Consider the following 72,089-nt stretch of genomic DNA (forward strand, 5'->3'; position numbering starts at 1 on the left):
ATGTGTAATTTCAGACTGAACAAGCAGCACAGAGACAGACAGACAGGCAGACAAAGAAGTGTGTGTGTGTGTGTGTGTGTGTGTGTATACTTTTTGAATATCCATGGTGTAAAACGAGGACACACATACGAACTTTACATTTAAACCGAGGGCACACAGAGAACCGAGGATGTCCTCAGTACACAGAGCATTCCAAACGGTCTGCTTTTGCATGCTTTTGCATGTAGGGGTACATGTTTGTAGGTCCTCGGTTAACATTATTGTAAGAAGTCCTCGGTTGGATTATAATATATGAATGAGTCCTTGCTTGACAAGAGTCCTACTGACACACAGGTCCTCAGTTATATGGTAAAATTCTTATGGGTAGAACAGGTCCTCAGTTTTTCCACCATAGACGCGTATGTGTGTGTGTGAGAGAGAGAGAGAGGGAGAAAAGGATGGAAGAAGGGCAAGGGAGAAAGAAATTGTATGGAATGAAAGGTTCGCTCCCGATGGTGAACAAAAGGATGAAAATGAGGTGCTACAAATACAGGGATGGCACAAATACTGGGGAAGTAGCAAGTTTTCATGGTCTGTGTTTTCACTACATATGACTACAGATGCAAGCTGCCATTGGCCTAGTCCTTCTTCATTTACACTTGAAATCGAGGCATTATCGTGAGTGCGCCTGTCAAGACCAATCTACAATGAAGAAAAAGCAATGTGCAAACGTTTTGTTGATTTACAAGTTGTACTTATCATTTAAAAAAAGAATGGTTGACTGAGCTGCACAGTGACATTAAAATGGATGAAGAAGTACTCCAGAATACAAAAATGGGAAAATTAAAGCTGTTACCATAGAGGTATATATGAGAGAGAGAGAGAGAGAGAGAGAGAGAGAGAGAGAGAGAGAGAGAGAGAGAGAGAGAGAAAATTAACCTTGTCGAACCATTCAGGAACAGGCTACAATTGTATTCTGCATCTACTATCTGTAGGAAAAAATTGAATACATTGTACATACTGTCACTTGTTCATTGGACTTTACATGTCCATGCATTAGATATTAATGATTGCAGACAACTCTGAGCTCCCTCCTGGTGACATGTTATAAGGATAGGTGTGAATGATAATCATGTTTGATCTGTTAATGATTTTGCTTGATTTTATATTAGTACTATAGCTTTGGCAAATTATTTTCAATTCTCATGGTGAGACATCACAATTTATCATGAGCTGGAGTGAAAACAAACCCATCATCAGCATATTTTTGTGACAAAATTATCTAGTTTTCTTTGAAATTCTCTGAATCTATCAGGTATGATTTATCTTAAAATTTCTGAGAGCCGCAAAATGTTACTGACAAATTATGGTAAAGAATAGTAGATCAGGGAGTCCACTCCAGCTCTACCAGAGGATTTATGCATACCCCAACCAAGAGAGCAGAGCCCCTTCCTCCCCCCCCCCCCCCCCCCCCCCCCCAATCAAGAACAATAACATTCAAACTGCAGTTCATTCATAACTCATTTCACTCACTCATCAGAGACTTAGGTAGCTTGTTGGACCATAATGTTCACAATTTAGTTGTGATAGTTAACTTGAGGCTCTCTGCCTCCTGTTAGGGCATTGTAACCTGCCTGAGGAACAAGTGAATAGCCAAATACTGTAAAAGTGGAAATTTTCGCGGTGTTGAAATTTTCGTGTATTTCGTGCCATCAGAAACTAGCATGAAAATAAAAGCATGCAAATATTTTTGCATGCCATATATTCCAGTAGTTGATGTCTTCATTCTGCGGAATCAAAAACACGCGAAACTCTTCTCACCCAGCCAAAGGCGAAAAATTAGTCACGCGAAAATATCAATTTTTACAGTATTAGTCACGTTATAGAAATGATAATATCATGAAGAACTGGAAATAACATGTAATTTGGATAGACATGCAGATTTGATGAGAGGAGCAATGATTTCCACCAAAATTCCAAACTTATTTTTCACAATGTGATGATGGAGAAATGAGTATTGTATGCAGAGTCATTTTATTTTTATTATTATCATTTTTTAAGCAGAAGTATTCTGCTACCCTTTGAACTGTTAGCCTGTTCGTAATGTGGCAAAAAAGAAAAAGTTAAGGGGACTGTACAGTACTGGTCGAAGTGAGGATTTAGCTTTTAGCATTGCGAGATATTAAAAAACTACTATGAGATGTCAAAGAGCATACAATTCTAAGGGAAATTAAAAGTTTGTTTGATTAAAATCGGTTTTGAAATGACCGAGATATCCAAAAATAAAGTGAAACAAAGAGATCCTAATAAAAGTCGTGGCCTGTCGCATTGTATTATTATTGCTTTTTTGGATATCAGCCATTTGAAAACCAATTTTCATCAAATGTTGAATCCTTGAAATTGCATGCTCTTTCATATTTCATGAGAGGTTTGTCATTATCTCACCAAAAAGAGTTACAGTATTAACTTGAATCCTCACCTCAACCAGTACTGTACAGTCCCTTTAATGGATTGCAACTCAAACATCATTGTTCATATATTCAAGAAGCAAAAAAACCCAGTGGATTGCTGTGTTTGTGTGAATTCAGAGGAGCTAAAAAAGGTGCCAGTGAATGAATGTTGAGAGTGCATGCTCATTGACCTTACTGTGACTGCCTCCTTGTGATGGTCAGTCATTATTGTGTGTTCTTCATTTACCTGCATATGTGCGTGTGTATGCCATACGCGTGTTGATATGCGATGGGATTGACAGAATAGTTTTGACTTCACCTCATTCGTCCAAGAAAGCTCACAATCAAAATACATGTACCGCTACTATTCATTGGGATTTTCATTGTCATCAAAATATCATAACAATATTATTTTATTCGCATGTGGACTTTGGAATGTGATCCCCAACCAAAACATGTTTGAATCTCAATTCAAATGCTACTTTCTGCTTTATATGAAAGCAAGATTTGTTTCTGGAGCATTCTTTATTTTGCGTTGTTCCTTATATGTAACCTTGCAATTCCCTTTTAGTATGCACAGCCTTCTTCAAAGAAAATGTAATATGTGATTTCATGCTTAGTTTGGCAATATGGTTTTATTATCGAGAAACACTTCAACCTCTTGGTACATTGTGGCAATACTGTACATCAGGAATGAACTGTGGTATGAGGTCTGTTAAAATATGTCTTCTCATGTTCATCTATGAATGATTGGATTCATTGTTGAATTTTGTTAAGCATGTGAGACAGTTGACTTTCTTATTCACATGTTAAGTTTCCACACTTCTACATAAAAGCACGTAGATGCTCATAGACTCACACATATACTGTATGCATGCATGCACATGTGAAGGAAGCACACAAAAACACACGCACAAAACGTAGTTTGCATGTTGCTGTAATGGTGAAGGTTGCAAGATGTGGAACGTCACTTACAGGTGTAAAAATTACAAATATACCATCATTCACCACATCTCATAGCACAGATTTCACAGTCACAGCACATTAGTTGTATGTGTTTCCCTACTCAAATTTTGATTTTGTCACAACTCTACAACACACAATTAAAGCACCAGAATAACTACCAGACTAAACACACTGAGACTCGAATTCTACTTTTGCATAATGATTTTATTGCAAATTCAATTCCATCCAGTGAAATTCCATGCATCCAATACTAGCGACAATACAATGACTATCCATTGATAAGAGTAAAATTCCATTCATTAATCTAAATGATGAGGAAATTCCGGAGTTATGTATGATTTGCAGAAAATGACTTGTGTTTTCAGTTTGTTGTTTCGAAATGAAGCTCTTGTTGCACAGTGCACTCCCGTTATAATAAACACAGTTATAACGAAATTCCGGTTACAACGAAGGAAAAATTTAGGCCGCAACATTTTCAGGTTTATGTATTTTTATTGTTTATCTGTTCCGTTATAACGAAATTTCAATGTAACGAAAGAAAATTTCCGGTCCTGAAGGACTTCTTTATAACGGGAGTCCACTGTATGTGTGTTGCAAAGAAATTTACTCTGCAGCTCAACTGCATAGATCTTTTATTTCAGTTCTGCCTGATGTGAAAAGTTAATTTATGCAGCCTCCTCATCGCCTTCCTCCTCCTCGTCGAACTCTCCCTCCTCCTCAGCAGTGGCATCCTGGTACTGCTGGTACTCAGACACCAAGTCATTCATGTTGCTCTCAGCCTCTGTGAACTCCATCTCGTCCATGCCCTCACCAGTGTACCAGTGGAGGAAAGCCTTTCGCCTGAACATGGCGGTGAACTGCTCGGAGATGCGCTTGAAGAGCTCCTGGATGGCGGTGCTGTTGCCGATGAAAGTGGCAGACATCTTGAGGCCACGTGGTGGGATGTCACAGACTGCGGTCTTGACGTTGTTGGGGATCCATTCGACGAAGTAGCTGCTGTTCTTGTTCTGGACATTGAGCATCTGCTCGTCAACCTCCTTCATGGACATGCGGCCACGGAAGATGGCAGCAACGGTGAGGTAGCGGCCGTGACGGGGATCGCAGGCTGCCATCATGTTCTTGGCATCGAACATCTGCTGGGTCAGCTCTGGGACGGTCAGGGCACGGTACTGCTGGCTGCCACGGCTGGTAAGCGGGGCAAAGCCAGGCATGAAGAAGTGAAGACGGGGGAAGGGAACCATGTTGACAGCCAGTTTACGCAGATCAGCATTGAGCTGGCCAGGGAACCTGAGGCAGGTGGTGACTCCACTCATGGTGGCAGACACAAGATGGTTGAGATCGCCATAGGTTGGGGTGGTCAGCTTGAGGGTACGGAAGCAGATGTCGTACAGGGCTTCATTGTCGATGCAGTAGGTCTCGTCTGTGTTTTCAACCAGCTGATGGACGGAAAGAGTAGCATTGTATGGCTCAACAACAGTGTCCGATACTTTGGGTGATGGCACAACGCTGAATGTGTTCATGATGCGGTCTGGGTACTCTTCACGGATCTTGCTGATGAGGAGGGTTCCCATTCCGGAGCCAGTTCCACCACCAAGAGAATGTGTCAAGCTGGAAGCCCTGCAATTTGATTGGAGGAATAGAAGTTTAATGTTATTGCTCGACTATCTTTAGTATTATGTCATAACAAACATGTGTTTACTTCAGTGGGAATATCAGTGATCAGAACTAAAATTAGACTGTTAAAACCTACTTTGGAATGGTTTGCATGCACTGGAAAATTACACACACACTACAAGAGAAAGACATAGGGAAAAGAGAAAAAAATCGTACTGTGCAAAACCTATTGCCTGAAATGAAGTCTTCTGGTGTCTAGTAGTAGAGGCCAACAGAAAATATCCATCAATTGATATTTAATGAACAGTATAAAATACAAAACGCTATGTTGTAAATGGGCTACAGTACAGTGTGTTTATGAAAAAAATAAATAAAAGAAAGAGAAAGATTGCTTACCTGAAGACAGTCACAGCTCTCTGCTTCTTTGCGTACAACATCGAGGACGGAATCTACCAGTTCAGCACCTTCTGTGTAGTGACCCTTGGCCCAGTTGTTTCCAGCACCACTCTGCCCGAAGACGAAGTTGTCTGGTCTGAAGATCTGCCCAAATGGTCCAGATCGCACAGAGTCCATTGTGCCGGGCTCAAGATCGACGAGAACAGCACGGGGCACATATTTGCCTCCAGTTGCCTCGTTGTAGTAGACATTGATCCTCTCCAGCTGCAAGTCAGAGTCGCCATGGTAGGTGCCGGTGGGGTCGATGCCATGCTCATCTGAGATAACTTCCCAGAACTGTAAAAATCAACCATTAACATGAAAACATTGATTGATCACTCATCAGGTTCCACTTCTACATTAGAGTAGGCTATAACGTTAGAGATCGAGGGAACAAGCATAACGCTGGTTAACGGGTTAGAGCTAGCTAAAATCTAAAGTTAGATTAAACATATAATAAAGATAACGTAGAGTTCTAACCATGTTACATTTCTTATTGACTCAGCCCGTCCTTCTGCAATAAAAAATACATTGTAACGTTAATGTTAGGCCCTATAAAAAATGTCTATTTCTTACTGTCCATTTGAATTTCACAGAAATTTCATACCGGAATTTTGCAAAAGAGAAATGAATACCCTCTAATCCAGGGAGGACTGCAACCGGTGCATGCCCCCCTTTATTTTTTGTTGAAACAAAAGAAATAAAAAGGAAAAAATGGGGAAGGGGTGCGTGCGCCCCCCTTTAATTTTGTAAACGCGCCCCCTCTTTACAGAATTCCTGGATCTGCCCCTGTATAACAGCTCGCAGCTGTTTATCTAGAGTCTAACCGTTACAGTTAGTTGATTTTAGCTGGACCATCAGGGTATGCTGTAGAAACATTTAAATATAAGTTTGTATGTAAATGTATGTTTGTTAAAACCTGTTGAAGTTAGACATCTAAAAACGTTTAACATGTTAACTGTTATTGTTAATTGCCACTGCATTGGCATTGGAATGGAAATCTCGTAAATTTCGTCTAACTTTAACACTATTGAAACGCTATAATTTAAACACTCACACAGCAACACAAGTTAGATCATGGAACATTAATTTACCTTGGCACCGATCTGGTTACCGCACTGTCCAGCTTGGATGTGAACGATTTCACGCATGTTGAGGTAGAGTTGTCAAATTCGAGTGAAGAAATCGAGGTAAAAAGTTGTGCAGGTAAATAGCTGCAAGCTCACGTCGTGGTGTGGAGTTAATGGAATTTGAAAGCTCTTCGAGTTTACACGTCCTTTTTGTACGCACGCCCTTCACAGCTGGTCACCAAGGACAACAAACAGTGAAATGTTTTGACTCCATAGTAATAAGACTATCGCGCGCACGCTCAGAGCGCACTTATTGTGACGTCTTCTAGGAACCTGTGAACCTTGTTAGGTTGCTAAGAAGGTTGTTAGTCTTGGAGACGCTCCACCACTAGTGCAAGGTGCACTGTGCTGGCTCGATGGGGCCGGGCGGGATTGATTGGCCCACGTTACCCGTTGATTACATTTAAACGCTAATAATCCCCTCTGTGTTACTTTTGTATGATTTTTTTTTTTTCGGGGGGGGGGGGGGGGGAGGAGGGTTGAATGGGAGGCGATGATAACTTTCTTGTTTAATCTGGTATCACTTGACATACAAACTGCATTTCGACGTTTGCCCCCAAATTTTTATGTAATTTTGAGGTGCACATTACGATGCCTGCAAGCTACATTATATTTTTCTGTCATTTTGCATCTGACGACGATTCTGCGAGGATCGAAAGCACAGGCTCCTTTTGACTCTATTTTTTGTACTTTTTGCTATACTATTATGATTTTTTATTATTCTAATCTGAAGTTTGGGTCAGTTCCGATCTGTATCATCGAAAGTATGCACTACTGTAACTTATGACTTATCAACAAAACGTTTTTCTGTTACATAAATGCCACAAATTGATTACAAATGTATGCTGATCGTTTCGGCATTATCGTTAATTCAGATTAAACTAGTAAAATGTCCAATGTTATCTACACGATCACAATACTCAACAAGGCTCGAAATATTATGAGCGTTGACATGAGCAAACAAAAATTGATTTTTTTTTTTTTTTTTTTTTGTGGGGTGGGGTTGAGTGGGAGTTCTCCGACGCAACTAGCTATTGTCTTCGCCACTGATAATGCCTGAAGACCTTGGATATATGCACTATACTGGATATATAGTACATGGGTTAAGTATAGGCCGGTCAAAGTCAATGCAACAGCCTGTTATAAATAGAAGCACTATTGCTGTGTAGCCTGGGATTTAGCAGGCAGTGAAATACAATAAAGTACTAACCAAATGATAAAACGACATAAGAACTCGATTTGTGCGGTTACTGTATATGTATTTAATTTGATGAAAGCCGTGCGTGAAAACCTTAAAGGCATCCGGGAGTAATATTTGTTTGTTTGTTTGTTTGTTTGTTTGTTTGTTTAGGGGAAAGTGGGAACACATTTACAGATGGGAGCATGGTCGTGACGGATTAAAAGTTTTTTAATTGGTCAGCAGAAACTTAAAAAGAATACACTACACTTTCTGATACAAACGATGCCAGAACTCGGCAAGGAATACACCTCTTCGACACTTACGCTTAAAATACAGAATCAGAGAAAAATTCAGTCGTCTTCATGCACTTTATATTCCATTCCACATATTACAGTGGCTCTATTGTAATTTCGTGAATGCCGTACGAAAAAGTGGAAGACAATTGCCTGAAATAGCAGTGCCGTACTCGTACAAAACAGTCTGGCCAACTCAAAGAGATTTTCTCCTTCCCACCACACTGGGGAAAATCTTTTTGGGCCAACTCGGCATAAAGAGATTTTTCTCCTCTGGGGAAAATCTCTTTGCAACTCGGTTACAGTAAATAATGTAGTTTTGATGACATGCGCCATCTACTGTTTGAAACAAGTGAGGCGTTGCCATGGTGCGAGTAGCGAGTTCGTTGGTGCAACTAATCCTCTCGGTACGTGCCGATGCCAGAAGGTCGAAATGGCTTAATGTAATTTACACGTCGACCTTTATATCCGCGTTTATCTGTGTTCCAATATCAAATGCTCATAATATACTAGTACGCTTCAATCTCTAATATTGCCTATTGCCTGCAGCGAAGGATCTGGTACTGTTCCTTTGCGTTTATGTTTTTTTAACTTCGTCGTAAGAAATTCACCGCTGTAATTCAAAGGTCGATCCAAAATGCCATGGACGTACAGCTTACCTTGCACTGATCTATAGAATAATCATTCTATTTTTCATAAACACATTCTAACTTTTGTATATTTAATCGAAGAGTTTGGTCAAGTTGCATTTGTAATTTACCGCGACATAAAATCCTGGTAGTTATACCAAGGAGGTAAAAGGCGAGGATGGTACAGGCACAGGTACCACCTCCTTGGTAAAAGTGTCTGAAACTTTTATGCTCTTGTTTTGTTTGTTTGTTGCGAAGCGCTCGTGGGGGGGGGGGGGGGGGGGGGTAACGAGGCAAGGGGAGTATTGAATACAACTGCAAGAGTACAGTGTATATCATGTCCCACATGAAGATGTGCACTTTACATGCATACAGCGTAAATGTTCCTGAAGAGGGCACAATATGCTCCTGTGGGTTGGCAAGCGCATCCTTCCTATTTTTTATCTTGATATCAGCAGGCATGAGTGAGAATGAGTGAGAGTATATTGAACGAGGACAAATAACGATGTTCCATAATTTTTGGACACTTGCAATTATACATCCTGAGCTCATGCTATCACGGCCTTCTCAGTTTTTATACTACCCTGTAAGTACATAATGCATGATAGACAGACCATATCCATAATTATCTTATCAAGGAACTATCGCAGAACTTCTTGATGTTACAGACATGCTGTAAAAGCAGCCCAGTGTGCATGTTTCTATCATTTTGTGTTATTATTGTCTTCATATGAAGGTAGTTATTGTTCTTAAAGCCACTGTTTACCATTTGGAGCAGGGATAAGTTTTAAAAAAATGCTCGATTTATCACATACATATATTGTGATGCATAAGTATATTGTAGTTCAGTTATGTATCACAAAACATCCTGCCATAAATAAATTTGGCAATATAGCCACTAACATAACAATATAATTGTTTAAATTTCTCAATATACCATATTGTAGACGGTTTACTCTTGAAACGATAAATAGATAAAAATATTGTTCACATTTTGTATATTCAACAATATTCTAAGAAGAAATCTACTCCAAAATATTGTTAATTTCATAAGAAAGGAACAGAAAGTCCCTGCAGAACAGTGCAAATACTGTATGATCTAAATCGAGGAAGAAATAAGGAAGTTATGACATTCTGAAATTTCAAAAATTTTCGGAAAATACTTATTGACCAGTCGTCATGAATATTCAAATTAGTAAGTTTGATGTCATGCCCGACCGAAAAAAAAATCTCAGTTCAGGTGAATAAATATATAACTTGCTAACCCCCCCCCCCCCCACACACACACACACACACACACACAGACACACACACACAAACCCAACGAAACAAACAAATGTTACTTTTGATATACAGATATTTTGGTGTTTGAATATGCTTTTATCTGTGCTGGTTAGCTAAAAAAAAAAAAAAAAAAAAAAAAAGATCATTTTTCCGTATTTCATAATACATTGTATTAATGTTTTCCGAAAAATGTGAAATTTCAAAATGTCATACATTGTATTTTCCTTACTTTTTACCCTTTTTGGGCCATTTTTGGAACGCTCTATAGGAATTTTTTCCTCTCTTCCTTTTACTTATTCTTAGGGGCGATTTTCTCTTTAACTTCGTGTTCGAGATTATGACCCCCATGTTCATCAAAGTTGGGATAACCATGTGTGTCATGTACCCGATAATCAACGTACATTTGAAAATGGAAACCCAAAGGCCACTTGGGGAGCCCTCAAATCCATCTGATTTTAACAATATTTTTTGATTAGAATAAAATGTGCCAGTTTATTCTCATATAGAATAACCATATGTAATTTTCTTCAGTTAAAACTTTTTGAGCAACTTCAATTACGTAAAATCCGAAATGAGCACAAATGTCATAAAATTCCTATTCTCTGTGATTTAGTACATGTATACATGTAAACATGTACAGACATCGTAAGGGCTACAATGCATGTCATTTGTGCTCGCTCATACAGCAAAAAAACTACATACCATGTACAAGAAATTACGCACAACCCAAAGTTCAAGGTGGCGAGGAAGATGCATGTACTTTTAGCGATTTTGTAGTAGGTAATGTAGATCCAATTTTTTGGGGAAAAAAACTGATGTGTACACAGCTGTGATGAGAAACTACCTGTGCATTCTGTACATGTACTTTACAAGCATCCAGGCATGTAAACTTTTTTGTTCAGATGGAAATGCGGAAAGTTTACACAATCATTGTACATGTATGTGCAAAATGTGCAAGTTTGGTGTAAATACTTTTTTTGCTTCCCACCACACACACACACACACATACAACCAACACAAACATGCACACAATGAAGTCAAAATAGAACACTGAGCACACCTTTCTGGATAGGTCTTGGTACATACAAATGTATAAGGCTAACAAGCTTTGTCAGTGTACAAATGTTGATCAATCTTTGTGGATGGATGTGCATGTGTATTATGCCAAGAGCATCTCTCAACATGTAACATCTGTAATAAAGGGACAGATCTTTTATCAGTTTAAAATTGTCACACTATTCCCAATAACAAAATTTACTAACATCCTTGAACTTAGTTTTAACATCAAATACGGTGCATTTGTGTCATGATCACAACTGACAACTCAACAAAATACTGAAACTGTCTTCAGATAAAGTTTGTTTCTGGAAGTGACAAAACCATTACGCATCCCATTCACTTGCCATCTCTAAACAGTACACACTCCATTCAGTTATTCACACCACATCATAAATGGGTATTACGCAACTAAAGACATGGATACATTTTTTTTTCTTCTCACAAACTACACATTACAACACTTCACTCAACTATCACTCTCAAAATAGACACACATAGAACTGAAAAGTGGGCACTTGGAAGTCTTAAGATTGTTGTAAAATATATTCTATTTCACTGTAATTCTATGAAATTTTGAACCAAATTCCAGGTGAGATTTGAACAAGTTAATCACTTGCCAAACATTTGTTTTGAACCAAAAATGTAATAAATCACATTATTCAAATATGTAGCATAATCGTTTCTAAATAAAAACTCTTTGGCTGGCCTGCTTGAAAAGTATCGTTGAAAGTGAAAGTGGTGGAGCTATCCTTCAATGGAAGGCCAAGTTGAAATCATGATTTTTTGGTTGAAAGCTGAAGCTCAATATATTGTACTTGAACAATTTGGGTCGCCAGATGTGGCATGTCACGAATAACTGCTTATCCAGTGGAATGAGATTTTGATCAAGTTTGTCAAAATAAACAGAATTTGGCTTAGGAGATTTTCATTAGGCATTCCAGTTGTCTGATAAATAAAGGTGAGTGTGTAGCAGCAGTCTGCTGTCCAGAAATGGGGCTTTGTTACTGTCCAATGACATAGAAGGCATCCAGAGTTCGTGTCTCATAAATTAAGCAGCCTCCTCATCGCCTTCCTCCTCCTCATCAAACTCTCCCTCCTCCTCAGCGGTGGCATCCTGGTACTGCTGGTACTCAGACACCAAGTCATTCATGTTGCTCTCAGCCTCTGTGAACTCCATCTCGTCCATGCCCTCACCAGTGTACCAGTGGAGGAAAGCCTTTCGCCTGAACATGGCGGTGAACTGCTCGGAGATGCGCTTGAAGAGCTCCTGGATGGCTGTGCTGTTGCCGATGAAAGTGGCAGACATCTTGAGACCACGTGGTGGGATGTCACAGACTGCGGTCTTGACGTTGTTGGGGATCCATTCGACGAAGTAGCTGCTGTTCTTGTTCTGGACATTGAGCATCTGCTCGTCAACCTCCTTCATGGACATGCGGCCACGGAAGATGGCAGCAACGGTGAGGTAGCGGCCGTGACGGGGATCGCAGGCTGCCATCATGTTCTTGGCATCGAACATCTGCTGGGTCAGCTCTGGGACGGTCAGGGCACGGTACTGCTGGCTGCCACGGCTGGTAAGCGGGGCAAAGCCAGGCATGAAGAAGTGAAGACGGGGGAAGGGAACCATGTTGACAGCCAGTTTACGCAGATCAGCATTGAGCTGGCCAGGGAACCTGAGGCAGGTGGTGACTCCACTCATGGTGGCAGACACAAGATGGTTGAGATCGCCATAGGTTGGGGTGGTCAGCTTGAGGGTACGGAAGCAGATGTCGTACAGGGCTTCATTGTCAATACAGTAGGTCTCATCTGTGTTTTCAACCAGCTGATGGACGGAAAGAGTAGCATTGTATGGCTCAACAACAGTGTCCGATACTTTGGGTGATGGCACAACGCTGAATGTGTTCATGATGCGGTCTGGGTACTCTTCACGGATCTTGCTGATGAGGAGGGTTCCCATTCCGGAGCCAGTTCCACCACCAAGAGAATGCGTCAGCTGGAAGCCCTGCAATTTGATTGGAGGAAAGAAAGCTCCATGTCACTTCTCAGATACCTTCAGTGTTGTGTCACAATTTACATGATCACTCTTCACTAGGGGAAAAAATAAAATGTCGCTGATCTGCAGTAAAATTAGAAAGACCACAGAAAGTTTAACTAAGTGGATACTTGGGAATGCTTTACATGATTAGATAATTTAACTTCTGAATTCACACACATGAAAAAGGAAACAAAATGCCTTAATGAAAAGACTAAGGGGAGGTACCTGCAGAAACTGATTTTTGCTCTAAAATTAACATATGCACACAAAAATGAATGAAATAATGCTTTCACAAGTCATAAGACAATTTCAGTTGGTTACTAGCCAGAAAAAGTATACTGACAGTACGTCAGTAGATCTAGATTATCAAGACAATAAGTTGCAACTTCCAAGAAAGTAAGCTGCCCAAGGAAAAAAAGAAACAAGGGGAAAAAAAGGTATCACTTCTATTTATAAAGATCAGACTTGACTCTTATTATCAATTGCTTACCTGAAGGCAGTCACAGCTCTCTGCTTCCTTGCGCACAACATCGAGGACGGAATCTACCAGTTCAGCACCTTCTGTGTAGTGACCCTTGGCCCAGTTGTTTCCAGCACCACTCTGCCCAAAGACGAAGTTGTCTGGTCTGAAGATCTGCCCAAATGGTCCAGATCGCACAGAGTCCATTGTGCCGGGCTCAAGATCGACGAGAACAGCACGGGGCACATATTTGCCTCCAGTTGCCTCGTTGTAGTAGACATTGATCCTCTCCAGCTGCAGGTCGGAGTCGCCATGGTAGGTGCCAGTGGGGTCGATGCCATGCTCGTCGGAAATGACTTCCCAGAACTGGACAAGTAACAATGGAAAAGAAAAGTGTTACGAGACTCTATCCCTATTTTTTTTTTTTTTCATTTTGCAGTTGCGTAGAACTTAGACTAGAACAGTCTACTTGGAGGTCTACTTATATGCCGGTAGTTGAAGCCAAATCATGCAGGGGGCTCAAACTGAAGAGGGAGAACTCATTACCTGGTACTCGTCCAGGGGCTCAGAGCAAGACATCATCAGACAAATGACCACGATTTCTAACATTAAAGGGACAGTATAAAAAAGTTGACTGGTTGATATTTCATAAGACTAGGTTTCTCATTATTTCACCCAAAATATTAGAAACCCAAAATCGGGTCTCAACCAAAACTGTACGATCCCTTTAACTGTTTGAATTGCATGCTCTTTGACATCTCCACTCTCGCAAAACGTTAAAAGCTAAATCCTCACCTCTACCAGAACTGTAACCATGGTAACTGTTGATGTTAACGTTACACACCCTTTGCAAGTTTAAGTTCCTCACACATTTCTCACCGGTAAGCCTAATGTTAGTAACAAGTTAACAGGACCTTGTATTAGGACCATACAACTTGGCACGGTCTCATTTTTCAATGTAGCAAGTGAGGCATGCACTGATGCAGTGAAGTAGGCTATACAAGTAAGTAAACGTTAGGAATTGACTACTTCATTTTTAATGCTGTTAATTTACATGTGATTTATTAGGGTAAGAAATAAAATTGGGGTAGACTAGGCCCCCTAAAAGTTTCCGCGTTAGACTCAATGCCAAGCCCAAGAAGAAAATCTCAACACTGTCACGATAGATAACGAAATGTGTAACGTTACGTAGGGCCTATCGGTCGGTAGAGATGAACTTGAAGAGCAGCATTATCAGGCCCAGCGATAACGTTGACAATCAGTGTAAATAAAATAAAAAACAACGTAAATCAAGCTTACCTTGGCACCAATCTGGTTACCACACTGACCAGCTTGGATGTGCACAATTTCACGCATATTGATTTGTTACAGTATGATAAGTTATTGGAATTACAGAGAAGTCGTCTTCGTGGCGTCTTTCTCGCAAGCGATGAACTTCACTAGTGCGGTACTTTCGTTTCGAATTAAAAGCATCGTGTGTGCATAAGCATGCCCGCCCGCTCGCACACGATCGATATTCATCCGCATGGCAACGGTTCTGCATAATAACCCAGGGATATCTCAACAGTAAAAGAAAATGTATGCAAAATATGAAATAAAACAAGTATAATTCAGTGTTGAACTTCACAAAAGCAATAAATAAGAATAAATTAAGATTCTCATGATTAAATAATGGGTTTTTATATCTGAGAATAGTCATAATGAAGAAAGAAAACATAATCCTATCATAAAATGATATGAACTTTCTGCGCTGGTCCCTGATACGCTGGAAGAGTATGAACCAATCAGATATGCCGGCGCTACTAAGGCATCGCCTGAAAAGCTATGTACACTCTGATTGGTCAATATTTGCCGCCCCTATGGCAACTTGCACCTAAACATCTCCGCTGAGTAAATTTGTAACGGACAGAAAATGACTGCCACAAGGCCAAGGCACCATGGCTACAAGCATGTAAAGTACTAGTACAGTACTTAGTACATGTATCAGCAACGCGTCAGTGAGCAGGGAGTTTGGGGAGTGATATCGCTCAAAGATGACAAGATAATCGTACATGACCTCAACTGCTACTTGCAACAGATCTTTACTTGTCTTCCGGCTTACGGACATAGGTCCTAGACCTATATTATTGTAGTTCATGTCGAAAATCCAAAGTTGACCACATTAGTCATTTTGTAATATGAACCCTAATTCTAACTTCGGGGGGAAAAGATATACAATGTACGTGATATATCACATGATATTCTCCCCCATTCGTGATAAGAAGGAAGAAATTGACCCCGTGTCGCCGTAATTTAACACTGGAGTAAAAATGTATAGGCCTAATTACCAACAGTGGACATGCTCATATAACAGCTATAATCAATCGTCTGTTACTAATATATATATATATATATATATATATATATATATGATATATGTATATGCATCAAAATATGAAAGTTCTGCGTCGGTGTGTAGTAAATAGATATCAAGAGTAAAATCAGTCGTATAAACACCGCAGGACTCAGCTGGAGCGAAAAAAAAAATGGACTGACGTTTCGGTCAAAGACCTTTATCAAAGTAAGTCTGAACACAAACAATTTGATAGCATCAAATTGTTTGTGTCCAGACTTACTTTGATAAAGGTCTTTGACCGAAACGTCAGTCCATTTTTTTTTTTGGGCTTCTGCGGTGTTTATACGACTGATTTTACTCTTGATGTTGTATATATGTATATATATATATATATAATATATGTACATACATATATTATATATACTACATATATACACTGGACAGCAAAAGAAAGTACCCACTTCTGTCAAAGGCCGCACACAAAAATTCAACCGACTAGAAATAAACAATTTTTGTACACAGGTTTGCTACAATGCCCCTTACCCTAATCACATGCACATAAGCAAGTGAATGTCTTCAACAAAGAGGAACTTGACATGCCCAGCATTGTTGGTCACTAAATCAAAAGTCCCACACAAAAGCACTTTCCACCACGCCTAAATGGCCACTGAATGGACAACACTTTAAACAACCAATATGTCAAAGTGAACACCTGTTTTGTCAAAATGATGTTAATGAGTGTATTCTGTATCTAAGGATGCTATCCTTCCTAATTATGCTAATTTCTCTTTAGACTGGACATTAATTTACTCTGGTCTAAGCAAGCTTTCATCAGGAAGATTATGCCACGTCTTGTAAGGCTTGTAAGGCTTGTAAACAAGGCTCATTCTGTTACATTTTGTGACTTTTGATTCAGTGACCAAGATGCTGTGCATGTCAAGTTCTTCATTGTTATGAAGACATTCACCTGCTTATGTGCATTGTGATTAGTAAGGGGCATTGTAGCACACTAGAGTCCTGTGTACAAAATTGTTTATTTCTATAGGGGTGAATTTTTGTGTTCGGCCTTTGACAGAAGTGGGTATACTTTCTTTTGCTGTCCATCAGTGTATATTGGAGCTAATACATGAATTCGCACCATGTTTATATATATATATATATATATATATATATATATATATATATATATACATTTATTTATTCATTTATAATATATATATAATATATATATATTTATATATATTATTTATCATTTTTTGCTGATAGAATGATAATCCATCGTTCAATATGATTAAACCGTCTAAATGCTACCTCAGAATCTTAAAATAATGTCTTAGCTCTATATTTGCAGAAAACCCCATTCAATTCGGTGATATACAGCGGTCACAGAAAAATGTGGATTTTTGTAAAGCATGTCATGAGTCCAAGTTTAGCACTTGGGTGCTCTTGGAAATTGTGTGAACACAGTGGACAGAACTTGGAGGGAAGAGACTTCTGACATGCATGCTCCACAAAAATAATATTGCTAATTTCTCCTTGACCAATGAAGCAAATCTTTTTATAATGGGGTCTACTGAAGATGTGGGCAATGAGTTACACAACTGTACAATGTAGTTTCATACCGTTAAATTGTATACTAGTATTGGATTGATTCACTATTTCAAAGAGCTCTAGATCGTTGCGGGAGATATCGTTGTAATCTTTTTGGGACATCGGTACAATATTATACTGGATGTACTTTACGTATAGCGTATACAGCAGCGATTAATCGATCTGTTGAATGTTTATAGACCTACAACTGCTTTTAATTACTTCAATATACACACTACTAATTTTGGTGACGTGGTTGATTGCATTATAAACACAAAATAATAGGATAAACAACCACAAACTTATGATTATACCGCCATTTAGCCATTGCGATTATGATTATCATATTCTGTATAATCAACATTTTGTTCTGCTGCATAAACCAACAGATTACACAAACTACATAATCTTATGCTGTTACTTATAATTTTACTGTCGCTCCAGTGTACTGATACCTCAGTGACGTACGGTATAGGTACCAACTATAAGTTGTCTAACGTATAGAGCACAAACATGTAAGAATCAGTATTAGGGCCTATACGGTTAAAGTGATGGAACGTGCATGTAGTATCTTTGGACGATTATACGGCGTTCACGACATTCATGCGAACCTTTATACATGTTAACATCTGACTTGAAAAATAGAAACGCTATAGAAAATAATTGATTTTTAAAATCCAATACATAGTAATAGTAAGGGAGACTTTTAAGAGCATGTATAGCCCCATATTCAGAAGGAAGGCCAATAGCTGCTGAATTATTGACCGAAGACACAAAATCGTATCCAACTATACCAAACCTATTGATGTTGAGAGGACATCGTATAAATATAATCTCATTCATTAATGTGATTGCATCTAGACAGCCGCTGCTCAGTAAAAAAAAATAAATAAATAAATAAAATAAAAATACAAAATACAAAAATTCATATCTCATTCCCATTTTCATTCCAACACGTTTCGTATTTCATGCTCAATTTCAATAACCGCTTTCTTTTGTTGGGACATTAATTGATTTGCTCTGATAAATCAAAATCGGCCTAAACATGGAATAGATTGTGAGATTTTTCACGACGGAAAGCGTGGACTATAGATAGCATGCCCCGCTGGTAGACTGCACTCTTATAATATAACAGAGGAATACCTATAATAGGAGGTAACTCATGTAAGCCTAATTATCACACAAGACATCTCCTTGGGGATACTCCCATCATCTGCCTCATGCATGCAATAAACGCAGATGTTGTGGCTCACTGGACATACAAGCAAGACCATTGCCTGATATCAATCACGAGGTATATCCCTTGGTATATCTTCGGGTGGCATTTTACGTCGTCGGTCCCTTGGTTTCATGCTTATAGTTTATTCACATGGTGGCCACCTGTGTGGGGGAATTGCGGTGTTAACAAAATAAAGTCGATATTGTTATTTCAAAAACGTAAGGTAAGACTTATTACCGGTTCACACTACTTAGCACACACTGAATCTTTATTTTATGATTTAAAGACTCCCATTCTGATATACAAACAGCAATATTTATGTATAAATATACATAACAATCAGCTCCCTGATTTGTTTAAAGACATATATATTTCAAATTATAGTATTCATTCATATCCTATACACCGTCCGCAGCAGATTATCATTTTGGAAAACCCTAAATTCATTGTAGCTCAAAATTCTATAAGACATCGTGGTCCAGATGTATGGAACTCATTGAAAGATGACCTTAAACGCAGTTCTTCTTTACAATGTTTTAAATCATCTTATAAACATATTCTTCTCGCAATGTACCACTCGAATTAGAAATTACGCTTTTGTTTTATAGTCCCCAACTCCTGAACACTGTATCTTATCGCTTTTCTTCTCTTCTCTCTATCTTCCTATTCGGGTACCTTATTCTCGGGCTTTGTTTTATTTTATTTTATTTTGTTCTGTCCTTCTTTCGCCTTTTTACATTCCACCTTGTGTTGTCCTTTTCCGTTAAATGACAGTTAAAATAATTTAAAGATTTACTCTATATTTTGTTCTATACGTGTGTATAATTGTTCCGTTCCTTCCTTTAGTTAAATTTTAAAAAAATTGTTATAAGGCATGTTATGTGCAGAGGCCGTTGTCCAAGTCAAGCGTTTTGCTGATAATTGATAACGGTCTCCTCCACCTGTACACTTAAAGATCGGAAATGATATCTATAATTCACATGATTATATATTTGTAATGCGACATTTTGTTTATATTTTCATGACTTGTGAATAATATGTTCGATATTGTCATACTTATCTTCTGTTACGTACAAATGGAGAAATAAAGCTTACTGAAACTGAAACTTCAAACACATACATTGATTTGTGTGCCATGTGCCATGCAGAACGTCATTTACATCACCAGGAAAGAGGTGGATGAGCAAAAAGCATGCAGAGAAGGAGGTACCTCCTTGCTTATCCATTTAGAACTATATAATTTATCTCCATCTCACTGCTTTCACCATGGACCTTATCTAAGGTCCAATACAGTTCTTTGCTATTTACCAAGGAGATATAGCTCCATTCTTATCTACCACAATGAGTATACTATAAGTGCATGCATTCCCCTATAACGAAGTCCTCGGGACTGGCGGGTTTCTTTCTTTATATCAAAATTTCGTGATAACCGAACAGTGAATTATGTAAAGAAATATAGCTTATAAAATCAAAGATATAGGTCTATAGATCATAATTCTGGGACCTCAATGTTAACCTCGATCTTTTCAACCGTGTTCGTTATGAGGGGAGCACTTTACCGATCTTTGCATACCACCCGTCTCACCTTGTCGCCGAGCATTCTTTGCTGGTCATTGTTTTAATGCCAAAGAGTGTTGCAAGTAAGTTGACCGATGCGATTTCGTTGTTGAGACAAAAATGCATAATACACCCAACCAAAAGAAGAAAATTACCGAACTTTCCAATGACTACTTGCACTTTAGATAAACATGCGTGCATGTATATTATGCTAATGATCAACTAGAGAATTCGGCGTTGAACTTTTAAAAGTTTTGATATTGTACTCAGACTTACATGTATATAAGTAGTAGTATAATACGGGACTTTGAAGAATAATAATGACAATCTTCCGTCCAGTGATGCCAATAATGATAGCGTTACAAAGATCAAGATCACGACTGGCAACCAAATCTGCAATGGCAAACTTAAATCCCCATAATTCTTTCAAAATCTACGTTATTTTCTTCAAAAATGTTCTCTAAATATGGGATATCATGCCACATCAATATAATCTCCATCGTGGTAATCTTTATACACACAAAGTGTTAAAGAAATACAGTTCGGAAAGCACATCATGGATGATTGGCCTATTATTTTACCTCATGTCAAAAATTTATTGGCACACACAATATGGATGGATGATTCCGTCAAGAGATTCAGTGATCTTTATGTTGGTGCAATAGATATTTCCTTAAAAATTTGGGAGTGTCAAAGCTGTTGACCATCCTTATTTCGTTGGCGCATATCCCAAAGACTGTCATTTTAAGAGACAGACAGAACTTTGAAATATTTAAACTTTCTTTGAGAAAGGCCTTTATTTTTTACATTCAGATATTGCTTTAATTCTTTAAATATCATGATGAAATTAAACCCTTCGTGACTGGCAATGAAATATAGCACGTGTATGTTTTTGTTCTGAATTAGCTACAGGCTGAATTGCTTTATTTCAGAAAGTTATCACACTGTCACTCTCCACCGCAGACATTACATTTTATTTCGAAGAGGGTTTTAGAGATAAAAATGGCGATTGTGTTAATATCGCTATCTTGCATTATTCTAATCAGCTCCATTACTCATTATTACTTGTCATACCCATATAGAAACATCGAGCATTAAGATTTGCTAAAAAAGAAATCCACAAAACAAAACAAAACAAAACACACACACAAACACACACACACGAACACACCAAAAAATAACGCCAAATGAGGTACTTCTTGAACTGGTCATAGACCACTAAACTCCTATAAGAATTGAACCATTTACTGAAGAGTTTGTTAATCCAAACAAGTTTAGGGCGTTATTCCGAAGTATCGTAATTCCGAAAAAAAGCTGAATATGAAAAACAGGTATCGTTATTCCGAAGGTTTGTTATTCCAAAAAAGAAAAAAAATCGTCATTCCCAAGGTTCAATAATTCGAAAAATACAAATTGAAAGGATGATGTGAATACATAACAAACCTTCGGAATTTCGATTTTTCTTTTTCATTTTCGAATTAACGAGCCTTCGGAATATCTAACTGCATGCAATCGGTTTCGCGGCACTTATATACAACATGCACTGATAGAGATTGAACTATATTACAGGCCGTGGAGGTTACATTTTAGATTCAGGAATTTGTTTTCTAGAAACATCATTACATTCGAAATTCATCTTGTGTGCTTGGTCTTCTGGATTCAATACCATATAACTATACATGGGCAAACGGTAGTTCTTGTTTCATATATCATTTACATTCGAACCTTCGAAAAGTTTCGAATTTGACACAACTGTGCAAGGAGGTACGTCGAGTGAGCGCTTTCAAGGGGGGGGGGGGGGGAAGGCACTTCCGGGTTTCATGAGCTAACAAGTGAAAAAAAAAAAGGTCTTCAGCTCATCTCTCCTCTTCCCCTTTCTTCAGCTGACAAAAAAGGGGGTTTTCAGTGCAAACACATAACCTTACCTCACTCACACTTCAAGATCTCTATCTATTTCTTTTTAGTGCCGCTTACGTACTTCGGGGTTAAAAAAAAAAGTTGGGGGGGGGGCAAAGTGATGACTTCTTATCTGAATAAGTAGGAAAATATATTCCTTGCAAAACATTGATGACTTATGACAAAAATTGTTAGTAGGACAATGAATAAAATGGATAAAAAAACAGAAGACGGAAAGAGAGAGAGAGAGAGACAGGGAGAGAGGGAGATCACGAATGGATCTGAGACAGCTGACGCAAAAAGTTAAAGAACGCTCGTGGTCATACATTTTCGTCACATGCATCTTTAATAATTATGAATCTTGAAGGTATAGAATGAAATGCCATCTTTTCATGTACATCATTTAGAGGTTTGCTTATCATTCAAGCACATTGATCGATTTTGGTCTACAAGGCCGTCCTGAAGTGGGGACAACCACTCATCAGCTACGTTCAGAATATTCTCATTTGACGATAATTATATAAATACACTATGTAATTATGATGACGAATATAGTTTTGGGATTTCATTGACCTGACTATCATAAACCATACCACAGGTTGATGATATATCAAGCAATAATCATCATGACATGACCAAGCTATCACAAAATGTATAAAAAATCCAATTTCTGTATTAAAAATGACGGAGTTGTTCCTATGTATAGATTTTCGTTCATCCAGTGTTTCGATTCACATCTACAGTCTATACACTACACCGAATTACACAAGATCACGACAACATTAGCAATGATGAATACTTTAGTAATTCACTGTTTAAAAAAAAGAATTATGAAGCATGCACAAAAAGCGTTCATTTCTTCAACAGCAACAGGTATAGGCTTATCATCGATAAGGCGATTTAAAGAGGTGAACAGAAGGCAAAGGTGAGACATAACGGATCAACCTGGCTAAATTCCCTGCAAAGTTCATTTCTTTTCTCCCCCTCTCTCTCTTTCAAGAATTCGTTATAGGTGAGAGAAATATTGATCAGGCCAAGTCCTCTTCTTCCTCCTCCTCGTCAAACTCTCCCTCCTCCTCAGCGGTGGCATCCTGGTACTGCTGGTACTCAGACACCAAGTCATTCATGTTGCTCTCAGCCTCAGTGAACTCCATCTCGTCCATGCCCTCACCAGTGTACCAGTGGAGGAAAGCCTTTCGCCTGAACATGGCAGTGAACTGCTCCGAGACTCGCTTGAAGAGCTCCTGGATGGCTGTGCTGTTGCCGATGAAAGTGGCAGACATCTTGAGACCACGTGGTGGGATGTCACAGACGGCGGTCTTGACGTTGTTGGGGATCCATTCGACGAAGTAGCTGCTGTTCTTGTTCTGGACGTTGAGCATCTGCTCGTCAACCTCCTTCATGGACATGCGGCCACGGAAGATGGCAGCAACGGTGAGGTAGCGGCCGTGACGGGGATCGCAGGCTGCCATCATGTTCTTGGCATCGAACATCTGCTGGGTCAGCTCTGGAACGGTCAGGGCTCGGTATTGCTTACTTCCTCGGCTGGTAAGCGGGGCAAAGCCAGGCATGAAGAAGTGAAGACGGGGGAAGGGAACCATGTTGACAGCCAGTTTACGCAGATCAGCATTGAGCTGGCCAGGGAATCTGAGGCAGGTGGTGACTCCACTCATGGTGGCAGACACAAGATGGTTGAGATCACCATAGGTTGGGGTGGTCAGCTTGAGGGTACGGAAGCAGATGTCGTATAGGGCTTCATTGTCGATGCAGTAGGTCTCATCTGTGTTTTCAACCAGCTGATGGACGGAAAGAGTAGCATTGTATGGCTCAACAACAGTGTCTGATACTTTGGGTGATGGCACAACGCTGAATGTGTTCATGATGCGGTCTGGGTACTCTTCACGGATCTTGCTGATGAGGAGGGTTCCCATTCCGGAGCCAGTTCCACCACCAAGAGAATGTGTCAGCTGGAAGCCCTGGAGAGGAGCGTATGATGATGATATATTATAACATTTTTGTGTTATCATATATTTTTCTAAGAATTCATTTGTCATTCTCCTCGTCTGGGTCTCTACTGGGTATGTTTCTGCTCATCCTTTTATTCTCCATAACATAGTGCAAAATTAGATTGTTGCCGTAGTACTATCAAGAAGGTGATACTTTAATTGGTCAGAATAAGAACAAAAGACATGCATCAATCTTCGTTGCCTGTATTGTTTCTTTATCAATGTTTCTTCATCCAACATCGATGTGGATATAGATACATCGAATTAATGACGGATATATTGGCAATGTATATACCTGTAGGCAATCACAATCTTCCGCTTCCTTCCGGAGTACGTCGAGCACATTGTCGACCAGTTCGGCTCCTTCCGTGTAGTGACCCTTGGCCCAGTTGTTTCCTGCTCCGCTCTGGCCGAAGACGAAATTGTCCGGTCGGAAGAGCAGGCCGAACTCTCCTGACCGGACGGAGTCCATTGTCCCGGGCTCCAGGTCAACGAGGATCGCCCGTGGAACATACTTGTTACCTGCAATACGGTACCATATAGGTGGAAAGAACATGTTAAATGAAAATGGGAAAGATGTCCAGTATCTATTCAACATGTCGCCGACAGACATCATTATTATTATAACTACAGTATATTTGAAGTCAAACATCAGTGGCGGATCCAGAGGGGGGGGGGGGGGCGCAAACGGCGCACGCCCCCCCCCTTTATTTTTCGTGAAAAACAAAAGAAATAAAAAGAAAAACAATGAAATGAAACCCGGAAGTGGCACCAGAAATATTAGTCATGTGAAAATAGAGAATGCAGTAAAAGTGCCGTGTAATATACGGAAGTTATTTTCTTATCTTATTTATGTAATTATACAGTCATTATCTATGTAGACTGTTCATGTATTTTGTCGCGATTATGTCATTATCAAAGTCAATTGTACTCATTGTGAATTTACAACAGTCAGATCGATCTTCTTATACGACCAAAACTATAGAATCAAGAATGGAGTTCTGTGAAAACCTTCATGTATATCCGAGCAGGGGCTTTGCTTTGCATTATTTGCTATGGAATACTGCGAAAACCTTTATGCATTTTTCATCTGCATGAGGATGATTGGTCTTTCAAATATGTTTTAAGACGTGTGAAATCAAATTCAGTATCTCGTTATGAAACTTTGGATGTCAAGAGATCACAGTCCTCGTCGAAATCACAACGCGAAGCTGAAATTCTCTAGAAGATTCTTTACACTTGAGGGACTTGTGATTCAAGAACGCTCTATCAATAATCTCAATAAAGATCATTGATTCCATATTATATTATGTCTTCAGTACGATAAATCAGTACATTTCGAATGTGCCGATCTTTGAGCATCACGCACTCCTGACCACTTGTACACATTTGCCCTCAGTGCTTGAAATGGTTTCATCTGAAAAGATTTGCATAACAGAACATACGACACCGTTCAAAAGCAGAAAGGGGGGGGGGGGGGAGAAAGAGGGGAAAGAGGATGCATAAGAGCGGGAGATAAAGGTCAGATGAAAAACAACATCAAGAACAACTTCTCACGCAGCCCTGCGGTTGACGGTACGAGTAGAAGTCTCGTTCTTCTCACTTGTGATAGTCACGAGCCACACAGTGTGGAGTTTGAAAAGGCAAACAGCGATCCCTGTTACCTATAAAGAACTTTGGACTTCCCTATTCAGTCACTTGTAAAAACATCGGTTATACATTCTCCTTTGTGATTCAGCCTTTTGTTGACTTTGTCGGCATATTATTTTTTTTCGCGTATTTCCCTTTTCTCGCTTCCTTTGAGATGTGACGATGGCATATTACTACTTACCAGATGCCTCCGAGTAATAGACGCTGATCTTGTCCAACTGCAGGTCTTGTTCACCATGATAGGCTCCCGTAGTGTCAATGCCATGCTCGTCCGATATGACTTCCCAGAACTGGATGGTTTAAGAAAATTGAATCATTCCTTATTAATTTCAAGATGAATAATCATAGCTCCTCTGAATATGTCCACTGAACGAACAAGATATAATACTTGATATCCAAACTAACTCAAACAAAATAATATCCAACAACGACAACAACAACAACAACAAATCATGTCAGGGATCTGCGTAATGATAAAGTTTTGTTTAGTCTTTTACAAAGATACCGTATATAAGTCTTCATTATTGTCTATTATGATACAATAAATGAAGCGCCATTTGCCATAAAGTGCTGATAACTTATTAGTTTTCATAGTTTCATTTCAATTTCATATTCTAATTTCTGCATTTAACATATCACAGATGAATTACACTCTTAAAAACAACAGCAAGGCGTATACTATCAGTACATTCGACATTCGAAAATAAGATAAAATGTACAATAATACACTGATTAAAAGTTTGAAAGAACACCCACATTGATTTGGAGCTATTCAGGATAATGGAAGCTATTCAGCATATTAATGATTTGACTGTATATAGTATATAATGTATTGTGGGATCATGGGATGCTGTTAGAGGCTGTTGTTAAAAAACATTATAAGCAAATATATCTTGAAAATAGGACAGCCTGAAAAAAAAAAACACCCGATGTATAAAGATTTACATTGGTTACCTGGAACATAAAGGGCTTTTTACACTTGTGTTTCTTAACCCCGGACTTTCTCTGACCCAGGACTATCGTTAGTCCCGTACCAATTTTTTCAGCTTTTTACACTCGCCAATTAGTCCCGTACTATCTCTTGTCCGGGGCTAAGGAGAAAACTGACCTTTTTACACTCGTATTTCTTAGCCCCGGACTTTCCAAACCATGCACATGAATATTCATAATTACGCTGTGTACTGTACACGTACACGCACGCACCGGCAGCACTTGATTACCTCGTTTCTGATTGGTCAGTGAGGGTCGGACTTCGTCTCCGTCGCTTAGCCCAGGATTATTTCTTCGTTCTGTTTACACTCATTAAGTTTGCTTGGCACCGCAATTGCGGTGCTAACCCCTGCTATTTTGCAGGGCCAGATAGTACCGTACTATCGGTGGGGCTAGCCCACTTTGGCAAAAACGAGTGTAAACAGAAAGTGGGCTAAGGATAGTCCCGTACCAACGGTGGGGCTAAGGCCCCCCCCCCCCCCTTAGCCCCACCGTTGGTCCGGGGCTAAGCAAAAATTTACAAGTGTAAAAAGCCCTTATAAGTCCCAAATCTGTGCGGTTGTGCCGATCTTATCGTGTTACAACCCTGAACTTGGCCATGCTTTGATTTCCTGTTTTCCCAATATACCCGAGCGGATCTTTACAGTACGGTCTATAATCTTATTTAGAAAGAAGGTCATTCCAAGTCAAATCCGGCCATATTGATGGCAAGACAAAGTGTGAACACGTCATCTATACAGGCAGTACGGTGTGATGGGTATATTGCATTATGCTTTTATATCCTATCTCAGTTTCAGACTTTGATCCGCATGTCACTTGAACCGTAAACCAGGTATCGTCTTGACCACACGCATGACTTCGTATACCTTGTATTTGAGCCGTGGGTGGATAATGAACAGCGTATAGAATAGCATAGGTATGCGTACATGATTATACAAGCACGTGGTGTAAAGTCTATTGAGGCTCAAGCATACCTGTACAGATATGGAAATCCTGATAAAATATAATAATTATTATCTCATTATCATCTGTATCTCTGTTGTTTCTTGCCTATCCCTTTACCCTACCTATTATGAATAGCTTAAACCTGATGCCATTTGGTGTGAGTCAGCTATAAACTTTCATTCTTTAATGTACTAAATGAACAGGAAATGATAATAATAGTGTACACCTATGGATGAGAGGCAATGGCATTAGAACTGTGGCCGACAAATTGGTTTCTCAGAACACTTCGGAATACAGTTTCGACATATAATGGGAATATGAAAGTAAATAATACTCGGCTTGGGGCTTGCGGCCACCAGGGAAAAGGCTGGCCCATAATATTCTGTATTCTGTTCATGTTTCTCTGTTGTTCATTTTCTTACTTTCATAATGCAGCTTGGATTAGTTTACGCCGGATATAAAGTGGTGTGATCAGTATTCGCGTGCTGCATGATTGGTTTCCCTATCTCTGACATGCTGGTTTAAAGTTTCTCGTCAGTCGCTTTCCCGTAGGTCGACAGCACCCGACTTTCAACATCAGCCATGTAAAATGATAAATTAATTACTAGGACTATGTATTATGTATGTGTGATTTGTGAAATTCAAAGAGAGCAGCGTGACATAGAAAAATGTCACACTTCCTGATTGGTGTTCTTTGTCACATTAGCACAGTTTTAGAGCTCAGCGTATACCCGATGGTCACCGATGACAATTTGTGACTATAACTATGTCGAAATACGAAACGTGGTCAATCATCCGATCTCGTATTCATTTTCACTTATGCCTTCACAATTATAATTGAATAGATACCTGATTTCCGTCATTTCGCATGCTGAAAAATATATCTACTAGTATACCAATAGATGTACAGCTGGTTTTCTGACACAAACAGTTTTTGAAAGGTGTATGTGCCTGAAGATTGCTGTATTCGCTGATGATGCTACGGTGTATTCATCCATCTTTTGTGGTGTTCTTCCTTTGAATATACAGCTCTGTGAATACAGCCTTTGTCCGAGAAAAGCAAGAAACGACTCCATGAAATGATGAAAGAGTTCTTTGGAAGTCGAGCAATACATCATGGAGTTAAAAATGCAGACACATTGTTTAGTTTTGTATTTTGACTGCAACTTTTCGTTGGCAAGCAGATAGCGAGGCAAGCAAAGTACATTATGTTATAGGTGCAATATCTGATCAGTATCATCAATGTGTGACCTCGATGACCTTTCAAAAGATAATCAGCCACTTCGGAATGCAGTCCTGCAACGTGTATCTAACGCACGGCTTGGCGGGACTAATGCACGACACTAACTTTTTAGCTCACCTGAGCCAAGGGCTCAAGTGAGCTATTGCGATCGCTCTTCGTCCGGCGTCCGTCGTGCGTCGTGCGTCGTGCGTCGTCCGTCGTCGCGTCGTCCGTCGTGCGTCGTCCGTCGTCCGTCGTGCGTAAACTTTTTACATTTTCATCTTCTTCTTGAGAACCCCATGACCGATTTTCACCAAATTTGGCAGGTAGCATCCCTAGGGGGATAGGATCTCAATTTGTTCAAATGGGCTCCATGGCCCACCTGGGGGGCCCCAGGGGGGCCCAAGCACCCTAAAATTAAGGAATCTTTAAAAATCTTCTTCTCTAGAACCAGAAGTGATAGGGCTTAAATGATACTATGAGTAAGTACACTGAAGACTGTAGTTTCAAGTTTGTTCATGGGGGAATCAGGGGTGCCCCCCTTGGGACCCAGGGGAGGGGGGTGGGGAGGGGTTCTAATGGGGCCTAAATTGTACATTTTCATCTTCACTTTGAGATCGCCATGTCTGATTTTCACCAAACTTGGTAGTTAGCATGCCTAGGGGGACAGGATCTCAATTTGTTCAAATGGGCACCATGGCCTACCTGGGGGGTCCCCAGGGGGCCCAAACCCCCTAAAATTAAGGAACCTTTAAAAATCTTCTCTAGAACCAGAAGTGATAGGGCTTGGATGATACTATGAGTTAGTACATTGATGACACACATAGTTTCAAGTTTGTTCATGGCGGAATCAGGGGTGCCCACCCCCCCCCCCCCCCCCTTGGGGATCCAGGAGAGGGATGGGAAGAAGTCCTACAGTTGTAATGGAGCCTGAATTGTACATGTTCATCTTCTTCTTGAAAACCTCATGATGAATTTTGACCAAACTTAGCAGGTAGCATCCCTAGGGGGATAGAATCTCAATTCCTTCAAATGGGCACCATGTCCCTCTTGGGGGGCCCCTAGGGGGCCCACCCCTCCCCCCACATTAAGGAATATTTAAGATCTTCTGCTCTAGAACCAGAAATGATAAAGCAAAGTTAATATCATGAGTTTGTACATTGATGACTTTAGTTCCAAGTTTGTTAATTGCAGATCCAGGGCTGCCCCCCCCCCCCCCTGAGTTGAGGGGGGGGGGGGATCCATATGCAGACCTAAAATGTCCAATGTTCTCAGGTAAAAGTGTGCAAGAATGCATGGAAGGTGAAATTGCGATACTCGGGTGAGCGCGTGACCCGCGGGTCTCTTGTTTTTTTCTCTCTCTCTCACTTGTGGCTCGTTCGGGCATCTAAAATCTTTGAATTTGGCGTTATCTATTGATTTTAGTGGCCCGAAAAAGTAACCCGAAATTATAGGAAATATATCAACAAAAATTTTGATCGGACGTCAGCGCTATAATGTCGAGCCCTGTCTAATGCAAGATCATGCCTGCACATCGACGTCTCGGGGACGGATTCATTTGGTTTGAGGAATACCTGTAGACTCTTCGGACGAACTATGCAGTGTGTATGATTTAAGAGCCACATCTTGAGCTAGCACCATAGCATGTTCTTCGTCTATTAGGTTAGGTGTCTGTAGAGAGTATTATAGTAATGAGAGGATTTCAACAGATACGAAGTCAACAAACCGGGTGCTGTGGAACAGTCCATAAATTACACGAAACAAAATCGGCATTACCCTGCATGGTTGACCTTCCTACTCTCTAAAAAAAATCGAGTGAAAATATTCACTCTTAAAGGAGTGAATATAAAAAAGAGTGAATTTAGAGTGAAATTTGTTCATTTTCACTCATTTTGGAGTGACCTCAGGGATCACTCGAAGATTTTGGAGTGATCCCTGACGTCACTCTAAAACGAGTGAAAATGAACATTTTCACTCAAAATTCACTCAAATTTCACTCTAAATTCACTCTTTTTTGTATTCACTCCTTTAAGAGTGAATATTTTCACTAGATTTTTTTTTAGAGAGTAAACAGTTATTTTCGGCAAAGTCTTACATTACTGCTTACAGGGGTTACATTATCTTTTCCGCATTATATTGCTATAAAGATCCAAACATAGCATTTTCCCAAAGAAGTGTGTACACTGCAAAAAGTCCGGTGTTAAATAGTGAACACCGAGCTGGTGTTAAATTTTCGGTGCTCATATGGTGTTAAATTAACACCTCAGGGTGTCATTTCCAAATATAAAACTGTTTTTGAAGAGTTTCTTAGTAACTGCACTTCTTGTTGATTTTTAATTTAAACAAGACGATCAAGAATTTTACATTGAAATACTAGATTTGTGAAAAAATGTGAAAATAAATTTACACCACAGTAACACTAACCAGCTGGTGTGGTCTCTTATTGAAGCTGGACGGGTGTTAAACCATTGATATTAACACCAACAAATATCAAATCAACACCATGTGGTGTCATTTTTGAATTAACACCAGTACAGTGTCAAAATAACACCAGGTACAGTTTGTTTGTTTGTTTGTTTGTTTGTTTGTTTGTTTGTTTGTTTTTATTTAATCACTTGACACCACGAAGTGTCAGGTGAACACTTTTCAACACCATCACAGTGCATTTTCTACACCTGTGGGTGTGGTCCTCTATTGAAGTTTGATCGGTGTTAGATTTAACACCAGTGGTGTTAAATCTAACACCGATGTTTTTACAGTGTAGGGGATAGTGCAGTCACGAATCTTTGCTATGACAGGAAAACAAGTAACAACCAAACACCAAGGCATGGCGACTGGATGTCAAACCGAGAGAGGGCGCTATAATACTTTTTCGTCCGGTGCCGTATAGTGGAGGTCATATTTCTTATTTGACTTTTAAACATCATAAATGTGTTTTTTATGATATTTGCCCCTACATCATATGAGAAATTACACTTTCAAGGATTATAAAGCTTCTCAAAGGGACACTTTTAGAAAATCAATCCCTTTAGGTTTTTTTTTTAAAATAAATCTTGCAGTTTTGATCAGTTCTTCATAAGATGAATACATAGATCCAGGCAGTTATCCTTGATTGTGGGTGTGTCATCATCACCTTATAGCCTACAAAGTACTTGATAAGACTTTGTTTTGTCAAACAGACTAATTTTATGTATTTTGAGCTGTTTCAGTGGTAGCCAAAACAAAGAAATACATTAAAATAACACAGTCATGCAAAGTTGTGTGATACTGATGACTGACTGCTATGTACTAAGATCTAGTGACAAGAACATAATATTAAGAAAAGAAAAAAAAAGTATCAAGGCAGAGTTGAGGAGGGGGGGGGGAGTAGAGGAGAAAGGTAGAGAGGGGGGGGGGGGTAGGGAGGGGAAGGGGAGGGAGGAAGAGATCTGACACAATACAAGATACACAATACAAGATTAACACAGTCATTCAAAGTTGTGTGATACTGATGACTGCTATTTACTAAGATCTAGTACCACCGCAAGAACATAATATTAAGAAGAGAAATTGTAGCAAGGAAGAGTGGGGGGGGGGGGGGGAGTAGAGGAGAGAGGTAGAGGGAGGGGGTAGGGAGCAGAAGGGGGAGGGAGGAAGAGATCTGACACAATACAAGATACACAATACAAGAAGTCATTCAAAGTTGTGTGATACTGATGACTGCTATTTACTAAGATCTAGTACCACCGCAAGAACATAATATTAAGAAAAGAAATTGTAGCAAGGAAGGGGGGGGGGGGAGTAGAGGAGAGAGGTAGAGGGAGGGGGAGGGGGGTAGGGAGCAGAAGGGGGAGGGAGGAAGAGATCTGACACAATACAAGATACACAATACAAGAAGTCATTCAAAGTTGTGTGATACTGATGACTGCTATTTACTAAGATCTAGTACCACAAGAACATAATATTAAGAAAAGAAATTGTAGCTAGATAGAGTTGGGGGGGGGGGGAGTAGAGGAGAGAGGTAGAGGGAGGGGGGGGGGGGAGTAGGGAGGAGAAGGGGGAGGGAGGAAGAGAGATCTGACACAATACAAGATCAACATAAACCAGCAGAGCTTGTATAGGATGAATACTTCCCATAGACTTGCATGTATTGCGTGCATTCTCTATAGGGCTCACACGGGTAAATAATTCCCCATAGAGACGTGTGTTAAAATTTAAATTTCAAAAAATTCTGTAAAATAGCTGGGAGAAATGAGGTGTTTCATCTTCACTAACCTGAATAAGTGAGATATTACCTTTCATCCATCAGATTGCCAGGGTGGGTTGTTCTGCTCTAATTCTGTCCTGGGGTCCGCAAAGCCAGACTACGAGTTCTTGTCACTCAAAAAATCACCTATTTTCCGTACACGTACCCAATGAAATATAGTCCCCTCAAATTCCATCAGAAAAGCTTTCATCTTCCAACCAAAATGCAGTTTGTAGAGGAATTCATACTCAATATCTACAGCTATTCAGTTTTTTTGCCAAACTACATCATTGATTTTTAATTAATTTTTTTCTTCATTTATTTTGGTATCTTTGGTACGAATTTGTGAAGGGGTCTGGGACAGTCCATTTTATTTACAGGTGTGAGCCCTATACGGCACTGTTTTCTTCGCGTCGAATGGCAATAATAATGAAGTTGAATTCTAAATTCCTTTCATTAAATTTAATTAACACTAATTGTTGTAAAACGAATATGGGCTAAGTTGTCTTCTTAGAACAAGGTCTTCAATAATCACTGCACAATAGATGTTCCTGATGGACCAAGCTGCAGATAAAGCCTAAATAAAGCATATTGGTTGCCTAACCTCCTCATACTAGAGTTAGGCAAATAAATCAAAAAAGAAATAAAGTTTCATGATGATTAATATCTGAAAGGGATGATACAGTTTTGGTTGAGGTGGAGCTTCAGGTTTCCAACGCTTTTCGATAATTAGTTTGTTTTTTTTAGATAATCAGAGACCTCTCGTGGAATATGAAATAGGATAATAACAATTCTAAGAAGAATTCAAAGATTATTATTTTGATGAAATTTGGTTTTGAAATGACTGAGATATCCAAAATAAAGCGATCCTAAAGGTGGGGCCCACCTTGGTATAATAATGACAAACTAAAAAACGACTAATGAGCATGAGACAGATGTAAAATTGATTGTTCCTGTTCATAATCAGCTGTGCAAACAAAAGCACTACAAAATAGTAAACGAGCTGAAGAGCCGTCAAAGGCGTCTTTTATTTCTCTTTAAAAAAAAATCGGTAAACAGCCAGCGGCATTTCTCTCAGTCTTATGAACGAACTAACATCATTTTCTGAATAAAATTTTTGGTGACATGACATTTGTTCCTGCGAAAATTGTTCCTGTCTTATTTTCTCCAAGGACTTAGGGTTAGGATTGTGATAATATTTATTAGGATGCAGTAGGGTTTTAGGTGATAGTTTGATGTCAGGATTAGGATTGGGTGAGGGTTATGTTTGTTGGAGCAATCGGAGAGAATGTTATGGAACCGAAATTTTCAGATAACCAGTTGATAGGATTTGCAAATAAGCATCATCGCCTCTATTGGAGACGCCTATGGTATTGAATACCTCCTTGGAATTGACGGACAGGGAATAAACTAACCTTTGCGCCAATCTGGTTTCCACACTGGCCGGCTTGAATGTGGACAATCTCACGCATGTTGATTTTTGTTCTACAGGATGATGAGACAAAACGATCATGATGAGAGAAGACAATGAGTGTAATCATATGTCCTCGTTTAAAGGGCATGGCTAGTAACTGATCAGTGGGAATCAGTAGGAATGCTGGGGGAAGATTGTTCCAATCCTTTGTTGTGTGATCATTTGCTTCAGAATGGTCTCATATTCAAGTAATGTGCAGTTTAAAGGACAAGTTCACCTTCATAGACAAGTGGGTTGAGTGAATGCAGCAATATTAGTAGAACACATCAGTGAGAGTTTGAGCAAAATCGGACAATCCGTTAAAAAGTTATGAATTTTTGAAGTTTCTGCTCAGTCACGGCTTGATGAAAAGACTACTATAGCTTGTGATGTCACATGAGTACAACGATATAAAGAAAGAATAAAGAAAAATCAACATATTTCCATTTTTCTCGCATAACAAAAGAACACTCGACTTTTCTCTTTCAGAAGGTAGGGGGAATAATATTACCCTTAACATACGTCAGTAGCAAGTCAAAGAAATGTGCACTTTATTCAAAAAGTAAAGTTTTGCGAAATTCTCTTTTTATTTTCCTTATATAGTTGTACGCATGTGACATCATACACTGTAGTAGTCTTCTCTTCCAGCAGTGACTGCGCAGATACTTAAAATATTCGTAACTTTTGAACGAATTGTCCAATTTTCCTCAAACTTTCACTGATGTGTTCTACTGTAAATATTGCTGCATTCTCTCAATCCTTATGTATATGAAGGTGGACTTGTCCTTTAATGTTTCCATGTTAGCATGCCTGTACAGTGACAGGGCGATTAAACTGGTCATTACTTGAATATGAGACCATTCTGAAGCAAATAATTTTCAGACAACAATAGCTATATATTGTATACTCTTAAATGAATCCCACAAAGATTGGAATAATCGTTCCCCAGCATTCCCACTGATTCCCACAGATCAGTTTACTAGCCATCCCCTTTAGAATTACGAATAGGCTTCAGATTGATAGCTCTAGAGAATGTCGACTGAAATAAAATGTCGGAATGACAATGAATGCGATGGATGAATGAATGAATGAATGAATGAATGAATGAATGAATGAATGAATGAATGAATGAATGAATGAATGAATGATGAATGAAGAAATTCAGAAAGGATTTGAAAAGCTTGTATTCTGTTAAACAAATCGCTTGCTGAGATTTTGCAATAATCAGAGTAATGTCTGCAAACGCCAACCAAACATAAACCCATAACACTGTTATATGTTGAGAAGTCGTAAGCATTTTCTGTTTCATGTTATCGTGCTGAAACATCAGCCATTCTGAAAACTCAAAATTCTATTATATAAAGCTTCCCATAGTATATAATATTATATAAAGCCTAAGAATCGATTGGTTTTCCTGCAATGATTAATGAACTAAACAACAATAACAAGCAAAAGCGAATTTGATCAAAATATGGTGAAAATAGCGCGTAATCTCACACAATCAATACAATATAATTATACTCACAAGACTTCAGGTGTAGGGGTGCAGAGAAGAGAAGCTCTTGCCGATGAATGGGACAAGGATATTTGCTCAGCAGGGTAATATACTAAAGAAAATGAGACTATCGAAAATAGGCTTCATCCCGTCGCTAAATAAGAATATCCTCTCTCGCTGGCGTGCAGGGGCGCGCTTGGCTCAGATCATCCGTTCGTTGCAAATGTGCCATAAAAGCAGAGATAAAGTGACAAATGACAGCTGTTTTAGTTCTTTTGTTGTTGTTGTTGTTGCTTTTTTCTAGAAACGCTATATGATATAAATCTCAGCGATAATGTGATGTATATAATAGTAAACATTCTATCCTTACAAATTTCATATCTGTACTTAGAGGTAGGAGAAATCTTTCAATTCCTTTTTTCAATTTACTTGCTTTGTCCACGGTAACGTCTCCGATATCGCGCAAAAAAAGGAAGCTGTATGAAAAGAAAAAAATGTGGATGAAACTGACCGCTTAATAATTCAAATATTTTAGAGGGTGAAAATAAATTTGAGGGAATGACTGGATTTACTTCTCTTATATTTATATAAACAAAATGTCACACAGTGTTGAGAATAAACCATTGAGTAGTAAACAGTTCATTTTATTTGTGCTATTTGTTCACACAGATAATGATGACAACTGGCCGACAACTTTTGCATTGAGTCCCCACACAACAGTGTCTAGAAATAGTAACAAACACCTTGAAAATATTACAATTTTACAGAGTTTGATAACAGTGAGAGATTAAGTGCTATATACGACGCTTTTTTTTTCGAGGCGCTTTGTTTGCATCTTAATTATCGTTCAAGGAAGAGATGAAGATCTCATCTGTCACCATGTGAGACTTTGCCTGGCCCAAGTCAACCATGGGTGATTCAAGCGACAGATTAGCGTAGCAGGAAGCAAACAGGAAAAGTGCGCCTCAAAGACGGGGGTGCCGCGGCTGTGACCCCTTGTCAATTCTCGCTTCCTGTGAGCACATTGGGTGTCGAGGGTCTATAGCAGAAACCCATTCCTGCACAATAATAACGTACAAAGAAAACAAAGAAAGTGAAAAAAGCAAAGCAACGATCCAACAATAGCAAGAACTGTTTGAATGGGAATTTACTCGCTACAATGAAATAATGCTGTTATAAATTATTATGCAGACATCACTGGGAATGGGAATCATTTTTGGATTTCAACGACGAATGTTTATGGCGTCTTGTCAGTCCACATGAAAGAAGATTCAAAATCATGATACATCTGTAATATACTCACAAAGGCACGGTAATTTAGAGCAAAGGATTTCTCCTTCATATCTAATCATAATTATTCTGTACAGTTCCATGACCTGTGACTGTCGCCACCATTAATCTAACTGCCAAATCTAGGGTACTCCACAACAACCACTACAACAACACCAACAATCAGACAGTAAAATTTCCTCAACTTTCACTTTCACTTTCGTACACGGTGTCGTTTTTGTTACTGCTGTTGTTGATGCCGTTATTCATTTCAAATCCATGTCCGACATTGCTACTAAAGCAAGTGCATTGGCGCCATGATTTCTACAAGCAAGTGTCTACACCATTGACCATGTCTTGTCAACAAAGCGGGCTATATAGCCCCCTGGCCATTACAACCCGCACTCTGTTCAAGAGTTGTGTTTTTATTATATATTTTATTGATTTCAACAATTGACATACAAATATAAACCATTTCAAAATATTATATATAAATAACACAACCAGGAAAATGGATTTGAAAATAGAAAACCAAGAGAAAAGGGGAATAAAGACAGCAGGACAGAAATATGCTTGACCTCAAGACCTCCATTAGGGGGAGAGGGGAAATGATAAAACCCGATGATGATTGCTATAGTTCACACGGAAAAAAAAAGAGAGAAAAAAAAAGAGAAGAATATATTTCATTTTTAGGCCCTATCTCGATTCGTCAAGGAGAGAGGGGAAGAGGGCAGACTCGTTTACTCAGTATACTTGAAATGTGCAAATATTGTGATGAAATAGAGAAATTGATAGAGCACCCATTCCATCTTTCGAAGTGTTGAAACAAAGAGGTGGGAAACCACCAGAGCCAGAGACGAGATCAAGAGGGGCTGGCGATAAATGGATAAGGATCGAGAGTCAAGTGTTATGTTGTGTGCGCAGTCTCGGCCTGATTAGCGCGTGTGTGCAGGCATGGTACATGGGATTGGCAGAGTCGTACGACGTGGCTGTCCAGGCTGTCAAAGATAAAGATTATTACAAGGTGAAGTCAGATGTTGATATCAACACTCCCGATTTCGCTTATATTCTCCATAACCATCGGCAATCCGAAAATGCTACTACTTTTACTACAATAGAACTTTAGTTACTTCCGAGGATCCAGCTCTCCCGGTGTTCAGCTAACGGTCCCACATATGCTATTCTGTGTTACTTTCATGAATAGGTTTACACACTGCACAGCTGTCGCTATTTACAGCGCGACTGGGCTGTGCAGTGTACAGTTAAAGTTACACTATAGATCTATACACAGCCCAGTCGCTGTATAAATAGCTGTGCTTCGCACAGCGTCTGGTCGGGCTGAAGTTACACCAGCTTCTTACTAAAGTCTCATTTTTAGATATAGACTCTTAATGTTCCTTGTCCGTATGGGGTCGCTGCTGCGGTTACCCCTCTGGGGCTCTGTTTATACTGTAACTAGTTACTGCTACTGCACTGTCTCTAGATCGATACTTGTGAAATCAACTTTAAGTTGGTGTGGTGTGCGTGTGGGCACTGCACAATTGCTTAAACTCAAAGTTCAAATGTAGGGTGGGGTGTCTCTACCCCTCTCTAGTTCTAAGCAGGGCAGGGCATCCAAAAAGTCCATGATGCGATAATACTAATAGATGAATGTGTTTTCATGGGTGCATGCGCATGCCATAATTTACCAGGCATTGTGCTTGCACGAGTTTTTTTTTTTTCATTTTCTTTGTACCCTAAAAGAGACTCTGTCTTAGCCACTGCAGAGCTAAACACCTGACATGACAGATAACAGCTCAAGGGTACTTCAGAGAATCTAATATCTAAGTTGTTACTTTTACCCCATTTGTATACTTTTGCAGATTGTTCAAGCCGCACAATATGCAGCATCGACTGCAGAAACCAGTGTACAACTACAAGAATACCTTGCAAGTTAAAAAAACAGACTTTATCACTGTGGCAAACATTCTATGGTACTAGCCATTGTCCATTTGACAGGATAGTCAATTACAACATACAAGAGCTCTCCAGAGACAAGAGAGGTGCCTGCTAGTTTTTTGAGGATATCACCTGTAAGTAGATGGTCCTTCACTGCTTCGCCAAGCTTCTATCTTTTCCCAATGGCAACATCAACATCAGACAGTAACGGGACAGAGCGAGAGGTGGCATCAGCCGATCCAGCGCTGTGCAGACTGGCTGTGCACAGTTTCTCAGAGAAGCTCCTCGACACTGAGATTTTCTTTCATGTGACCAAGCTCATGGACAGCTTTCTGTTGTGGATTGGGAATAAACCTGCTCGTATGTCCAATCTTGCTGTTGCTTTGAATACAAGATGTGTAAGTGGACCGGTCATTTTGTCCAAAGTGCATTTGCTAGTGTCAGCAGTCAAGGCTTACAGTTCCACAATTCTAGTATTTCAGTATTTTAAGCTTTAAATGTAATATAAGCTTGTGGAAAAAAGAAAGTCAATGTGGAAAAGATTCTACAATTAGTTCTTATCTACATATCATGATAGTAAGCAAAAACACAGAATATGAGTATTCATTCAGAGTATTCAAGAGATTACTGTGTCTAGTCAATATTCTACCAGAGCCAAGACTCCAACCCCAAACAACTCTTAAACAGGAGATTCTCCTGCCTGGACCCTCTTGCAATTTAGAGACTCTTATGGCACAGACAAACACAGAGTATTACTGTATGTGCTCGTAGCGCACATCATGGGCACAGGCACAACACATGTGGCTGGGGTCCATCAAGGCCCACTTCAGGGCAGTGGAAGCTCTGCGATTTTTTTTTGTTTTTCTTGGGCTGTCTATAAGCCTTAATGTTTAAACATACTGTATATGACAAGAATAACTTGGACATGAGAAATCTCAATCTAACATTTTTGTTGAATGTAACGAAATGAGACAATTTACTGTTCATTAGACCAATTAGACCATCAAATAGGGCATCCAAAACAGCTGCTTTGGTCATACTTTTTTGTGGCTTTGTCTCGAGAAAAAAGTTTTCAAGAAGCTTCCACAATGTTGGTCAGTGTATGCTGTTTCTCAGAAGAAAAAAAAAATTCTTTATTACTGTATTCAAGATGTATCAAATCATGATGTGCAAAAAAGTTCTCAAACTGTTTTGTTTCTCTTTTATCTTTTCAATAGGACAAAGTTCCCAGCGCAGCAATGTTGCTTGGTGATACTGCCAATACGCAGCCATCCACTCTGGCACAGAAATTAGGTGAGTCTATGTAAATGACCATGTCACTTTAACCCATTGAGGACAAGTCCGGAGTATACTCGGGCAGGTGTCTGTGGGAAATGTGTGTTATAGTAAAATCAGCCCGTCCTCAATGGGTTAAGCTCATCTTGGCCACCATTTGTGACAATAGTTACTATTGTCATTATGATTAGGCATGCCTGCCATATTGTATGTCTCTTCCGTGCATAAATTTAGATGGTTGTGTCTTTGTCCCTAAAATGTTGTTGTATGTATGCAGTTTTGTAATCTTATTTCAAAACAAACAAAAAGAAACAATGTCCAGTATCCTGCTGTATTCATGTGAAACTATACAGAATAGCAGAAGCACTTTTCCATTCAAAAAGGACAAAAGTAAGGTCTACAGCATAATATCTCACATCTATAAGCCTTGTTAATGCTAGAGGGGTTCATACATGAGTTTGTGCATACATGTAGGCCATTGGCTAAAATAGAAAAGACCTCCCCACCCCCTAAAAAAAAACAACTACAACAACAACAAAAACTCCAGCAAGTAAATAAAATACTACAATATATCAAATATGAAGACTTCAATGTATTAATTTGTATCAAATAAAAGAAGTGCTGTTGGGCAATCGAAAGACAAAATTGTTGTGGTAGGACAAACACTAAGACAAGAAGTCTGTTAGGTGTTTCTTTCAGAGAAAAAAAAGAAAGAAAGAAAAAATGGAAAGCAAAGAACATGGTTCTGCCAAGTCTTTTGCAATTCAAGGTAATCCACAAAGTTCTGATTTTGATATTTGGTACACTGTGTTTTGTGTTGCTCTAATCCTTGCCTTCAAAACTTTGAGAGCTTGTAAACACAGCTAAGATCAGGTAATGTTTAGGGAAAAAAAAGACCGGGTAATGTTGAAAAGCTGTTTAATACTTTGGTTACAGAATTATTTCTGACAGACATATTATTAGCGGAAAGAGATGTCTAGAAATAGCACTGCATGTATATATTGCTGGAATGCTCAACAGGCCAGTTTCCATGGTACCAAGTCGTCTCTTTGTTTTCATTTATTATCAAAGCAAAGTCAACTGGAAAGCAAGTATTTGTGAGCTGCAGTCTTCCCTTGATGGATCAAATGCTGGTCTCTCTAGTTGAAAAACGGATCAAGGAGGAACTCAAGGCCAATCCTCAGTGCTTTTGATATTTAGTTGACAACCCAGTATCTGATCAATTTCGGTAAGTGTCTGCCGTTTCACAAGTACATTTTTATAGCTACCTGGTATGCAACTAATGATGTACATTGATTACCTGGTTTACTGTAATTGATAGAGTACATGGATTACGTAAATATCATATATGATGGACACTGTTAACAAAAAATACCCCCAACAAAAACCTCAACAATGCATTTCAGCTAGTTTCTGCAACGAGGGTTGCCAGGTGGCCACTAGTTTTCTTGGCCATTTTCCGTGGCCTATTTTACAGCCAAGACCAGTTTTCTTCATCTATATTACAGCCAATTTGGCCAAGCTATTTTCATTTTTTTTTTAATACCAAATTTTAGGACCAAATCTTATCTTTCCAGTGATGGAACTAGATATTGAATATAGTCATGTGGTGAATAAATGGTTTCATAGAAGATATTATGCATCAATTCAATGTTGAATATTTTAGACTTAGTGGACATACAATTGTAGTCACAGTATATTGAAGCCCTTTGTCATACCATAACTGCCATGCTTTATGATTATTTTGCTTTTGTTTTTTGTTGTATGTAAACTCTTTCAATTCTAAGTATTTTTCTTTCTAGTCACAGTACATGCTAATTTAACCTTTTTATCATATCTGTCAATTTTCACATGATTATCATGGTTTATTTTATTATTTTGATATTATATATTTTTGATTTTGTTATATTTTTCTTTATCAAATACTCTTAGGCCACAAAAAAAGAGAAGAAATTTAATGATTTTGGTGGCCTGAACAGGCTATAGTATGAAAAAAGAAGTGTAAGTAAGTTGCCTTGATATTGCCAGTGGAATAGAAAGCTGCATGACTGCTGGGTTGCATGCAGTTAACATGAGTTACAGGAGACAAAGAAGTGTATTGCTTATTACAATAGCAGTGGCTGATTTGTGCATCTCTTCATATTAAACATTATTGTTTTCCTCTGTATTTGTTCAGTTTGCTTACTTTGATCTATTGAGAGTTTTAAACTGTGATCATTTTATGAAGAAGTATATTGCAAACATAGATTGGTATGCCATTTTTAATTTTTTTGTGAAGTAACGTCATCGTCAAATAGCAAAAAATAAGATCCTTGCATTGATATTGTACACGTGTTACTTAAAGGACAAGTCCACCTTTATATACATGTGGATTGAGTGAGTGCAGCAATATTAGTAGAACACATCAGTGAAAGTTTGGGGAAAATCGGACAATCCGTTCAAAAGTTATGAATTTTTAAAGTATCAGCGTAGTCACTGCTGGATGAGAAGACTACTACAGTGTATGATGTCATATGCGTACAACCATATAAAGAAAATAAAAAGAGAATTTCACAAAACTTTACTTTTTGAATAAAGTGCATATTTCTTCGACTTGTTACTGACATATGTTAAGGGTAATATTATTCCCCCTGCCTTCTGAAAGAGAGAGGTCAAGTGTTCTTTTGTTATGCGAGAAAAGTGAAAATATGTTGAATTTTCTTTATTCTTTCTTTATATCGTTGTACTCATGTGACATCACAAGCTATAGTAGTCTTCTTATCCAGCCTTGAGTGAGCAGAAACTTCAAAAATTCATAACTTTTGAACGGATTGTCCGATTTTCCTCAAACTCTCAATGATGTGCTCTACTAATATTGCTGCATTCACTCAACCCACATGTCTATGAAGGTGAACTTGTCCTTTAACAAGAAACTGTTGTTGAGATATTAAAATTGTCACATGTTTTAATCATATTCTGTTTTTCAGCAGGTTAAATCACAAATCGATAAAAATGGGTAGTCTGTTTTTGCATTTAAACTCTTCATAACTGCATGCTGTAGTTATGGAGTGTGCCATGTTCATTTTCATATGTTATATATTTTCATGTTTTTTATGCCTCCGCCACGAAGTGGTGCCGGAGGCATTATGTTTTCGGGTTGTCCGTCCGTCCGTCCGTCCGTCCTTCCGTCCTTCCGTCCTTCTGTCCGTCCGTCCGTCCGTCCGTCCGTCCGTCCTTCCGTCCGTCCGTAATGAATTACATGGACAAGGCAACTATCAAAACCTGTTGAGGTATCCTAATGAAACTTGGCATGTCTGTGTATTAGGGGGTGAAATTGTGCCTATCAACTTAGGGGTGCACATGCTCAAGGTCAAAGGTCAAATACATAAAATTTCACTATTTCCACCATATCTATGCAATGCCTGAAGATATTTTCTTGAAACTTAGTGTATACATGTATTACCCAATTAAAATTCTCTGGTGAAAGTTTGGGGTCATGAGGTCAAAGGTCAAAAGGTCAAGTAAAAATATTAAAACTTCTTTTTTCTCCGTACCTTGGAAAATTGTTCAAGGTATCTTCATGGAACATATTATGTACTGACTGGCAGTGATTATCTAGAGAATGTAGGGTTCATGGGGTCAAAGATCAGGGGTCAAAGGTCAAGTGCAACACTTCAAAATTTTACTATTTCCCTCATGTTTATGCAATGCCAGCAGGATTATGTTTTTTTTTACACTTGGTGTATGCATGTGTAACCTAATAGAAATTATCTGGAAAGTTTTTTTTTTCTTTTTCTTTTTTTTTTTGCCTCAAAGGTCAAAAGGTCAAAGATCAAGTGAAAGTGCTGAACTAACTTTTTCCTCCATATCTCGGAAGTGGCTCAAGTTATCTTGAAACTTACTACACATACTTGCCAACTAATAAGATTTTATCAGATTCAGTAAGATTTTTTACGTTAAAAATAGCAAAATCAGATTTTCTGTCAGAGACATCAGATTTTTAAAAGATATTTAGATATACTTTTCATGTGTATTTTCTGAAGATTTGACTGAAAGTAAGATTTTTAGCTTCAGTTTGCATATAAAATAAGATTTTTGCAATCCACGAGTAAGATATTTCATCTTGAAATGTTGGCAGGTATGACTACATAATTATGCATGTTCTACCTGAAAGTGATTATCTTATGAATTTTAGGGTCAAAGGCCAGATGAAAATGGTAACAGTTTACTATTCAGTACAGAAATTGCACTTTTTCTCCATACCGGTACCTTGAAAATTACTCAATGCATAAATGTATGAATAGGTCAAAGTCAAGTTAAAGTCCTTAAATCCCCAAATACATGCTCTCCTATTCATCCAATTAAACCGAGGTCAAGGAAGGTGAACATTCAACACATTTGTGACAAACTTGTCATTTTAATATATTGCCAATTTTGTGAAAATGTTTAATCACACATTGTCCACATGTACTATGTAGACCTATTAGGAGAATCATGCATTATGGCGGAGGCATACCAGTCGCCATAGCGACATTTCTAGTTCTTAGTTTTTACGAGATATCTGTTAAGTAGGAGTCATGACAAGATTGGTATTTTCATGGTATCTGTATGGCGTACATTTTGATTTGATGATAGTAAATTTGCATTAAACCGTATAATACGACAGGGATGCAATTTATCAACGGCCGTCGATGGCCATGGCTGTCGTTACCTTTTTGATTGGCTGTGATGCCCCCCAGAAAAATCATATTCTCAAGGCCATAAATTTACCTGCCCTATTTCTTTTGGCCGTCATGCCCTGTAGTCTAAGATGTGCCCTTTTTCTATTGGCTGTCATGCTCCTTTTCTCTTGACCATCGTTTCGCTGTTCTTATCACGCACATCAAAAGGCCAATGAATTTATTCAGACTTTAGACGTATGCGATATTGCTAGTTTCTGGTACCAAAGTGCCTTACATTGCGCTACTTTTCATTTTAGAAAAAAAAAATGGCCTCAGTGCCCTTTTTATGACCAGAATTAGCTGCCCTTTAAAGGGATGGTATGATTGGTGGAGATGAGGTTTGGGCTTTTAACTTTTTGCGAGATACCAAGAAACCACTATGAAATAGTACAGAGCATGCCATTCTAAACGGAATTCAAAGTTTATATGAGAAAAATCGGTTTGTAAATGACCGAGACATCCAAAAACAAAGTAAAACAAGACAAAATTGTCATAAAAGGTGAGTCCCACCTTTTATTAGAATCGCTCTGTTTTAGATTTCACAGCCATTTCAAAACCAATTTTCATCAAATAAACACTGAATTCCTCTTCGAATTACAACCTCTTTGAAATTTCATAGGAGATTTCTCATTATCTCACCAAAAAATGCTAGAATTAGAAACCTGAAATAAGGTCTCAACCAAAACTACACCATGCCTTTAGAAGTGGTCATAATGCCCTTTTGAATGGCCTTAATGGCCCTTGAAATTTTGGGGCATCCAAGGCCACTTTGTCCCAAGCCAAAAGTGAGTTAAAATGGCCTTTACCTTCAAAAATCTTATTTCGAGCCCTGATACAACTTATGATTGTTGGTAAAGACCAGAATTCTTACTACTTCTACTACCACAGTTTACATACATTCATTCTGTATGATTGAAAGGGGAGGGGGGGGGGGGGGGATATAAAGACACAACATTTTTGTAAGATTTTAGATTTGTAAGTACATTCATCGTAAACTCTGCAAAATATGCTCTCCATATGGCAGAAACTCATCATAGAGATGACACTTGAGTTGAAATAAGAAATAATTTATGGGAGTGAGCAACTGAAGAAAAGGCATACAATATGTAATTTGTGTCACTTTGATGTAAAGTTTAGTGTGCAAAGTGTTAATGGAATGTGGTTGTACAGCTGTACTTATCTTTACTGGCTAGAAGGGTAAAAATCTCCCTCTGTACTGTAAAGAATTTTCCACAGAGATAAACTGAAGTATTAATACAGAAGTCTCACATTCCTATAAAAGACATGGGATAATTTTGAATGTGTTTTGTGTATATGGAATCCTAGTAAACCAACATGTTTCAGCTCAGCTATAAAGTTTGCTGCACACATGGGGCTTTGTTCAAATTTGGCTCAGAGAAAGGAGGCATAGGTAAATATACTTTGTTTTTTTAACTACCCAATTTTTTTTTTCCTTGCTGTGATCATTAAAAATGCAGTCCCATCTAAATTTGATGGGCATCATGTTCAATGTTAGGTGGAGGTAGTATTGGATGGAAGGAATTTTCCCTCAATTAGGAGAGTTTTCACAAAAGAGGTCAGAGGATTAGCTAATGACAGATTCCAGAATTTCACCAGTTCTTTTTTTTTAATAATCTTGAGAAGAACGTATGATTTTGATGTCACTCCATGCTTGCACTCAGGTGCATACTTTTGCATGACAGGGAAAATAAAGACAGCCACTTTGAAGGATAAACAATGGTCACAGCCTGCAAACCATTGTATTTGCAATAATTTATTATCTTACATTTATACACGCATCTGTGTTGTCATTGTCGACCACGTTATGCAATTTGCCATTGTCGTCCATGATATGCGAATTTTTGCAATTTTGTCAGAAAGGTAAATTTGGCCTTGTTCTACATCTCAGTGATTGACATGAACATGAAAGACTTCAAGTATAAGATTGATTTCCCTAAAGGGGCATTCGAGACAATTAATATGATGTACAATTTGTAACATATCAGGTTGTACATTAATCAGAAGTGCCATACATACAGATTTGTGGATGTTATTGTGGTCCTGGAGCATAGGCTGTAAATCAATACTGTGACCCCCCCCCCCCAAAAAAAAAAAAAGAAAGAAAGAAAGAAAGAAAGAAAATGATATATACTGAACAAGGATGATGACATAGAGGCTCACATATTTCAGTAATGTAGCAATGTAATTCCATTACAATATCACTTCCTTAAGAAGTTCACCTGTGTACAATTTATGCATGCTTTCTTCTTTTGTGCTGCTTCCTTGAGCACCCAATCATGCATCTCATATGAAGCTGCCATGTCACCATCCTTATTCATTGTGATTTATTATGAATTTTGAAAACATTCTTATTCCTCACCCCAATCAATATTAATTCTGAAACTCTGTATACCTGGTACCCAGTGTAACCAACTCATACAGATGTTCTTAAAATGCAAAAGTCTGAAAATCATCTGGATGTCTCCTTTAGCTGTTTCAAAATTTCTGAACTATTGACCAGCGATGTTAGCCATTCACATACAATTTTGAAAATAGAATTGAAAATGTCATTTATAAGCAGAATGCAGTTTCCCTCAATCATTTAACAGGAAAATGCAACATTATGTGAGTATAAGAAACTACTCTTAATCAGCCAATTATACATGAAGAAGAAACCATTTTTTCAGTATAATAGATGCTCAGAGTAGTCTCACCAGAACATGTTGGCTAGCTGTGTTACCTGTACTTTCTGTGGAATTAATACACTGTAGAAGTTTGGAAGCTGCTAGCCATTAATCAGTCATGTCATCAACTTGTGAATTCATTGTCATTATGACTAAAGATCGAGAATGCAATATGCTTGTATCATCATGATCACAGAGTTTTTCAGTCAAAACAGTGCAAGAACTCATGGTATCAAAAACATTTTAAAGGCAGTTTGCTTTTAACACTGGAAGAAAGAATGTGATTTATTGTCTGGCAGCAGGAAAGCAGATGATGACAAAGGCATGCGAATGCATTAGAATACTTAGCATTCCCTTATATACTAAATAGATTCTTCCTGCTTGCTATTCATGATGTGTATCCATGCTGTGTGTGAGAGCGCAGATCAGGGCATTATGTGTGTATGATTGCAGGTACACACCACTGCGGTGTGCACAGGAGTGCACCGATACACAGAGTGCATATTTGATGTGTGTCTGTGTATGTCTAGTGTGTGCTTGTGTGAGTCCTGTGTGTGTGTATGTGTGTGTGTGTGTGTGTGTGTGTGTGTGTGTGTGTGTGTTTAAAATGCTCTGGAGTGCACAACCCAGTGTGTGAACTCTCATAAATGCATACTATGTGAATGCGAACTGGGTTGAATGCAGTTACAACCACTGGGATTCTTGCAGTGCATGAGTGTGTCCCAATACATGAGTGAGTGCACAGGACAGCTCTCTGTCACCTATGTTGAGAGATTTGCTAGTGATTCTGGTACAGCTGTCTCTTATTACTTGGAAATCACAAGCATTTTAGCTTGTCTAAACCAGACAGTTGTGATTACATGAATTGTGAGAAGGTTTATAGACAATTTCTGTCCTCTCTGATGACATTTCTGAATTGCAGGGCTTGAGATTCTACATATAGGGAAGCTCCTAACTTGACTGCCATGAGTGCAAGTTGATATTTGCAACATGGACACCGCACAAGCACAGTGGAGGCCGTGGATGGCTGCTAGTGAAAAGAAGGTGTTGATGGACCTGGTGAAACAACAGGCTCCAGATTTATTGCAACCTGGAGAAGTAAAGAGGGTCTCCAAGGATACATGGGAGACCATCACCTCACAGTACAATGCCAGGACCTCCATCAGGCGATCCACCAAGCAACTCAAGTCATTCCTCAAAAACATTTTGATCAAGTCGCTTAAGAAGCGGACAAACAACAACTCCTCGCTGCCCTCCTTTAAGACCAACTTTACGCCATATGAAAAGAGAGTCCTCATAAACCTGGCCAAGAATTGCATGGTGCTGTTTTCACAGCTGAAGGATGGCGACACGCAGAAGATGAAGAGAAGAGCCTGGTCCAACATGATGTGGGCCTTCAACCGAACTCAGAGCATCACAACGCCGAGGACAGCCAGGGAGATCAAGACATGCATCATGAACATGTTGAACAGGTCGCAGGAGAGAGACGTGCAAGAGCTGAAGATGAAAATTAGGGAAGCCAATTCCACAAATGTCTTTGACTTTGGCCAACCTCTGGAAATGCTCACTGCTGGGACGCCCTCTATGCTGACACATGCAGATGATGTGCCTCAGAATCCCAGAGTGACGATGCAGTCCACTTCTCATATTCAGTCACTGACAAGCAAAACTGGCATAACCATGCAAGGATCATTCTCAGGACAGCAAGGACTTTTGTTACTTAGTGATCCTCTTGAACAACCATCTGCCAGCCAGAGGCCAAATATAGCAAAGGCTACCACACCTCCTACCCCGCCACTACTTATTCCCAAATCAGGGCATCTCAGGGGACAAATTTCATCCCGCAGACCTTGTCCCCGACCAGACACCAGCCTTCCATCGGGAAGGGTAGCAGCAAAATCCGTCCAGCCATCATCAGCTGCCTATCCCGTAATGTTGCAGGCTTCCAGCTACCTGCCAGCAGACATGTGTCAGGTGCCATCACAGACCTCTTCCCTGCACACATCTCCTCTGCCGACTCCAGAAGGAATTCTGCCGCGCCCGTCCAGTGCTGAGAACTCTCGCCTGGGACACGCTACTTCCATTCGACAGGAACCCATTGATGTGGATATTATTGAAATCAAAGAAGAGCATGAAGACTTGCCACTGGATGACTTAGAGGGCGCTCCAGTCATTGAGAGGTCACCTGACGCCAAGAGAGGAAAGCCCATTGAGCTGACAGACAGAGAAGCAGTGACAGGATCAGGGACTCGTGGTAAGTGAGAATGAAGCAGCAAATTGTGGTTACTTACATTTATAAAGTTCGTTCATTCTCAGAATGCATCCCCAGTTCATTATGTACTTCTGTTACAACCTTGTATTTTTTTCCAATCATCACAGTGTCAGTGCTCAGCAAGGCAACACTCGGTCAGCTGTAAACAGTTCAGTTTTTAGGGGGGTTACTGCAATCATAGAGATTTACAATGATTTCAAAACACAGGATGAACATAGTGGCTATGGCAAAATAGTTAAATTTCAGGTTTTGTTATTTGGGCCTTAGTTCGTCAGCAATTCAAGTTTGTCATAAACAGCTGTTCTTTATATTCTTCTTCATCAATGTATACTTCTACACACCCTGATGACAAATATGTGATATGCTTAGTACAATGTCTACCTACAAACTGATCGCTTAATTGCTCCAACAAGTCTTTTTTTATCATTGATCACTTGTTAATTATTATAATGATAATAATAATAATAATAATAATAATAATGATAGTAATGATAATAATAATAATAATGAAATAATAATACTCTCATACATTTATTAGGTGCTAAATACAGATGTTTCTAAATGCATAGTTTACTGGAAAATTAATATTTACTCCATAATAATAAAAAAATTTAACAGAAATATATGATTCAAATAATAGATACATTGTATTTAAGTACAATAAATAGATATTGAAAATCAAAGTCAGTGTGCACCTCCATTTACCAACCCACAACTGGACCATTCCAAAGGACTATCTGCTAAAAAAAAATGAGTTTTCAGCACAGTCTAAAATTGATTAACAGAAGTGGCGATATGTATAGGCAGGTAGAGAATTCCAGAGAGAAGGGGCAATTTTAGAAAAAGTGTGAGGTCCAGGAGGCAACTGCATTGTAGAGGATGAACAGAGGGATCTTGAGGAAGTAGTAGAACGTACGGAAATGAGATTCTGTTAACTTCCTTTTTTGGAGACATTTCATTGTTGTTAAATTTATTGTCCCAAAGTTCTATGAAGATGAGGCTTGTAACTTGATTGAAATGGGAATATGAATGAGTCCATGAATAGTAAATATATGCTGGTATTGACTCACTTGAAACATATATATTCCACTTAGAATACCTACATATGGATTGGAAACATTAGGAAGGTATAATCTATGAAAGCTGCACCAGCCTTTGACCAAAGAGCTACTTTAAATGCTCTCTTTCTTTTCTTTTCTTTCCTTTTTTGTGATGGGGGGGGGGGGGTTTAAGGACACTTTTGTGGAATGATTTGAACATACAAAGACATAAACAATATGTACAAAAATTACCGTTTACTTACCTTTACATAAATAATTCAATCACTATACAGCTGCATGCATCTGAAAATCAGACAGATGTTTTGAATGAACCTTTGTAATATACCAAAATAATGCTAACTAAGGGAAGAGAATCCAGTGAGAAATCTCTTTTACTACAGTACATTCATGATGTTGGCTTTGCTCTGTATTAACTACATTTGTATGTGGTGCTCAGCAGAAGATATGTAACAGATATTAGTGTGCCTGCAGTTACCTGGGTTATTGATGTTCTGATAATGAAATGAGCAAGTTTGCTTGACTAATTAAATGTTCAACAAATATGTTCATGTGCTTGTTGCATGTCAGTAGGTTTTTATCCTTTTTCTGTTCATAACTATCTGTGATTTGCCTTGCATTGTGTTTAATCTTAGTAGCCAAGAGGCAGACAAAAGGAAAAAAAAAATCTCTTGCAAGTTTATTGATCCATGGCTCATCATACATGTATCTCTGGTTTGGACTGGAATTGTTTTGTGGAAATCTTGACGAATGTTGAATGTGTTTCAAAGCAAAAGTGATTAAAATACTAGAATTGAACATAGAAGCTTTGAATCCTGGCAGTGCATCGTCATAGTGATCAGTCAATGTGTGGAAGTGTTTATGTCGAGAATGACTTAAATAGCGTGCAAAGATGGCCAATCACAAACTTGTAGGGTCACAGATCAGTTTCACTGTTGTACAAAGTAAATCAAGAAATGTATGATTCAATGACTTAAAAAAAAAATGATTGAAGCATTCATATTACATGTTCTCCAGTAATTGGAACAGGGCTTGGTGAACATATGTTTTTTACATTGTAGGTCATAAGATCAAAATATAATAACAAGGTCCTAAATTACTAATAACTTGATTGTTATCCATAGATTGTCCATTATTTATTGTATAATAGATAATGGTAAAGCATGATAAAGAAGCAAAGCTGGATATTTCCATTGAGATTATTTCTGCTAAGTCTCAGTGATTCTGCCAAAGGCTTTCTGAAAATTTAACTGTATTTTCACATCCTCACAAAAACAAAAACAAAATGGAAAGTGATGTGATGTGATGTGATGTAATGTGGAATCTGATGTGGAGTCCTTATTATCTGTTGAGATGTGTGCAACACTCAAGTGTCTCCAAAATAGCTCTGTGGAACCTTTGTGATTTTGCTATCAGATTGTGAATATTTGGCAGCTCTTATTGTTAGACTGGTAGCAGGATCATACAGTGTATTTTACAAGGTTACAGACGGAGATGATTCTTGAGAATAAAGTTATCATCAAATCATTCAGCAATTCGTCTTTCTGACCAAAGATTATTCTGTATCTTCGTGTTTGCTGCCCTTGTAGGTGGTGGTGATGTCATCCAGCTGGAGAAGGTGACCAATGATGCTGCCATGTACAGCGGTTCCTCTGCCAGCAGTTCTGGCACAAACCAAGCAGAGCCAGGAGGTATCCATATAGTCGTCCACCAGAATGGTCCCGAGCCTGTCTCCATGGAGGACGCATTGGCCCCACCATCCTCCCGGACTCCAACCACTCCCACCAGCCAGCCACACCTGTCACAACCCCACCCTCTGCGAGGGCACTCCCCTCAGCTGCACCAGTCCCCCAGCCCCAGCGGAGGGGGCAGTGGACACACACCACTCAACATTTCCTTGCGCGATGCCAGCACAGACCTCTCAATGCACATGGACGGTCTTGTGCAGTCTGCAAGTGATGGACAAATGGCCCGTGACAATTCAAGTTATCTCTTTCAGAATGTGTTGCAGTCAACAGAAGTGCGTGCGATGCCATGCGCTGACGGGCGAGAGGACATCCAAATGTCTGCAGAAAGTAATGATGTGATGTTAGCCAGTCAGAAAACGATGACATTACGGCATGCTCGTGCCGGTCAGTCGTGTAATGCAGCTCAAGCAGCGACGCGGGCAAGATTCCGGGGGAGGAAAGAGAGTCTTGGTAGAATGAAGAAGCGACTGCTCCAAGAAGAGTTTGACAAGCGTCTGGCGCTCATGCAAGAAGAACACGATGTCAAGTTGTCATTCATGAAAGACAACCATGCCATGCTGCTGGAAGAACATCGATGGAAGAAGGAAGAACATGAACTGCGCATGAACATGATCAGGATCAATTCAAAGTTTTGATTTTAGACAACCATGTTAGATCAATGATGAAATAGTAGTGATCATATTAAATGGATAGATGATTCGAAGAGTGAAGAAAAAAAGCAGAATGCACACACACAATCAAAAAGTACCCACCAAAAAGCCTTCCATGTAGTAAGGTATGGAGTAGAGGTAGGGAAAAGACATTCAAATTCTGTGAAATTGAAAATAAAACAAGAAATTTGGAAGAAAACCAAACCAGTGAAAATTACTGCACCATTTTGGCCAAATGTGCTACCAATCTTAGTAGCACACAACAGTGCTGTACAGGTGACAATTAATTGCATTTCATGCTCTAAAAAAAAAAAAGAAAAAAAGAGGTATTGATAGACAATTTCAAAAGCTTAGATATCAATCTGTCAGGATTTTATATTTGTAATCAGGTGTTCTTGTGCGTTGTATGTTTTGGAAACATGCATTTATACAATGTACTAAAGTAGTTACAATGCCAGCAATAAGAAATATTTAAGTAGCGGAGAATGATCACAATTCTGCTATTTCCCTTTGGTACAGCAGACATACCAGCAATCAGTCTCAATGGGTTTTTGTGCTGGCAAATACGCCACCTTGCATCGTCCAGAACTTAAAGCTCAGCTTTGGCAACATATCATATCAAGCATACACGAGTATCATTTTCAACCCAACGAAGTGAAAGCTTGTGTGTGTGACTGGTTTCTAGATGTTCCCTTTTTTTGCATTGATGTAACTTTGTAACAAAATCAGTGGAAACTAGACAAATTTGTCTCATGCTTAACAAAGTGGGTAATGACCAGTGGTCAACTTGGAATAAATTTTTATGACCAAAATGCTGCTGCCCAAAACGATTACCATAGTCTCTCACTTTATGAGTACAGTGTACTGTAAAACGAGGAATGTTCGCGTGCATTTTAATTTCGCGAATTTCGCGAGCGCCAAGTTTCGTGAAATTAAAATGCATGCGAAATTTCTTGTCTACACTCTATGCATTGAATGCTAGTGGCAATTTGCGAAAATTTCATGCCACAGAAAAGGCCGTTGGCTCCAATTCGAGAAAATTTCGTGCCGCGAATATATCATGTTTTACAGTACATCTGATATGTCATCACTTCCTGTTATATTGGCATTTGTCAGTCTCGGTGACAAGGAGAAGTCTAGATGCTGATTTTCTTTCGCGAGTTGTTAAAAGGAGGAACAGTCCCATAGCTTGGTTTGTTTTGTTTTGTTTTAGCATGATTTCAAGTTAGTATCTGTGGAGATGCCTTCTTGGTTTGTGAAAAAAAAGAGAAAAAGATAAAGCCCAAACATTGATGTTGACTTCCAAGGCTAGAGATATGAAGACGAAATTGTCCTGAGCATTTACTTTCCGCAGAATGAAGCCTTGTTCTCAAGAAAGGTTATAGCTAGTACTGAATTTGCTCGATTCCTGACAAGTTATTTCCTGTAAAAACTGAATTTTCTATGTGAAATGCAAATGTTCTCATATAGGAGTTTTGTAAAAAAAATAAAAATAAAAAATTGAAGAAATTAGTATGTAAGTGTCAAACACAGCTGTAAAAGCTGCAATCAGGTATATAATGTTTCCATGGAAACAAGCTAAAGGGATAGTACAGTATTGGTGGAGGTGAAAATTAGGCTTCAACTTTCTTGCGAGATACCAAGAAAACACTTATGAAATAGTACAGAGCATACAATTTTAAGAGGAATTCACAGTTTATTTGATAAAAATCGAGTTTGGAATAGCTGAAACATCCAAAAACAGAGTAAAACAAAACGATCGTAATAAAATGTGGGTCCCACACTTTATTAGGATCGCTCTGTTTTCAATATCTCGGCCTCTTTAAAACCAATTTTCATCAAATAAACATTGAATCCCTCTTGGAATTACATGCTCTTTCATATTTCATATTTCATAAGAGGTTTCTAAATATCTCGTCGAAAAATGATAAAAACCTGAAGTTAAGTCTCAACCAAAACTATAATACGATCCCTTTAATGTTCATACTTTTCATGTCTGTTAAGAGCAGTAACAAGTGGTCTTGAATTCATTTTTGCTTCTTCAATATCTAGTTTTTAATGTGGCTTTGTATCATCAAAGATACTGTGTTAGATGCTTGCATTCCAGAATACTATACTGTATTATCTTTGTGTTTATGAGATAGGACGTGACATAGGCTTTTCAAAGGTATACCAGCACATACACACGTCATATTCAGCAGACAACAAAAACATTGAAAGCAGATAAACAGAACAGACTTGCTTTTTATTCTTTGGCCAAATTGGGATGTCAAGTGATGATTGTTTAAGTTAAGTCTCTATTTCTGAAGTGACATGGTACTTTAATTTTGCCACTTTTCAAACCTGAAAGTCAGTGAAGTTGGCACTTAGCTGAAGTGTGCAGTTAAAGGCAATGTGTGTGTAGCAGAGACAAAATGTGAATTTCAACATGGTGTAGGCATGCCAGAAGCCCTGAGAAAATGTATTGAAAAATTTGTCTGTGAGAAAACTTTAGGTCAGCCAAAATTGGAGTGCGACTGCCAGCTCGCAATTTCTACCAAGGTCATGCTAGTAACCCTCAGTGAAATGAAAGTGTGTTAACAGCTGAAGGACATTGACTGTGTTGTGCATAAGGGCTACAGGGCCACAAATGAGGTGCATAGTGAGTACGTGGTTCCTTTGTCAGTGAGCACTGTAAAGCCATCATTTCTAAGCATATTTCCCATTCATATTATTGTTTTTCATTTTGTAAGCAGTATGCTGGCTTGAAAGCACAATTCCACAGCATTTTCAAGTTGGCTGTAATAATTAGAATAAAAACCAGATGAGCAGAGTTGCAGAGGTCTTATCGAAAGCACAGATATAGAATAGAATCAGAAAGTGACGGAATCTTTGAAGTTTCCCATCTTTTTATGACTCAGTGATATTAGTTGAATCCACATACTTATAATATTTGCAGAGGTGATGTCATCACCATGCAAGTCACCTACTGAACTGTACAAAACTCTTCATCAAATTTCCTTTTCTGACGTAGAATCCACCAGAAGATGTATCCTTTGCTAAAAATCATAATACAGTCAACCTTTACTGAGTTGAATCTATTTGAATGAAGAAATAGCTTTGACTTAAAGGCACATGGTCCCGGTGATTTAGTCAAATATGCGTACGTGGGCGCATGGCACAAGTTTGCTATAGAGACCTACGCTATTGACTCCTCTTTAGTGCTTACACTGTGATGGTACTGACCCATTCCCCGAGTCTGTAGAAGTCCACTGTAGTCACAGTTCAGCTCATGATTCGGCTGAGGGTGATGACAGCTTTAGCAAACTTCTTTTGTGATGTCATAATAAGAAGCATATATGCACACATCCTGGCATTACTACAGACTGCATGATGCGCAGAGAAGACAATGAAGGCAACGTCACCTAGCAACACCTACACGCTTTACTCTTGATGACAGCTCAACTTCGGCAATCTTCGTATCAATGCTAGCGGTGATCGGCAGTATCGTCAACAGCATCCTCTACACTACCGGGACTAGTGCGCCTTTAAAAGGGAAAATTCGGCTTTTGAGGGATTAAAGTCAATAGAATATAAAGAGAAGAGGACTTGAAAAGACCTTGACTGTGGCAATTATTCAACTTATGCGATGTCGACTTAGGCAGGGTTGACTGTAGTCTTGTAACCCCCCCCCCCCCAAAAAAAAAAAAAAACAAAAAAAAACAAAAAAAAATAAATAAATAAATAAAATAAGATAAGAAATAAAAAATAGAACAAACCCATCTAACAATAAGGACTTTAAGGGGAGACAACCATCATCCCTAAATATAGCATGTTTAATGTTTCTGTGTGTAAACCAACAGATGGTTTATGAGGGAGATGATACCATTTTCTCATCTTCTAATTTGCATATGTGTGGATACAACCAACATGACTACCAGTATTCAGTAGAAACATCTGATACTTTATTAGTTCCATGACTTCTATTTTTTTTTTCAGATAATGATGAAACTTCTACAACTCTGGTCATCCAATTTCACTCTATTACCAGTGTAGTCAACATGAATAGGATGTGGAATTGCACTTAAAATATAGTACTGTATAATTGTGTAGATATACATGTGATATTTTGTCGTATGTTTTCCAATAAAAAATAATGAAAGTAAATCACTTTCATGTACGCCATGAAATCATTTTCTTTTTAATGTTCTGCATGGTAGCTGCAGTGTAAAGGCATTCACATTATGTACATAAAACTTGGTTACACAGGTTAAACTATGTATAGAGAGGTCATTAAACCAGAAAATTTTGTATTTAATATCTGTCATTATTATTCACAAATACACAAAACAATGAATTCAAGGGCATTTGATCAATTGATTGAGACTACAGAAAAAGACTTGTTTTATTTTAGTTTGTCGTGTCAAATAAGATGGAAACTAGGCTCCTATTCTATGTCAAAATGGTAACAGAGGAACACACCACATGCATGAAGCATTCTGCAAGACACAGTATTAGTCCTATATTTAAACAAAATAGGGTCCTCTGTTGAGAAAGTATCACTCAGATAATACTGTTGATTCTAAAATACATTAACTGGTACATTTAGTGAGCAACAACAACAACTATCAGTACTTTTTTGATGAAGATACATTTTGTTACCAGTTGATTAAAGGCATAATTTACCATTTGCAGATGAAACAAAAACCCAGCATTACTGCTTTAAAATAGTTCTGAAATGTGAGTTAGGGACAGAAACAACCACTGTAAAAATCTGAATCGGTATAATCGATGTTAAGCATTGTTAAATGCACAAAATGTGAACAATAGTTGTAATAAAAATGTTTCCAGACTAAACCGTCTACAGCTATGGTTTATTGAGAGAAATACTGATATCTCCTTATATTTTAGGCTTTATTGCGAAAATGTTATATGGTAGGGTGTTTTGTGATACAACAGACCTACACATATGCATCAAATGTGATATCTTGAAAATTTTTTAAATCACTGCTCCCAAAGGTAAGCAGGACCTTTAAAATGTAGAATGCTTGTGGTCCGTTTGTCCTTGATTCTACAAAAGAAAATATCCTCTCTTCAATATCACACAGCCTGATGTGAAAGGATCATAGATTTGTGAGAGAAATTTATGTCTTTTGACTTTTATGTTGTGGATCAGAGGTCAGTTAACTGTAAGTTAAGTTTCTTTTTGCCTGAGATTTCCCTTTAGCAAATTATATTTACAGTCATGGACAATTCAAGATGAGAAATCTGCCTTTTTCCTAAAATGAGCAGCATTTGTGATGTCAAAATACTGTACAATGCATCAGTGTTTGTGTGTGTATGTGTGTGTGTGTGTGTGTGCAGTGCGTGTGTGTGTGTGTCTGTGTGTCTGTTTCCGTGTCTGTATCTGTTTCATAAGTTGTGCTAAAACTTCAGTTTTTTGTTTCATGTTACTTGAGAGATTACTGAGAGCAATTAGTGAGGGCAAGCAAATTTACATTCATTTTGATTTGATTTGATTTATTTGATTTATTGATTCCTGTATTATCGTTGTACATGAACATACATGTAGATGTATGTACTAGTATACATACATTGTTGGAGCCATACATACATAAACATCAGTTGTTAACAAAATATTATTTCTTCATTGCCTTTATACAATGTACAGCAGAAACGTATCAGCAATACAACCGTACAATAATTCAGTAGGCACTTGATTTGCGTGCAGCCCTCGTACATAATACACATAGAAAAAAAATAGGAGGGAGGGATGACTTGCGAAGAGATAGGATAGTAAAAAGGAGAAAGGGAAATGAGAAGTCTGTCTGCTTTCACTAAAGGCTTACACAAAGTTACTTCACCTGGATCACTGATCAGTAAGGCATGACAAAATATTTCTCAACGAGGTACAGGTGAACAGTTACAGTTCATGGTTGGTTACGTGAGTCACATAATAGATAACATAATAAATGAAATGCGGCGAAGTTTCTACGAAGGAATTTCGTATATTATACACTAACAATGACAACGAAATTACTGATATCGAAAGAGTATCATTGTTTTTACAGCTTTCCAAAAAGAATACAAGGACTTTAAACTTCGAATTTCAGAAGGAAGAGAGTTCCAAACATCGGGTCCGGTGTGTCTGATAGATTTCAGAGCCCTCACTGTTTTAGGATTATATAAATGAAATTTATCAGATTGTCTCGTAGGATAAGAATGTATTTCCTTGTTTAACTGAAATAGTGAGAAGAAAGAAGATGGTATTTTCGTTCATATTTAGGCCTGAAGGATAGATTCAGAGTTGGGTTTACACATGATTTTTATCTTTCATGGGGATGGATAGATGAATTTTTCAAGTGGCAACCGTGATGCGACAACATCGGATTGTGTGTGGGTTTATGTGAGAGTACGCAGTCATGTATTATGTTTTCTTTTTAGTCCCTTCCTCTGCTACCTCCATGCAGATCTTGCATGCATTTGAGACTTTTCCCCAAATAAAAGTATCATGATTTTTAAAAAAAAGTAAAAAACACACAGAATGGAACCCATTTGGTAATAGTTATGAAAAGCATGATAAATTTTACCGAGAATTTATGAACAATGAAAATTCAACAAGTTAGCTCATATGGCCTGTCTAAATAAAACCTCAAACATAATTTTTGAAGAGCAAGTAAAGTCAACCCTTTGTGAAAATCCTTGAGAAACAGTCACTATAATGAGTATGCAAGAGATGATACAAAGTGAAATAACATTAACAGCTCTTAGTTATTCCATGGTCCATGGGTAGGCCCCTATTCCTATAGTTGATGATGAGTGCAGTACGTTAATTCGATTATCCTTCAGTTTTGCAAACTAAATTGAAATGACATTATACAAAATTAAATGAAATAATTTCATGATGACTAATGAACTTGGACTTCACCGATTTCTTCAAGTTGATAGTTGTCATGAGTATAATTATGTGGTCATTACAAGGAGATGAACACTAGGAAACCAGGATAACACAGATTACGTTACCATTACTCAGGGTAATGGGAGAGGCAATTACAATATGAATTAGGGGCTCAAACGTGGTAGATTGCATTTTGTGATAAAATGCGCACCACTTCATAATCATACATCGAACATGTAGGGCAATGGTATATATAGGGTTAATGCGAAAAGAAAGGGGAATAAAATCAATACACGGAACATTGCAAAACTCATTTATTTCTCACTGTGGAATACTGAGCAGCTTTGTCAATAAATCTCGAGAAACGGGGTTCTTTTGACCCAAAATGACACCATATACAAGGTAAAGTTTTGTCAAGTTTCGAAATTTCCGTAAAAGCAAGCTACTACCCTGGATCCTCCGACGTTCAAAGGTAGAGTTCAAGTGAACTGTTCTGTGAGTAAAGCAAAGAAGAAGCACGACAAACACTTCGATTCCTACAATAATGTTTCAAAACAAACGGCAATTTCAATCGATTGGATAGAAGCTACAGGTGGGCAATACATAAGAAGAAAAATGACGTCATATGGCTATTTATAGCACGTCTGCCCGAACTACTTTCTCTGAACCTGCGAAGCCTCAACAAGGCTTGTCTTGTCTGACTGCGAAGCTGAGATGACGGTAGGTGTGGTGACTCACAGAATATGAATGGTTCCACGTCACCACGTATAGCCGTGGATCGCGTGTCGGGGGGGGGGGGGGGGGGGGGGGGGGAAGTAGTTTACTTCGACGAGACGCGGTTAGATGTGTGAGTGACACGTGGGGAAGGATTGGAATGCTGGAGATGATTCGTCTGATGATGATGCAGCGAGATATAAATTTACTACCGAAAATTGTCTCGTGTTGACTGTTCTCCGGGTTTACACTTGACACGTAGTAGGCCTATAATATATATCCTCAGATTAACCAGTCATGAAATGCTTTCAAGGAAAATACAATGTCTAAATTAATAAGCTAATTCCCTCTTGCTCGTCTGTATTTTTGATTTGTTTTAATATATAACCAATATCCTATATAGCTGCATCTTGTTATCAGCATAAAATGTATTTTGGTGAGATCATTTTACCGAAGTCTCAATTTGTGAAAAAAGGTTGTGTCTTGTCTGGGAATCACGATACAAGAGAAATGTAAAACGTTATTCACGAGCTTAGACTACAAGACCGGCGCGCCGGGGCAGGGCGAGGTTGGCTCAAAAGTGTGACTGCTATCATGAATGTCCAGTACACGTGTAGGTCAATGCTGCGATCATAGACCCCCAGAGCGGGAGTGGCGATTGTGTTCATATGTCTGCAAGATACCCGCATGTCATAAATCTAAATTATCTCTGTCTGTCTGTCTGTCTGTCTGTCTGTCGATCTATCTATCTATCTCTATCTATCTATCTATCTATCTATCTATCTATCTATCTATCTATCTATCTATCTATTCACCTACCCATTATATACCTGCCCATGTATATGTTATATGTATGTAGGTATATAGGCCTATTGTGTATGCAATAGGCCCTCTGTATGTATGTATGTATGTATGTATGTATGTATGTAAGTAGGTAGGCCTATATGTATGTATCTATGAATGAGTGTATATCATACATAATACATTGCATATAATAAACATATTATGATATTCAATAATCCATATATATCTATCTATTCATCTATATCTATCTATACTATCTACATACCATTGGGAATCAGGCGTTATGACACCGTCAGTTGACAATGACATACATATACAGTTCTCTGAGTCTCCTGTTACCTGCTGAGGTGCTTGGAGATGTCAAGTTAGGGCCAATACCTCATCACTGAAGAATGTGAGCCGCAATACATACTACCATGGCGCTACCATGGTACTGTACTATCATAGCTAGCTCTACCAATGCCAAGGATATAACCACTCGTGTAGTCGGCGCCTCGTACTTCCTTGGTTCAATAAGATCAACCAACCCTGAAAGCTCAGTTGAACATAGAAATAATTCTATGTTCAGCTGAGCTTTCAGGTTATATCCTTGGCATTAATATGATAGTATAGTAGTAGCTCCATGAGCTGTAGTACGCATCGCGGCTCACATTCTTCAGTGATGAGGTGTTAGCCCTAACTTGACATCACCAAACACATCAGCAGGTAACAGGAGACTCAGGAGGATTAACGCACACACACTTCTTAGCGCTCACAAGTACACACAAACCACGGATGTGAGACGAAACCTGCAACACATATTCACTTGCTCTTATTTGAAGCAGGGGTGTTTTTCAAAGCCATTTGGCAATCACGTTTGGCCGGCAGGCGGAAATACAGAAGAAATTATGAAAAGGGATATTTCTTTTTTTTGAATTGTCAATCCGAAGCCTTGCGGCTTGCATCATCGGAAAAAAAAAGAAGGAAAAGAAATATGAAACACTACAGGTACCAAAAAAAAACCCCAAACATAAACAACCGAAATTTATATAAATGTATGTATCATGAAAAGCCCCCAAAGCGCTAGTACTTAGGAACAAGGGCATATTCAGACAGTCATCCTCGCAGTGCATAATAATTATAGAGATGTACTAGTAAATCAAAGTAAAAAATAAGGTTGAGAGAGATCGACTAGAGATGGCGCTATTGCATATATGCACCCTGTGCCCTTGGTACGGGGAACATGGTGAGGCAAGAGGCACAAACCCCAACCTGTCGGGTGCAACGCTAAATGAACCAATGAGCAAGGAGGTTACTCGATATGAGTCATCTTGGGCATGACACATTGTGATTTAACGCCATGTCTGCGTCATGATTTTTTTTTTCACTGTGATACTTGACAGATGACAGCTCTGAATTTTAAGAGTTTTATTGCAAAATGGGCTAAGCGCCATTTCTAAACATTTTAAAATAAGTCCATCATCAGATGGAGCGAAATAAATCCTTTCCCGGAATACCTCACAGTCACTTGTAACATAACAATGAATATACTTGAAGTTATGATCAACATTCTTTTTTTTTCTCGTTATTTTCTTATTCTTTTTAGCAGCCTTTATCGCAACATTCTCAACAATAATGGAGATATAGTAACTCATTTACTATAATACTCTCTTGTTGTGTTCTCCTATCTGGCGTTTATCTAGAGTAAAGATAAAATGATAATTAAAAAAAATCCTTACGATATCAGTTCTTGCAAATTACAGTTCCTTATGTGCCGCCATCATTACATGATGGAAAAACAAACAGATGAATTAAAAAAAGGAAAGACTTCACAAATAAAAAAATGAGCGCTGAAGAATGACTGAATGATACTGATAGATCAGTAAATATGAAACATGGAAAGTAGGTAATGAATGAATGAGAAAATACACGTAATACATTGAAAATGGTAAAGCAGCAGCTGATGTTTCTTGCATTTAATGAATACACCGATATGTTTCACAAAACCAATAGAAAAAATTCAACCGATTTCTGTAAATACAGGAAATCAATGCAAAATTACAAAATATTTTAGACACAAAGTAATATCGATGTCTGGTAAAGCTCCCGCCTTCATTTTCATCACTTTACTGCATCGAATGTCATAGTCGTCATTTTCATTAGAATTCTTGATCTGTGATTTGTTTGGCAATATAATGTGGTTTATAGATACAAGGTTATTCTGACTGGAAATTATTAACCTTTTTATCCGCGATTGCGAGTTTAATGTAAAACAAAGGACTGACGTGCTCTTAATGTATAAAGTCTGGTTTGCATAAACATGTCGTACTTTAAGAGATAAAGTGAAAATACCTTACCGGTGTATAACAACCCTGAACATGCACGGATATTATATTGAGAAAAGATATTCTTTCCATCATGTAAATAATAACACTGGTTTCAATGATTAGACTTTGTATTTTTCTCCATTTAGAAACTGTAACAAATGAGCTCATTTTCACCAGGAAGGTTGGAGAGAAATAATATTTCCCTGATTCAATTTCAACGGTAACAAGTCGAAATCCTGACAGCCGATAGATTATTACGTCACGATTGTTTCAGCGTTAACGACGAGTTATTAGGCAATAGATGCCCTCTGCAATGATGCTTATAATATTCATGATTATGCTAACAATGACTTACATTCACAACCGTCAGACTTTTTTTGTTGATCAAGATAATGTACAGAATCAAGTCACGCATGATATTTGGATTTCTCTGAAGTAAATTTGTTACATCGACCATTTTTTTCCAATAATGTAGTAGGCCTTATAGGACAAAGAGGACAAACAAGATTAAAAAAGATATTGCTGAGAATATTGTAAGATACTTTCTCCTACAGATCACACATAGACACAGTACAAATGGCTTCAAAACTATAATCATCTTGAACTATTGGCCTTTTTGGACAAGCTGCACTTTTGAGTTTGAATGCTTGCACGAGTTCATGAGTTGCTTATAACAAGAAATGAATTAACAAACGAGTTCATAGTACTGTATACTGCTTTATTGACGTACATCATGAGCAAAGCTCTCCAAAAGATCAAGATATCTTTCCAATATTGCTAAAGTCAAGTTTGCTGGAACATGTAATAGATGCACGGAGAATATCATAGTTTATTCTATGTTGCGTTTTACACTGTTTTGTTTTAAAGTTTACATTTTTCTAGCAGTATAACAACAAGAACATGAACAACAACATTAAGGCACAAATAATGATGGAAGAACATACTTAATGATCCTGGTAAGACACTCACCACACGCCAACCAAAAAACTAATTAACATCATTCTCAGCACTATTGATATCAGCACAGTTAACAAACTCATTACCCTGTGCCCCCGGCTTTTCCACGTATATAATAAAGGTGCAAAATTAGCGGTAAGTTTGTCATGGCTGGGTGCGAACGTTTAAAATGATATCATGATTTGGAGTGTTCTTGAGGGAACAATCATTATATACAATTAGTATATAAAAAAGCATATAGACATAGCAATGCTGAATACGACTTGCTTGGATTAATCTTTGGTGGATTATTCATATTCATAGTCATAGCAGACTGTTCTTTCTTTCTTTTTTCACTTACTATAGAACATTGCCACAAAAATTAATACCACCCCATAAACTTAGTAGCTTAAATATGACTTAAATACGTATAGCTAAGCGTTATTGCAACGTTTTGATTACTGAACTCCACACACATATATTCGATCTTGAAATTGTTACGGACTGCAAAAATCGAGGAAAAAATACGAAACCTGGCTGCATAAACGATGCGCAGAAACGATCAAACAGGAAATGGTTATTTCAGATGAGAATATTATGACAAGATAACTCATTTCTGGGTCATGACGATATCAATGTCAGTACATGATATCAACAAATCGGTTATCGAGAGACTTCCTTTTCATGGCCTTATCTGAACAATAGCTGGTTGCCAACTTCTTTATAACTGGGATGTCTCACCAAAGTGATAAATATTTCAATTATTTGGGAAATTTTATTAGGGCTTTCAAGGAGAATCTTAAATTCCAATAGGCAAATTTATATTGAACACAGGAATATAGAAAGATAAGAAGAATAGACAATTTTTCAGAGAGCATCAAAGTAAAAACAGACAAAATTACAGATCCATTTCCATCTGGACAAGACAAGACGATTGGATAACCCATATTCAGCTGCAGTATTAGTGCTGCTGGTCTAGTAAATAAAAGGAATGTACTTGCATTCGAAAATATACAGCTGCCATTACCATAAGCAGTAGCATTGCCTATTTCCAATATTACCAGTTATGTGCCTGGAAATGTCACTACTTTGTGCTTTCATCTTTCAAACAAAGCATATTCTCTAAATCTCTCATATATATATTTCTCTCTCTTGTAGGTGATACATGTTCAGAATCATAATCTTTATACGTCATCAGAAGTCGATACTGTATAGAAAAGTAAAGAACCCTCCACTCCCCCCCCCCCCAAAAAAAAAAAAAAAGATAAAGAGAGAAATATCTCCTTACGTGCAAAATAAATGCCGAGTGAACTGCGAACTAATTCCACAAGACTGTGTGATCACACAAATTCGGAAAACATTCGACATGCCCCCGATATGACGTTATGTCGCTAATATTCTGACAATAATGAAGTCGTACCTTTCAAATCATTGTAAAATTCATTCAGATTATATTTCGCTTGATCTCTTTTGATACATTTTCTGTCGTCCAAATCAACTTTCTCTTTTTCATATTCTTCTCTGTCCTATCCCTGAGCCTATTTTCTGGTACTAAAATTATTGCTTCCAATCACACTAAGTAGTTTAAGTCTATGGTGAATAGTAAATGTACTGAAAATAGTGAGAAACCAAAGAACACAACATGGCCTCAGGTCCGGCATCATGACGCAAGTATGACATACTACACGGAATGTTACGACGGAAAGGACTAACAAATTAACCTTACAGTGCATACATGTTTTACATGAAAACACATTTGTCCTGTATTTTGTTCTTCCATCATCCGGACCAAGCAAATGTGAAAATATGGGTTCCCTTTCATTTCTGTCTTTACTGAATCCTTGTGAATAGAAAAGTGAAATCGTTTGGTTAGCATCACGGTGTCACATCAAATGTGGCCAGGACAATATGTCAATAGCTTTTCAACTTCGGTGAACTGCGTGAATGCACTTTTACCTTGGACCTGAGCAGTGAATGTGGGACACTGTCACATACGAATGTCGTCCTGCACTGTTTATGACGTAGTTCTAGCCTGGTATAAAACATTATGGTCTAGGAATTATGAAATGCATAGTACCCACCGACACCTCAACGCAGTGTAATGCCGTTGACCAACAGGAACATGTTTGCCTCGTTTACAACTTTCCCCATCCATGAAAGTGTCTGGCAGGACGACTCATAAGTGCGTTTCATACTTATACCTCCTGCTAACATGGTCCCACAGCTTTGTGCTGGTGTGAGTGGGCAAACCGTGTATAGTTACTGCCGAATCTGGTTCGTCCTCATTGCATCTTTTCACCTCGCCTATTGCTCCGTCGCTTCCTCTTCGCTGGGCTGTTCTGGGTACGGTTGTTGGTTTTAAATACTCGAACTGCTTTTCAAACGTTGGTAAGGTACTAGACAATTTGGGCGTGGGTGCAGTATTGTCATCGTCCACTCTCACCACAGTGAAACGGCTAGCTTGGTTCTTACCTGGGGAAAGACTTGCTGACTTCTTGGTTTGCTCAGGCGGGTTCGGTTTCTTTTTGCCGGCATCGGGATTGCATTCTGACGTTGAGGGCTCCTCTTTGACTTTCTCCACAGTAAAGCGACTGCCAGTCGACTTGGCAGAGATTTCTTCCAGCTGTGTTTGAGTTGCACCGAGCGTTCCCTTGCGTGGTCGGGTGACCTCTAGATATTGCTTTGTTTTTGTCGGAGTCTTTCCTTTTTGCGACTGACTTCCATCGCTTTGATGGCTTGCACTAACAGAAGGCTGTTTGGACGAAGATTTGGATGGAGGCGATGTTTCCGGTGATTTGGGTTTCAGGCGAGCATCCTCCGGTACCCTGGAGATGCTGAATCTTGAACCAACTGTCCTGGTTGGAGAAAGGGAGCGCTGTTTGGATGGAGATTTAGTCTTGTCGTCCTCTGAAACGGACGTGACCTGAAATCTGGAGGGACGTTTCTGATACAGACTTTGCATGCTTTCGGGAGACGCCTCTCTCGCATCAGATGGGTGAAACAGCACCACTTGAGGTTTTTGATCTCCATCTTCAGTCACCACTACACTCGGCAGCGGAGGCGCTGGTTTGTCCTGTTTCCTCGCTCTCGATGGCGAGTTCGAGGAGGAGCTGGCTTTATTCTCCACACCAGCGAAAACTACGTTATTTTCAGAGTCGAGTAGTTTGACTATTTCACTATTGCTGTTGGCTCTGTTGTAGTGGTGTGATTGGAACGGACTGAAATTGGAGGCATCGTCATGCTGGGAGTTGTTGGGCCGCGTTACGTCACCAGGGCCTTTCTGAATCTGCTGTAGCTGCGATTTCAGCTGCCTCGCCAGCTCCCCACCCGTGATGGTATTCAGAGTTGTGTCATACGGCTGACTTACGCGTCTGTCGTACGCATTAGCCATCAATGCCTGCCGCAACTCCTCGTCGAACGTTCGCTCAACGGGAATCGACTCTTCCTCAGACGATTTCCTGAGCCGCTGAATTTGGCGCTTGACTTTCTTGATGGAGTCCCTGGTGCAGCAGATGGCGAAGATGAAGGAAAAGACCGCCGTGAAAAGCGTTGCCATGCCGATGAAAATCACCTCCTTATGCTCCAGGATCCGATCCCCGAGGTAAAAGGGGAGGTCGTCTGTTCATGGAAAGAAACAGAGAGGAAAATAGACTCATGATTACGATGACACGTCAACCTCATTACTTGAGCGGGACTTTTCTCGAAGTGCACATTAGCTCATGCAACTTAATTATGAAATGCACGTGGCGCACAACACATGACTATGTATGAGATCATAATGTTATGTGCACGTGGCGAGGGAAATAATCTTCAAAAGTGAGTATAAGGAGAGATGACAGACTTAATGAACGTGCTGGCCTGGAACGCTACAGTTCCTCCCCTCATATAGTTATCTGGTGCACGAACGGTGCAGAGGGTTGACTGCAAACTCTGCCTTGCCACCTTCTTCCTCGATACAAAGACAGAAGAAAGTTCTAGACTTTACAGGTGAGTCATAACTTATTGCGTATGTCTAATGCGGCGACATAAAAGCATACATGTAGTTATAATGTGAGGTGCAATTCAGAGAGCGACAAAGCGCGAAAGAGTGAAAGAAGGGGAGGGGAACAAAGAGAGAGAGTGGAGATCCATAAAGAGAGAGAGAGAGAGAGAGAGAGAAGGAGGGGATAGAGATAGAGTGGGAGAGGAGTCTGTGTGTGTGTGTGTCCCCTATCAATCCAAGGAAGTACTCAGTAGATTTCACAGACAAGAGTTTGCCTAGCTTTATCTCACTATGCATGCACATTCATTGCAAAATGAAAAAAAAAAAATCAGACCAGTGGATGCCCATATGATACGAAAGTAATGTACTGCAAGATATCAAAATCTGCTGGTGCATGACTGTGTGGAGTCTGTCCGGAAGCTTTTTCATCTATTTGCTATTGATATCCGAAATTTGGACAATAATTTGGACAATAAAGAAATGAAATGAAATGAAATGAAATGAAATGAAACCAGTGTTTGAAATGGCTACTTATACAGTAGTTTCATTTTTGTCTTTTTATCACAGACATGAACCGCGAGATGTAACATGAACCTGTAGCTGAAGACGCGGAAGTAGTACCGCCGGCACCCGAATTCCACTGCCTTACGAGTTCACATGGCATGCATAGATTACTACCCTTTCCTGCGTAGGTACGGGGCTATCCCGTCTTTACGGAGTATGCTCATGACAGCATGGCCACATTATAATCATTGCAAATTGCTTGCAAAGCCAGGGGTCCCTGGGGTTCATCGAGAAGTTTGCAATGATTGTAAGTTGCCAGAACAGGGCCGATAAGCCGTGGGCATTTTTAAGAGCCACTCTACACCGTTAAAGCACAATTCCACGTAACATTCAAGTTGACTGTATACTACATGGAGTAAAATCGGACTTGGAATAAAAGTTACGGAATTTGAAAGTTTAAAATTTCGCTGTAAGTATGGTTTTAGTGGGGTATCCACTAACTCACAGCTCTCTCTCCGGTTTGTAAATAAAAATATCATAGAAATCATCTAGATTGATTAATGAGCAACCATTGTGATACTAGGGGCACTGTGGCATAATGGATAAGACTCTTGTCTTTCAATCGGAGGTTTCGAGTTCGAATCCTGTCCAATGCTTACGTCCTTGGACAAGATGTTTTTACCCAGCATGTCTCTCTCGATCCAGGTGTGTAAATGGGGTTACAGCTCGTTATTCCGAAGGTTCGTTATTCCGAAGGCTCTTTATTCCTAAGATTCGTTATTCCAAAGGTTCATTGTTCCGAATTTCATTTTCGGATTAACCAATCTTCGCAATAACGAACCTTCGGAATAACGCCACAAATTTTCGGACTAACGAACCCTTTTTAATTTTCGGATTAACGAACCTGTAGGTAAAGGGAATTCGCGTGTTTCGGATTAACGACCCTTCGGAATAGCGAACCTTCGGAATAACGAACAGCACCCTGTAAATGGCTACCTGGCAACGCTAGGGTAATACTAAAGGCAGGGCCCTCTATAGTAGAGTATAAGCAACACTGAATAGGCTCCCCTGGATAAAGGGGACCGTATTATTATCATTATTATTATTATTATTATCATTATTACTATTACTATAATCATTATTATCAATACATCCGGTAGCTGCCTTTTTACTCCTAAAATGGCTACTTGAATATTTAGAGATCTTGACGCGAAAGACACGAAATTTTTGTTTTCGATCTAACGTCAAAAAAGGAAATGATGTCAAGATGTGTGTGTAAAGATCAGTCTTCTAACACTTATAGGGGTCATGGCATCGTAATCTCATATTACTGCCACATCCCGTGACAAATAGTATCCAGTGCCTCCTGATCATGTGAAACCTTCGACTTCCAAAACCTCGACTATAAAGTTACTCTATTCGTTAGCTTTAATTAACACGATTAAGGTTAAACCATTATTACAAGAAGGCCTCGAAAATTCATCAGCTATCTCCGTTGGAAGAAAAGAAACTTGTCTGGCTGTTGCTATTTGCTCCAACAGTGAGTTGTTTTGGAGTATTTTGAGATCAAAAGTGTCAATTTTGATCGTAGTACACAACTTTTATTCCTGAAGCGTCCTCCTCATTCAGCGGTATGTTGGTAGAACGTTACTAGTATACGTGATGATCGATGGATACTGCTATACATTTATGGCCTGATATCACTGATGCAATCGAATCTAAAACCTCACGTACATAACGCGACAACTACCGGGTATGCTCTTCCATTGCAACAATCTCCGCGTACCTTTTGGGGTAATATTTTGCATTTTTCACAGTTAATCAAATGAAATTGTTTTGTCAAAGCGGTATTTCACACCATTTTTCTCTTCTTTAGAGAAAAATTTAATATTTTCTGTAGGCGTATGAGAACTGTATTTTGCATGCCTCTAACGCCAACTTGCACATAGCGTGGAATGGAACCTTCAGGCGCTGCAATCATTGCATCTTAAAAGTTTGCAAACATTTTCAAGAAATTGAGCCCCTGGATATTCCATATTGAGAGTGCCATCATGCACCTACTATACTATTACACACCAATGCATCCGGTAGTCTCGTCCGAGCTGTCACCACAGTGATCCACCGAGTCACATCGTAGAATGGACGGGATGCACCGCCCGTTGTCACACTGGTACGTGTCGTAGCTCAGGCACAGGGTAATGTCTGCATGATGAGAGAACAAACACACCTATCATTGGAGTACGTCTTCCATCTTATGATATTCTATGATTTCGCAGGA

At 38.8% G+C, this 72,089-nt stretch overlaps 5 protein-coding genes across 5 annotated transcripts; 2 read left to right on the top strand and 3 right to left on the bottom strand.

The window, feature by feature from the left end:
* Nucleotides 1-3,706: 3,706 nt before the first annotated feature.
* LOC139726946 (tubulin beta chain-like) lies at nt 3,707-6,675 on the bottom strand. The gene is given in 4 exon segments (XM_071637934.1): nt 3,707-5,002; nt 5,004-5,012; nt 5,406-5,741; nt 6,539-6,675. Coding segments are annotated over 4 exon segments (1,344 nt in total). The 5' UTR covers nt 6,596-6,675; the 3' UTR covers nt 3,707-4,060.
* Nucleotides 6,676-11,549: 4,874 nt separating this feature from the next.
* Nucleotides 11,550-14,955, bottom strand: LOC139726947 (tubulin beta chain). The gene is made up of 3 exons (XM_071637935.1): nt 14,811-14,955; nt 13,542-13,877; nt 11,550-13,018 (listed from the first exon to the last, which is right to left on the bottom strand). The coding sequence occupies exons 1-3, from the start codon at nt 14,865-14,867 to the stop codon at nt 12,068-12,070; spliced, it is 1,344 nt and encodes a 447-aa protein (XP_071494036.1). The 5' UTR covers nt 14,868-14,955; the 3' UTR covers nt 11,550-12,067.
* Nucleotides 14,956-23,043: 8,088 nt separating this feature from the next.
* Nucleotides 23,044-34,625, bottom strand: LOC139726931 (tubulin beta-4 chain-like). The gene is made up of 4 exons (XM_071637916.1): nt 34,562-34,625; nt 25,946-26,054; nt 24,410-24,636; nt 23,044-24,084 (listed from the first exon to the last, which is right to left on the bottom strand). The coding sequence occupies exons 1-4, from the start codon at nt 34,616-34,618 to the stop codon at nt 23,137-23,139; spliced, it is 1,341 nt and encodes a 446-aa protein (XP_071494017.1). The 5' UTR covers nt 34,619-34,625; the 3' UTR covers nt 23,044-23,136.
* Nucleotides 34,626-38,292: 3,667 nt separating this feature from the next.
* LOC139726933 (proteasome assembly chaperone 4-like) lies at nt 38,293-48,930 on the top strand. Its single transcript, XM_071637919.1, has 5 exons — nt 38,293-38,387; nt 39,226-39,699; nt 40,519-40,594; nt 41,648-41,804; nt 48,883-48,930. The coding sequence occupies exons 2-4, from the start codon at nt 39,484-39,486 to the stop codon at nt 41,767-41,769; spliced, it is 414 nt and encodes a 137-aa protein (XP_071494020.1). The 5' UTR covers nt 38,293-38,387; nt 39,226-39,483; the 3' UTR covers nt 41,770-41,804; nt 48,883-48,930.
* Nucleotides 48,900-53,975, top strand: LOC139726932 (uncharacterized). Its single transcript, XM_071637918.1, has 2 exons — nt 48,900-50,214; nt 52,880-53,975. Exons 1-2 carry the CDS (start codon nt 48,951-48,953, stop codon nt 53,671-53,673), a joined length of 2,058 nt encoding a protein of 685 aa, XP_071494019.1. The 5' UTR covers nt 48,900-48,950; the 3' UTR covers nt 53,674-53,975.
* Nucleotides 53,976-72,089: the final 18,114 nt, after the last annotated feature.

Source organism: Diadema antillarum, unplaced genomic scaffold (genome assembly GCF_040938485.1).
Source record: "Diadema antillarum isolate AM-2024a unplaced genomic scaffold, OU_Dant_1.0 seq00000105_RagTag, whole genome shotgun sequence".
NCBI classification, from domain to species: Eukaryota; Metazoa; Echinodermata; class Echinoidea; order Diadematoida; family Diadematidae; genus Diadema; species Diadema antillarum.

Coding starts and splice junctions, on each gene's coding strand:
- LOC139726932 (XM_071637918.1), top strand. CDS start 48,951: ATGGACACCGCACAAGCACAGTGGAGGCCGTGGATGGCTGCTAGTGAA. Junction 50,215..52,879: donor GACAGGATCAGGGACTCGTG/GTAAGTGAGAAT, acceptor CTGCCCTTGTAG/GTGGTGGTGATGTCATCCAG.
- LOC139726933 (XM_071637919.1), top strand. CDS start 39,484: ATGGCAACATCAACATCAGACAGTAACGGGACAGAGCGAGAGGTGGCA. Junction 39,700..40,518: donor TTGCTTTGAATACAAGATGT/GTAAGTGGACCG, acceptor TCTTTTCAATAG/GACAAAGTTCCCAGCGCAGC. Junction 40,595..41,647: donor CACTCTGGCACAGAAATTAG/GTGAGTCTATGT, acceptor TTATTATCAAAG/CAAAGTCAACTGGAAAGCAA.
- LOC139726931 (XM_071637916.1), bottom strand. CDS start 34,618: ATGCGTGAGATTGTCCACATTCAAGCCGGCCAGTGTGGAAACCAGATT. Junction 24,637..25,945: donor CTATTACTCGGAGGCATCTG/GTAAGTAGTAAT, acceptor ACCGTATTGCAG/GTAACAAGTATGTTCCACGG. Junction 24,085..24,409: donor AAGATTGTGATTGCCTACAG/GTATATACATTG, acceptor GCTCCTCTCCAG/GGCTTCCAGCTGACACATTC.
- LOC139726947 (XM_071637935.1), bottom strand. CDS start 14,867: ATGCGTGAAATTGTGCACATCCAAGCTGGTCAGTGTGGTAACCAGATT. Junction 13,878..14,810: donor GTAACCAGATTGGTGCCAAG/GTAAGCTTGATT, acceptor TTACTTGTCCAG/TTCTGGGAAGTCATTTCCGA. Junction 13,019..13,541: donor AGAGCTGTGACTGCCTTCAG/GTAAGCAATTGA, acceptor ATCAAATTGCAG/GGCTTCCAGCTGACGCATTC.